This window comes from Raphanus sativus, chromosome 9 (genome assembly GCF_000801105.2).
Source record: "Raphanus sativus cultivar WK10039 chromosome 9, ASM80110v3, whole genome shotgun sequence".
NCBI classification, from domain to species: Eukaryota; Viridiplantae; Streptophyta; class Magnoliopsida; order Brassicales; family Brassicaceae; genus Raphanus; species Raphanus sativus.
The window spans coordinates 210753-273861 of NC_079519.1; the positions used below are offsets into that span (position 1 = coordinate 210753).

Below are 63109 nucleotides of genomic sequence, written 5' to 3' on the forward strand. Positions count from 1 at the left end.
GGGAAAACTCAAAACGTAGCAACAACAACCTCTTGTTGAGCAGGTTCTTCTGCCATATCTTTCCTGAGAGATGTATTCCGAGAAGATGTTGCTGCAGCAGCAGTAGCAGCAGCTAGAACAGCCTGGGCGTCTTTGTGTCTTTTCTCTTTCCTACTTTGCTTTCTTGCTTCCCTGACATCATGGAAATATTTGTTAATCAGAACATCATCCCATCTTCGTCCATGCTCTTCATCAATCTCATGGGGTAGCTTTTTGGTAACTTCGTCGGCTAGATCGTCTGAGAAAAGAAAGCAGCTTTAGTATAACATGACAGATTTTTTTTTTTTTGAACACAACAGAAATTGTTATATAATGCAGAAAACATGAAGACTCACCCGAGAGTTGCTTTCTTGAAACTGCCGTGCCAAGTAACTGAAGTTGATAATATAGAAGCTCTCCTTCCACTTCATCTTTCGGAGACAGATCCAGTATGCCCAATTTCCTAGCTTTAGCTAACTGACAAAATGTGTTTCCTTCTTCAGAGCCTGCCAAAATGTTATAATGTTACCAAATGTCCCAAAAGCTGTGGCATAAATCATAAATTATTTACCATCTGGTTCGGTTGTCATCCTATCCACATAAGAATTCGTGCTGCTTTTCAGGGCCTTTCCCTTGTTCATCTCAGACAATTCTTTGTGAATATAAGGATGAGGATCGAAACCAGGATATGCTTCATGATCACTGAATCATCAAAAATTAAAAAAAGAAGTGATATAGTAGGTAGAATGTTTTTGTAGCCAAGGGAACAAAAGAAACTGTCTCCCAAATGGGTTATGAAGCTTACAGGAGATCCAAGATAATAGGGCTCGGACAGCTCAAAATTCCACGATTTTGAGAACTATCTGGCCTCAAGGAAAAGGCATTCTCCACCATTCGTCCAGACGAACTGGGATTTGATTGTTCTCCTTGATCATCTACGCAACAAATCAAAATTAAGATATGAGCAGCAGCTATCATCAACTATCCATTAAGCGTGATAAACATTGGACCATGAAGAGACTTCCTCAATGGAAAAACTCTACGCTGCTATGTAACACAATGAAGAAAATACTACATAGAGGATAACAAGCATGGAGGATAGATACATGAGACATGCACGAATAAATATTGAAAACTTAGAAGAACATACCAGAAAGATTAACTGAACTTTTCCCAAGATGACCTTCCTGATCAAGTACTGCTGATTTCTGCATATGAGAAACAAGGCACAATGTCCAAAATCTCATCAGTAATTCCTTGTGCACAAAAACAAAAACAGTGCATCACCTACGTTTCAACCTTCGTGAAATATCTAGCAAGTAGTGCGAACCATGGGATATACCTGTTCTTCTGAAGAATGATCAGATGGCAAATTCTCACTGCTTCCATTTTTCACAACTGGAGTATAAGATTTAGCTTCATCTGTCACAACACCATTACTAATACAATTTTCAGAAGGGGTACATGTCGGATTCAAGATGTCAGAATCTAGCATCGTCATGCCTTCAGTACAGATAGCAGCCCGACGCTCAGATTTAGTAGGTTTCGTACTTTTAGAAATATCGCCTTTGTTCCTAGTTCCCATGTGTGCATGCTGGCCAAGCCATTTAACTATCTTGCCTAGTAAATCAGGTAACAAGTCTCCATCCTGTAACGCAGAACTTTGAAATCAATATATTGAATCCCACAAAGAGAAAACAGACATTTTAAGAAGTTTTACACATTACCATAAGTTTGGCATTCAAAGCATCAGGATTGACCCCGATCTCTTCAGCCACATCCTTTACATTCACTTTCCCCAGGTCGATCAACTAAAAAATGTTAATCAATGAGCAAGAGAGTCAACAGGTACAGATGATCCAACTTAATAGTATATGCACACCTTTTTCAGAATCAACCCAAAACTAAGAGACTCGGATTGAGTCTTTTCATCATCGGTGCTTCTCCCAGTAATCCCTGATTCGACAATGTCTGTTGCAGACAAGTTAAATTCTGAACATGGTGATTCCAGTTCTCGCAACTCACTGTTTCTCGAAATATCAGAACGTGTACCTGGTGTTCCTACGTCAACTCCCATCTCATCAGTACTTAGCTGATCTCTTACAGATTCTGATGGAAGATGGCATAGAGGAGGACGACTATCAGCTGCATTAATTTCTCCTCCCTCTATAGGCCTTCCACTTTCTTGAATATCTGAATGCTTCGAGCAGAAAGCTCGCAGTTCAACCTACAAATTTTCTTGCATTGTTAAAGAATAAACATCACTAATATATCTATGATATCTTTCTGTAAGTAATGAAACTTACAGTGTCACACCCGCGTTTTCCCCAGATTTCTAGCCTGTTCCCTGCCTCCCTTGCACATATAGGATGGAAAGACGTTCGGCAAGTTGCTATAATCAAGAGATTGTAAAGAAGTATCAATAACTCTTCTGGATAGAATATAGAATCGAAGAAAAGTGTGACAAGTAGAATGCAGCCATAAAGTTGAAAAGGTAAATCAAGTTAAAACATGGGAAGTATAGACATTTGTCTATTTATTTTAGTTAGGTCCAAGCTGTGTGCAAATGCACTTTCACAGCAACCCAGCGTAGCAAAATATTCATCGAAGAACTAACAATATAAAATTCGTTTCATCCGAGATGTAATCAGCACAATGTAGCCTGATATAAAATACTTAACACTCCACTGCGGTGAACAGTTTCAACAAAGCACTTTCCAGTTAAAAATGATCTAGACAGTTGGGTTATCTAGACTACAACTGCGAGCACAGCAGTATAAGTAGATGAACCCCAATTTCAGTTTTACTAAGGGGATCGAGCAACCAGTAGTCCTATATGTTTGTCCTACGAAAGTAGTAGCTTAAGTAAAAGACCCAGACTATACAACAGAACATGTCATGAAGAGTACCAGTGTTACCCATGGTCAGAGGTAGAACGGATGCACAGAAAGAAACAATACCTACCATTACAACACCGAACGCAAGCACCAGATTTCACCTTGCACAAGTTACACAATAACTTCCTGCGAGTTTCTTTTATTCCAGGCAAATTCAAGATTGGCTCCATTTTATTCAAGTCTTCTATGTACACCTCAGGCATCCACAAAGAACAAAACAAATGAGCAAACTCCGGTGGCCCACCATTCTCAGTTTTTGAGTCAACTGGTTTCAGAACGCCACCCTTTTTCGGACAAAGCAAGCATGGTCTTTCAGAATCATTACGACCATTCTCCACCTCACACCAGGAGCACAACCAAGTCTCATCTGTATCTTCAACCACACCATAGCATTTTCTATGAACTTTAGCTTTGCAGGAAGTGCAAACAATCAACTGATTATGATATTCCCTGGCATCACCAGTGCAGCAAAAATCACATAACAACGCATCCCCTCTGCAAGGAGCAGCAACCACTAATTTCTCCAAACCCGCATCACTACCAATACGCCTCCGCTTCTTAGAGGGCCTTTCTGATGCCAACAAAATCCTATTTCTGCAACCTAAAACCCATTCTAAACTACCAGAATAGTCTGACCCAGACGAGACCTCATCCCCCACGTTGTCAACACTCATCTCCTGCGCAGCATCATCCTTTACTTCAGATAACCCTTTACAACCAACATCCTCACTCTCTGCACTCGCATCAGTTTCCCTCTGCTGTACATCAACCGACTCATACTCCACAGACGGAACTGAAAAGCAGCTTCGAGAAGACAAAGACCGAAGAGACGCTAAATCCGACAAAGTTTCTAAATCAGGCAACTCTAAACGCCTAAAGTAATCCTGACGTTCAACCCATATACTCCCGGCTCTCAGCTTCTCCCCTTGCCTAGAAGAAGACTTCTTCTTCTTCGTCTCGTTCCCATGGTGAGACTTCTTATGCCGTCTCTTGTCATCCTTCTGGTTCAGCAAATTAGCTAAAACAATCGGCAGAGTCCCCACACTCACCCCAACAGCCGAACCATCTTCGTTAACGTCATAGGGAGACTTCTCGGAGAGATGCTTGCTCGCCTGAGCTAACAAATCGATTCTCTGCGAACTCCTATCGTCCTCGAAGCTTTTGTTATTATCCCTGCGAGACGGTCTGCACGGCCTCTCCTCAGCGCCACAGCCTCCCTCCACTCCCCTACCCATCATCTTCTCCCGCCGCCGCTGGCATTGGTCAACGCTCATAACCACCACGCGCCTCCGCACATGAAACCGTAACCCTAACACTCCCGCCCTTCAATTTCCTCCTCCTCCAAGATAACAGGCGATAATCAAAAAAAAAACCCTAACCCTAATTTCCCGAAGCCTAAACCTACTTTCTCCCAATCAATTACAGATTCGAACGATTGAAATAAGAAGATACGATGACGATGATGATGATTGATTGGATAAAAGCGTGGCTGAGATTATTAGGGTTTCTTCGAGTTTCTCTGGTTCATGTTCTTTCGGATCCCTTCACCGCGTTATTTGCAGGTAACAGAGGAACGGTTCATCTTTTCAGAAATTTTTTTTTATTTTTTTTTTTCTAATTTCCGAGTGTATGATAGCGAGGTGTGAGGCGTAGGGTAGCACTCGTGCACCGCGTTCGTTGCGACACGTGGTGGATTATTACTCGTTTGATGACTCACGAGATACCAACACGTTAATTCATTCCACTCTTTCATAAAAGCGTACCGATATTGCTTTTTTTTTCTTTTTTTTACCTCCCTTTTCTTATTTATTGTATAATCCCTCGTTTTGTAGTAAATTCAGATATTGGTCAATTTCTTTTCAGAAGGCGATTTAGATCCTCTTCAATTTTTTGGTGCCTTCGTAGTGTGTTTGACTAGTGATTACGACGATACAGACTGTTTGCTTCTTGTTGGATTTGCTCTCTCACAGGACAAAACCAAAATAAAAAACTTTGATTTTGATTGGTTAAGAAGGAGAAGGAGGGTTGTCAAAAAAAAAAAAGGAGGAGGAGGATGTAATAATTGCATGTGATGTTTTACAGATGCTATGCATTAATATGAAAGTGACTCTTTGAGCCCACTAATCAAAACTATAACCGGTTATATTTAGAATGCTCTGGCTTTAATTTAATTGGGGACAAAAATTAGATGACCAAACTAAGTGACTGAAATAGAATCTAGGTGGCTTGATTAATGCATACATTAAGATAATCCATCAAAGATTATCGGACATAATGCAAGTTAATAAAAAATTAGCTATGAATCAAGAGAAAATAAATAACTAAATTAAGCTTAAAAGGTTTGAAAATACTGAGTCTTAGATTAGTGGCCGTATATAAAACACTGAGAATTTTTATTTTTATTTAAAACAAGAGAATTATTCTGATAAAAATCCAACCCAATTAAATATCTAATTATTTTATATCTAAAATCTATGGAACAATATCATGTCAAAAATTTCTTTCAAAAGAACATAATTATAGGTCTCATGTAACAAGAAACAAAAAGGGCTTGCGGCCCACTATATCAAAACATCACGTCCATATATTTGACATATTGGGCCGTAATTTTTGTACAGCGAGTAGCGCGAGTTTACAATAATTTGGATAAGAAAAACGGTTGCGTCAAAATGACGACATTTGAGAATCTAACCGCAACTTTAAAAACAAAAGGAAAATAGTCTCTCTGCCTTTCTTTGCGTACGTCAATTTGTAGAAGCAAATCGTTTTTCTCCAAACTTTTCGAAAAACATCATCCTTCGAAGCTCGCAAGCTCTCTCTCCTCCTTCCTCCGGCAATCTCCGTCATCTCCTCCTGCTTATCTCCGGTACTTTTACACCTCGCGCCTATTAACCTGTTGAAATTTCGCCATCTCGTTCTCGAAAGTTTGTAGATAAGATTCTGTAGAAGTCTCCGATCTTCCATTTCTGGAGAGAGATCTATCGATTAGGATTCTAAATTAGGAGCAAAATCATTTTTTTCTGTATGATCATATCGAACATTGAACTGTATGATCCGTCCCGATCGGTTACATATGGATCGATCGAGAATCGGCGTTAGTAGCATTGATGCGTTTGCTTGTTTTTTTTTTCTGCGTGTGTTATTGATGAATTTCTACTTCAGATCTGGATCTAATCTCGTTTATGCTTGTGATTATCGCCATAGATTAACGCTCACTCTATTATATTGCTTTTAAGTAAAGTGTAGTCATGACTTGCCTTACCAGATTTTCGGATCCGGATCCGATAGTTACCAATCACAGGATGTTACTATTGTGTGTGTTTTGATGGTTTTCATTAGCTTTCACAACTTGTAACCTTGAAGAAAGCTTTACACTAAGTAGCATTGTGTACAATGAAGCTTGTTATGAAACTCTGTTCAGTTTTTTTAATCTTGACTCTCTTGTGTTGGATAGGTTTTGAATTTGAGTGATCGAATGGGTAAAATCAAGAAAGTGAATCGTAGGGCTCGCGTTGCTGCTCCTTACACATCAGCACCGTCGTGTTGCAAGAAAGAATGGGCAGGCTCGACCTGTCCAGTATGTTTGGAGTCTCCACACAACGCTGTTCTTCTCCTGTGCTCATCCTATCACAAAGGATGCCGTCCTTACATGTGCGCGACCAGCAGCCGTTTCGCCAACTGCCTCGACCAGTACAAGAAGTCGTACGGTAACGAAGAAGACTCGGAGCAGCCTCAGAGGCTTCTGTGTCCGCTATGCAGAGGTCAGGTGAAAGGCTGGACTGTCGTGGAAGACGCGCGAGTGCATTTCAACTCCAAGAGGAGGACCTGTATGCAGGAGAAGTGTTCCTTTGTGGGGAACTTCAAGAAGCTCAAGAAACACATGAAGGAGAAGCACCCGGATGCTTGTCCTCGGGCTATTGATCCGGCTCTTGAAACCAAATGGAAGAGGCTGGAGAGGGAGAGAGACAGAAGAGACGTGATAAGCACGATCATGTCGTCGATACCAGGTGCTGTTGTGTTGGGGGATTATGTCATAGAGCCTCGTAACGGAGGTGTTTATGATGATGATGAAGATGATTACAGCTCGGATGATGATGATGATATGAGCAACAACGGTGTGTTGGATCTTGATTCATGGCAAGGACAAAGCCATCACATTCGTTTTATAGATATGGATGCAAGCGACTTTGCATCGTCGTCTCGATCTCATACTTCTCCAAGCAGTTTGCTCTTCCCAAGGAACCAGAGAGGCGGCAATAGAGATCGGTAACTATGATTTAACCGAAGCAAATTCATGTTCAGTCTCCTCTGCATATAATCTCAAACTCTCTCCTGCAGTACAAATCGGCTTCAGACTTGCAGGAGCAGTATAAAAGGCTAACATGACTAAGACAACTAGCCATACAGGAAATTGATTATTAAAAACACTCGCAGTCTCTTTTTATTTATATTCATGTAAATTATGTATTCTCTGTAATTGTATTATTGTTTCAGCATTGTTGTACCTTTTCTCAGTTCTTGTTTCTTTGTATTGATTTACTTTCATCTTCCTTAAGTTCTGGAAGAAAAAAAAAAGTTGTGGAAAAGAAAAGATGTCGTCACTCAGACTCGGTGTCTGCCTAACTTCGGACAAAAGTGTGTGTTCCTGTTACTTGTGTGTGTTGCCTTTGTGAGTCTCTTCTATTTCGTATGCAGCCGCGTGATAACCCTCCAGCCACATGTTTAACTTAAAGCTTTTTCTGCATTCAGAAAACGGAGAACAGTATTAACTAGTTATAGTTTCGAATAAAACAAGTTCTATTAAGAAATAGATAACCCGTATCCTCTCAACCCTAAGAAGAAAAAAGAAGCGCCGTCGTGAATCTCGCCTCCTGCTCCGGTGGTCGGTGTCTCTCACCGCCGCCGGGAGCGGGCCCGTTTCGTCTATTATTTAGCTTCTACGGCTTTTAATCACGGCATTTTGAACGATTTTGAGGAGTACAGCTTCGGATCCGGGTTGAGAAATGGAGAGGATGCGACGACTCTTGCGTCTGATCCTTGAGCGTCTCTACTTGGATGGAGAATCGATCTGTACTGGTAGCTTCGGACTCTGAGCAGTGCTCGTGAGCTTGGCTGTCGGGTTACGAAACCTGTGAAGGTTGGTAGCCTCGTACGGTCGTAAGTTTCTCCTGTTTATGGCGGTACCCTCAACGTTTAGTGCCTGGTTATGTTTTAGTTCTTTGTCCTTTGTAGTTGTTGGTAGTTGCTTTTGTGAATCCGAGGTGTTTGATGGTTGGGGATCTTGTGGAGAAGAGGCCAGGTTCTATCCTAATTGTCTGGCCTTGCTTGGGTCGTTTCACTAGGTTCAATCTCTTTCTGGTGCGCGGTGCAAGTCTAAACCGGCTCTGATGTGGATTGCTACTTCTTCCAACGAATTTGGTGAAGCTAATCTCAGATGGGTCAACAATGGTTCTTCGTATCTGGCCTTCTTCTCAATGCCTTGTCGTCTATGTTAAGGGTTTCTTAAGCTATGTCTTGTCTTGAGTGATTTCTTTGAGATACTGGAGTACCTAGGTCAGGAGGCATTGATGGTGATGGCTTCGTTGGTTCTCCGGAATTACCTTGCCTTGCTCTCGGTAATGCCTCGACCTGTGCTTTTAATGTTGAATGGTTCAGTGTGAAGTTGCGATGTTGCGAAGTGGTGCTGTCTCTTGGTTTTAAACCGACGGGTTTCTCCGGATTTCTTGGTAAGAGACTGTGGAGCTTTAGCTCAATCGCGTTCGGTCTTTGAGTAGTTGTCTGCCAACCGTCTTCTTCGTCGGCTACTCAGGTTGGAGATCCGTTATCTCATGCTTCCATAAGTTGAAGCTTGATATTGAGTGCCGGTTGCTCGTGGTTCCCGGATGGAACTTGTTTTGGAGCTTTACTCTAACCTCAAATAATTTGACATTTAACGCCTTCCCGCTTATTCTAGCTTCGATCATCGTCTTGCTTCACATGCTTATTGGTTGTTTGTGTGCTCCAAATATCTCAGGGATCATTTGTTTCCTTTGTTTTTATTTATGTTTTGTAATCTTTCTTGTTGTTTTAAACCTGGCTCCGAGTGGTATTGTTTACCTCGTCGGCTTATGCTTTCGAAAGGGTGTTTCACCTTTGTCGGCTCTGTGTACTTCAAAGTTTAAGTGAATGAAAATCCAACAGATGACAAAAAAAATAAAGAAATAGATAAAACTGGAATACAGAGTAGTACCCAAAGATCTGAACTGTAAGCTCTGCTCTCTTCTTCTCTTTCTCCCTCTTCTTCATGTAGAGCAAAATGTTGGTATTTCCACCCCCTGTCTTTCTTATCTATCGTCGTTTCTGCTTCTGCGTTAAATAAAATGTTACAATTCTTAACTAAACATCCGAATTTAGCTGGTTCAAAATAATAATTTAATTTATCTATCGTGAATAAACAAAAAACTGAAACTGATCCAAGTTTTAAACTTTGTGCATGCTGCTCTAACTCTAAGCATAGTCCACATCAAAAATCAGATTATCCAGACGCAACTGCTTGCTGTTTAATCTTTGCGCAAGTGAAGAGGCAAATCCATAAATAGATACCTTCACAAATGATGGAAAATCAGAGAAACGTTACCTTCCGCTCGGGTTTGTTTTTACTCTCTACGACGTCACTTTCAGCTCTAAGCTGACGAATATACGCTAAAAGATTCGCTCTCCTTCCGATCTCACGGTTCCACGTACATTCATTTCCCCGTCCCGCTCGAAACGATCGGACGGTCATTGTTTGACGATCGACATAGTAGACGGTGATGATCACACCGTACATGATTCTTGGATTCTCACATCTCCCATTTTGCATTATTTGAAAAATGATTTTTCAAAGACTCGGATCGTTGCTGTTAATCAGGATTAGGAGTAATCAACAGTTACCAAAGCAATAGACAAATCTCTTTCTTAATCGGAATGACACATGTTAACATCTCGTACGGCTTCAGTTACAAAAAAAACATCTCGTACGGCTTGTCCAATTGTTTCAGTCTAAACTACTCCACGGTCAACGATCATAAACAGCGGAGTCACTTGCATTCAGATAATGGTACGTTAATGGTTACCACTAACATGAATCTAATGGGCTTATGGGCTTATATTGGGTCACTTTATAGTTATTGCAATCATTAGTCATTGCCTAATGACGTTATTGTAATTTGTTTGATATGCTAATAGTAATACAAACAAAGGAAGAGGCTAAAATGTTATTAAAATGCTAACAAGAATCTCACAATATATAAAATTTATAATAATTTGACTAACAACAACAATTTTCCAAAACTGTGTATGATTATTTTAAAAACTGGATCTCTGTGGTTGAATAAATAAGCAAAAGAAAATTTGATATCCCTCGGACCACTGCTTTATGATATGCTTTTAAACCATTAGAGGTTAATTTTCAATTATATTATTACATAAAACTAAAACACTTTAACTTGATAGTGCTTTAGTTAATTATTTAATTAGTGATAATAATGAGTGTGGCATCTTCCACCACTTCTGTCTTCAGTCTTCAGTCTTCACAATAACAAGAAATTTATTATAAAAGATGTGAAATATTGCAATAAAAGGGGAAAGAAACAACAAAACAGAGGGGACATCCTGGGGAGGCGATATGCGTTAATACGACCCTTGCCATTGCGAAATGCGAATGCCATATAGCTAAAGCCTAAAGCTCTATCGTATGAATCTGCTCTGATTTTCATGCAGAAATTTTATTATTATTTTACAAAATGAATGTTAAAAGTTATTCAACCTAAAAAACGTTTTTACATAGTGTGTTGCTTTAGTAGATTGATCTTGTTTTACAATATTTAATACAAGTATTATTCATTTTTCTCTTCATGCATCTACATACAGCATTTAGGTGTTTTGCTATTACCCATGAGTTCAGGGCGCAGAGCCGGCTCAATACGGTGATGGACTCTAGTGTGAAAAAAAAAATTAATCATATTTATTAAATTTTTAGAGTAAATTTTTTTTGGATCCTATAACTATTATTTAAAAAAAAAAACTAAAAAAAAAAATTACATTTATTTTTTATTTAAAATTTGTAAGAAGTTTATTTATTGTACATAGTTATATTTTTATTACATTATATTTATTTTAATGTACTACTTTTTTTTCCATCGAATTTTTTTAATTAAATAAATGGACCGAGCCCAACAAGATACAAAAAGGACATAACCCAAAGACAATTCGACTCTAACCCTAACAAACACATACACGGTCCATAGGTCCAACTACGAAAACTCTAGAAGCAGAAAGAGGAAGAGCGAGCTGCCGCCGCATACACTGCTCCTCCGTGTCTCTGATCGCACCTCCAGAACTCACCGGAGCCCAACCGCTCCACACCTTCTTCACCACAAACGTCTTTGACTCAGGTGTTTTCCTAAACGGAGATATTCAATCGCGACTGCGAGATCTCATACACAATGGTTCATCGCAACCACCGAGAAGAAGAATCGCGTGAAAACATCACCACTCACCGTCGGAAAGCTTCGCTACTCTTCCGACTACAAATCCATCTCGCACACCATAAACCAAATTAAACTGCTCCTATAAACCCGATGAAGAACAAAACTAGAAAGCCGAAAAAAGAAAGAAAAAAAAAAGAAAAACCTAGAACCGTCGTCGACCGAAGGATATGGCGACGCGGAAACTTTAATCGACCGTGCTCCTTTATCGAAACAGGAGCCACGACGGGAGATAGAGCCGACCGGTCACCAAGAAGACAATGCACCGCCGGAACCAAAAGAAAAATGCTGATGATATGACAAAAGAAAACCAAACTTCAATAAATCCCGACCGACGTGACTGGAAGAACCACCGTCGTCGGCCAGAAAACCCGATCTATTTTCTCTCTCCTCTCTCGCTTCTCTCTATGACATGCACAATGATTATTTTAATGTACTATACTATATATGTAAATTGAACATAAATTTTCAAAAAGAAAAAAATTGATATGGACCGTGAGACAGTTGCACTTACCGTCTGTATACTCAGCCGGCCCTGTCAGGGCAGTAGATTAATCCAAAAACATTGGGCGTTTTAACCAAACTGCACCAACTACACACTTGCCTTCAATGTATGTGGCACATTGTTTTAACCGCCCAAAACCATTTTTATTATTTAAATTAACGATTTGGAAAGGTAAGATTAGGAAAACCTGTGGTTACTTCTTTTAAAAAGTGTTTGTCTAGATTGAACTTTATGAATCATGGATCTTCCATTATGTGATGATTTCTTTCTGAAGTGGCTATAAAAATATATTCTGCACCGAAAAAATCCCATAATATTTTACTTTTTGTTTCTTATATGTTGTTCTCACTGTTTTCAATTAATAGTCAGTGTAGCATACAACATCTAATTATTATTCTTGCAGACCTATAACATCTAATTTGATTCTTAGTTTCAAATTCTCAATTAAAAAAGAATAGCTCCGAGTTAAACTCAATATTCTTTTTACGGTAATATTCAATATTAGACGTCCGATTGAATCAGACTATAAACAGTAAAAGAATTCAACTATACAAAAATGGAAAATAACATAATGAGTCAATATTTATAGCCGCATGTGTTTGGTGTCAAGTGGGGTTCATTAGGTTACGAGCAACAACTAAGATATAATAAAATACTGTGGAAATATCAAATGTTAATAACTTTTTTTTGGTAACTGCCTTTTTTGTTAAGAACCGGTTAATTTTTATTTTAAACACACAGATTAATTAAAATTAAGTAATCTTAGTCAAACGATAAATGATTTACAGCTGTGAGTACCGTTCTGGATTTAATTTTTTATTACAATCCAGAATGTCTTAAGTGTACGGAAATGAGGATCTTACTGATCTCGTGGTGATTAATTATTTTGTTTAGAAAACTTCGGAAATCACACCACAATTATGAAATAAATCCTCCTATATATTAAAAGAGAAGTACAAACGCCACGTGGCACTCACAGATTTCTTCTCACGAAAATTCTCGCGTTTCTATTGGTCGAATTTTTCTAATTATTCTTTTTGATTTATTTTTTTCATCGACCTTTTAATTGGAAAGTGACATTAATTAGCAAACGCACTAATTATTTCTTGCGCAAGAATCGTAATCAATGGCGACCATTAATCATAACTTGCAGAAAAATTTTAATAAATGTCGACTAATCATTAAATGTCTTAATGGGAAATACATTTTATATTTTATTAGGAAACTAATTATTATCAACATACCTTATTTATATTGAAAACTTGCAAGTTTCGCATCGTATAAAATGCATATTCGTGATTAATTTTACAAATTTATTATGTTTCCTTTAATCATTAGTCATTTAATTTACATACCTTATTATACCCAATTACTTGCGCAAGTCTCGCAAGTCTCGCATCATATAATATGCATAATCGTTTTTAACACTACAAATTTAATATGTTTCTTTTAATCAAACGTAATTTAATTTACATACCTTAGTATAACCAATTACTTTCACAAATCTAGCAAGTAATATTCTTGGCGTCATTAATATTTTTCACCATCACATTATATATATAGAGTTCAATGTCGAGTTCAAGCAACACAACCATTCTTTAGTCTCACACATCTACTGTTTAAGCTTTTTTATGTTTTTGATCGTTCTAATTTAAATTATATTTTGTGATCCTGAGCAGGTTTATGATCCAAGGGATGATAATCAATACTTAGCTCACAGACGAACATCATTACTGGTAATTTATTCGAGATTTTTTTATCCAATTATTTTGTTCTCTTGCTCTCCACATTGTCTCTCTATCAATCTTTGAGACGAGAAAGTTTTTTTTGTCACCAAAAAGACCACAAAACTTCCTCCATCCATTCATGATGCATCTCATCGGGTTTGTTCTATCAACTATACAATTTTGTTTTTGTTTCGGGATTGTATACATTTTCAATCTTTCTGTTATAATCAATGTCACTAAATTTGGTGAAACTGATCTTGCAGAGCTGGAGCCTTGGATTTAAGTCTAAGTTTTGGGGTTGAATCTATATGTATTTTATAATATATTTCTTCTTTATTTTCTTATATGCAGAATTACAATAAACACAATTCTTGACGTTTCGTCACAATTCATTGTTGGAACCTCATGAATGTAATTTTTTTTTGTTGATTTTTTGTAGTTTCTTTTTTCTGATTTATTGGTTCTATTGGTTGATTTTTTGGTTGATTTTTTGTAATAACCTCATCAACCAATTTTATGAATGTAATAACCTCATCAACCAAGCGATTCTATTGGCTGATTTTTTGTAATTTTTTTTTTATTTATTTTTCTAATCAAGCTACTAATCAGAAAGTTACATTAATTGTTAATCGCAATAATCATAACTTGCGTAAGAATCTTAATAAATGTCGACCATTTAAATTAATTCCTAATCTCATTAATCATAACTTGCGCAAGAATATTAATAAATGTCGACCATTTATTAAATGTATTAATGGCATAATACGTGTAATATTATAACTTGCGCAAGAATCTTAATAAATATTGACCATTTAAATTAATTCTTAATCTCATTAATCATAACTTGCGCAAGAATATTAATAAATGTCGACCATTTATTAAATGTATTAATGGCATAATACGTGTAATATTATAACTTTCTCCCAAAACGTTTTTATTATGTTTATATTATTAATATAAACTTGATAATATTAATTAAATTCACTCATTCACTATACATATATATAGTATAAAAATGAGTCAAATGAAGGCAAAACAATCAAATATATAATTTTAAAAATACCAATCATTTTCCAATGAAAATGTGATATCATATATGTGTTATTACTTTTAGAAATTATTATATTTTATTTTTAAGCATAATTCTCTTAATCATATTAGTTGATTTTTTTAATCATCGACTTAGTATAAAAAGGAAAGTAACAAATGTATTAATTAGTTTCCTTATTACAAATACGGTATCAAAGTTTTTATGAGAATACAAATATAATAATTATCTTATTATGTATTACTTACGCATGAATATTAATTAATTGCCTGAATCAAAGAAATGTGATAAGTTTCCTTATTACAAATACGGTAAACCATACACTCTTAAAATCATATTGATTACATTGCTTATTGCACAAGTTAATATGAGAACATATTAGGTAGTTTGTTTTTATTAACTTACCTTCCTAATATTAATTACTTGCACAAATTAAAATCATCTCATATGTATATCAATTTATGACAATAAAAATATAAAATCTTTCCTTAAAAGATATCAATATTTATTATATGAATATTATCTTGGTGTCATTAATATGAGAACATTCACTTTGTATCTATGACCCTTCAAACGTTTAGTACAAATAGATGATGCTGAGTGTGGAAATTAATTTAATTTAACTTCAAAATTTCTAGAGAAAATAAATGTTTATAGCTCTTTGAATTATTTTAGAATTTAAACTGGATCAACAGAGAAAATTGATCTTTATATATTAAAATTTAAAGTTTTAAATTTGATCATAAAAATAGTGATATCATTGTTAAGAGACATTGATGATGATCGTAGGCTCGATGAACTCTTAGTAGAAATAGATGAGGCTGAGTGTGAAAATTAATTTTAATTTAATATCATATTTTTTTTTACAAAATTAATTTTTACAGCTCCTTGAATGATCTCAGATTTTGATATGGGTGGCGGAGAAAATGATCTTTATATAAGAAAATTCAAAGCTTAAAATTTGATAGGAGAAAATAGTGATATAATTATGAAAAGATGTTTATGATCCGAGGCTCAATGGACTCTTATAAAAAAACTGCAAACATGGTGCGACCATCCTCATGCGAGAGAGACATTGAAAAACAAATTTAGTTTTCAGATCTCTTAAACTAATTGAGCATAGTTTTGAGTATATACACGATAAAGGAAACAATATTTCTCTCATGATTTGTGGCATTTTTTTAAAGCATCATATTTATATATTTTTCTCTAAATTTTTTTTTTTTAAATATGTCAACATTTTTGACTTGGGGGGGAGGGGGGGGAGGGAGAGTGGGAGAGAAATTAGATATTGAAGAACAAATTTGGTTTTATATCTTTGGTTTGAGTGATTTTAAAAATTAATGAATGTAGTTTATGTATATGTTCACAAATGTATTATTTAACGATTTTGTGTTATTTTATTGAGAGAGAGAGAGAGAGAGAGAGAGATATTAGATTTTTTATTACTTAAAGAGTTGGGTCAAGTGTGCTTCTAATAATGGGCTGATATCAACTTGGTCTGAGCTGATTCGGGGATTTTGGGTATACCCAAGGGTTTACAGTTTAATGTTTAGGATTTATCCAATGGTTTATATTATATCCAAGAAATTAGAGTTTAGTGTTTAGATTTTTTACCCAAGGGTTTAAGTTTTGTCCAAGGGTTTAGGGTATAGTGTTTAGTGTTTATGATTTACTCTTTTGTGACGGTTTTAAAATTGTTAAAAAAATTCATCTTTTGGCACCTACTAATAAATAATAATTATTAGATATTATTATTTATTTATTAGATATGAGGGAGAGTGGGAGAGAAATTAAATATTGAAGAACAAATTTGGTTTTATATCTTTGGTTTGAGTGATTTTAAAAATTAATGAATGTAGTTTATGTATATGTTCACAATAAAAAAATATTATTTAACGATTTTGTGTTATTTTATTGAGAGAGAGAGAGAGAGAGAGAGAGAGAGAGAGAGATATTAGATTTTTTATTACTTAAAGTTGGGTCAAGTGTGCTTCTAATAATGGGCTGACATCGACTTGGTCTGAGCTGATTCGGGGATTTTGGGTATACCCAAGGTTTACAGTTTAGTGTTTAGGATTTATCCAATGGTTTATGGTATATCCAAGAATTTAGAGTTTAGTGTTTAGAATTTTACCCAAGGGTTTAAGCTTTGTCCAAGGGTTTAGGGTATAGTGTTTAGTGTTTATGATTTACTCTTTTGTGATGGTTTTAAAATTGTTAAAAAATTCATCTTTTGGCACCTACTAATATTTTTCATTTATTTTTAAAAACTCAACACAAATTATTATTATTTTATTTATTATCTTTAAAAAAGTTGTACATTATTTGGCAGACTATGATTAGTTGGTAATTCACCCAATAAATATTCATGATAAAATATTAAACTAGGAAACATTCATATATAAATCAAAATTGTGGTAGTTAAAAGATAATCGGTGAATTAAAGAATGTTTATATTTTTATATTTTTCAAAAAAAGGTTTACGATGAGGGGGAGAGAGAGAGAGAGAGAGAGATTTAGTGTTTTTAGTATACCCAAGGATTTACAGTTTAGTGTTTCGGATTTACCCAAGGGTTTAGGGTATATCCAAGAATTTAGGGTTTAGTGTTTGGATTTTTACCCAAGGGTTTAAGCTTTGTCCAAGGGTTTAGGGTATAGTGTTTAATGTTTATGATTTACTTTTTGTGACGTTTTAAAATTGTTAAAAAAAAATTTATCTTTTGGCAGATACTAATATTTTTCATTTATTTTAAAAACTTAACACAAATTATTATTATTTTATTTATTATCTTTAAAAAAACTGTACATTAATTGGCAAACTATGATTAGTTGGTAATTCACCCAAGAAAAATTCATGATAAAATATTAAACTAGGAAACATTCCCATATAAATCAAATTTGTGGTAGTTAAAAGATAATCGGTGAATTAAAAGAATGTTTACATTTTTATTTTTTCAAAAAAAAAAGGTTTACGATGAGGGGGGGGGGAGAGAGAGAGAGAGAGAGAGAGAGAGAGAGAGAGAGAGAGAGAGAGATTTAGTGTTTTGAGTATACCTAAGGATTTACAGTTTAGTGTTTAAGATTTATCAAAGGGTTTAGGGTATATCCAAGAATTTAGAGTTTAGTGTTTGGATTTTTACCCAAGGGTTTAAGCTTTGTCCAAGGGTTTAGGGTATAGTGTTTAGTGTTTATGATTTACTCTTTTGTGACGGTTTTTAAATTTTTTTTAAAAATTCATCTTTTGGCAGCTACTAATTATTTTCATTTATTTTAAAAACTTAACACAAATTATTATTATTATTTTATTTATTATCTTTAAAAAAAGCTGTACATTAATTGGCAAACTATGATTAGTTGGTAATTCACCAAGAAAAATTCATGATAAAATATTAAACTAGGAAACATTCTCATATAGATCAAAATTGTGGTAGTTAAAAGATAATCAGTAAATTAAAAGAATTACATTTTTATATTTTTTCAAAAAAAAGGTTTACGATGAGGGGAAGAGAGAGAAGGAGAGAGAGAGAGAAGGAGAGAGAGAGAGAGAGAGAGAAAGAGAAGAGAGAGAGAGAGAGAGAGAGAGAGAGAGAGAGAGAGAGAGAGAGAGAGATTTTGTGTACTGGATATACCCAAGGGTTTATAGTTTAGTGTTTAGGATTTATCCAAGGGTTTAGGGTATATCCAAGAATTTAGAGTTTAGTGTTTGGATTTTTACCCAAGGGTTTAAGCTTTGTCCAAGGGTTTAGGGTATAGTGTTTAGTGTTTATGATTTACTCTTTTGTGACGGTTTTAAAATTGTTAAAAGAATTTCATCTTTTGGGAGGTACTAATATTTTTCATTTATTTTAAAAAACTTAACACAAATTATTATTATTTTATTTATTATCTTTAAAAAAAGTTATACATTAATTGGCAAACTATGATTAATTGGTAATTCACCCAAGAAAAATTCATGATAAAATATTAAACTAGGAAACACTCCTATATAAATCAAAATTGTGATAGTTAAAAGATAATCGGTGAATTAAAAAAATGTTTACATTTTTATATTTTTCAAAAAAAAAGGTTTACGATGAGGGTGAGAGAGAGAGAGAGAGATTTAGTGTTTTGGGTATACTCAAGGATTTACAGTTTAGTGTTTAGGATTTACCCAACAATTTAGGGTATATCCAAGAATTTAGGGTTTAGTGTTTGGATTTTTACCCAAGGGTTTAAGCTTTGTCCAAGGGTTTATTGTATAGTGTTTAGTGTTTATGATTTACTTTTGAGATTCAAATTATGCAACCAGTGTAATTTATTATTAAAAACTAATTAATTGAAAATATTTAAAAGATGGGCTATATGGGCTAATAATAGTGATCTTACAACATTAAGATACCTATTATATTTAAATAAATTGGTCTGTAGTAAATATAATATCAACTTGCCCAAGTAATCTGTGTTCAATATAAGGTAAGTTATTAAAACCAAATTAACTAAAGACAAATTATTTAAACAAATTAATAAATATGATACCAAGTTGCGTAAGTAATCCGCAATGAAAATAAGGTAAGTTATAAATTAAAAAATTAACAAATTACAAACATGGTAAATTACATTTAAAATCGTGAAGTAAATACTCTTGGGATTCAAATTATGCAACCAATGTAATTTATTATAAAAAATTAACTAATTGAAAATATTTAAAAGATTGGCTATATGGGCTAATAATAGTGATCTTACAACATTAATATACCTATTATATTGTCATAAATTGTTCTGAAGTAAATATGATATCAACTTGCCCAAGTAATCCGTATTCAATATAAGGTAAGTTATTAAAAATGAATTAACTAAATGTAAATTATTTAAACACAACAATAAATATGATACCAAGTTGCGCAAGTAATCCGCATTGAAAATAAGGTAAGTTATTAATAAAAAAAATAAACAATTTACAAACATGGTAAATTACATTTAAAATCGTGAAGTAAATACTCTTGGGATTCAAATTACTGTTAAAAGAATGTTTACATTTTTATATTTTTCAAAAAAAAAAGGTTTACGATGAGGGGGAGAGAGAGAGAGAGAGAGAGAGAGAGAGAGAGAGAGAGAGAGAGAGAGAGAGAGAGAGAGAGAGAAAGAAAGATATTTAGTGTTTTGGGTATACCCAAAGATTTACAGTTTAGTGTTTAGAATTTACCCAAGGATTTAGGGTATATCCAAGAATTTAGGGTTTAGTGTTTGGATTTTTACCCAATGGTTTAAGCTTTGTCCAAGGGTTTAGTGTTTAGTGTTTATGATTTACTCTTTTGAGACGGTTTTAAAATTGTTAAAAAAATTCATCTTTTGACAGCTACTAATATTTTTCATTTATTTTAAAAACTTAACACAAATTATTATTATTTTATTTATTATCTTTAAAAAAAATTGTACATTAATTGGCAAACTATGATTAGTTGGTAATTCACCCAAGAAAAATTCATGATAAAATATTAAACTAGGAAACATTCTCATATAAATCAAAATTGTCGTAGTCAAAAGATAATCGGTGAATTAAAAGAATGTTTACATTTTTATATTTTTTCAAAAAAAGGTTTACGATGAGGGGGAGAGAGAGAGAGAGAGAGAGAGAGAGAGAGAGAGAGAGAGAGAGAGAGAGAGAGAGAGAGAGAGAGAGAGAGAGAGAGAGAGAGAGAGAGAGAGAGAGAGAGAGAGAGAGAGAGAGAGAGAGAGAGAGAGAGAGAGAGAGAGAGAGAGATTTAGTGTTTTGAGTATACCCAAGGATTTAAAGTTTAGTGTTTAGGATTTATCCAAGTGTTTAGGATTTATCCAAGGGTTTAGGGTATATCCAAGAATTTAGGGTTTAGTGTTTGGATTATTACCCACGGGTTTAAGCTTTGTCCAAGGGTTTAGGATATAGTGCTTAGTGTTTATGATTTACTCTTTTGTGACGGTTTTAAAATTGTTATAAAAAATCATCTTTTGGCAGCTACTAATATTTTTCATTTATTTTAAAAACTTAACACAAATTATTATTATTTTATTTATTATCTTTAAAATAAGCTGTTCATTAATTGGCAAACTATGATTAGTTGGTAATTCACTCAAGAAAAATTCATGATAAAATATTAAACTAGGAAACATTCCTATATAAATCAAAATTGTGGTAGTTAAAAGATAATCAGTGAATTAAAAGAATGTACATTTTTATATTTTTCAAAAAAAAATATTTACGATGAGGGAGAGAGAGAGAGAGAGAGAGAGAGAGAGAGAGAGATTTAGTGTTTTGGATATACCCAAAAATTTATAGTTTAGTGTTTAGGATTTACCCAAGGGTTTAGGGTATATCCAAGAATTTAGGGTTTAGTGTTTGGATTTTTATCCAAGGGTTTAGATTTGTCCAAGGGTTTAGGGTATAGTGTTTAGTGTTTATGATTTACTCTTTTGTGATGGTTTTAAAATTGTTAAAAAAATCATTTTTTGGTAGCTGCTAATATTTTTCATTTATTTTAAAACTTAACACAAATTATTATTATTTTATGTATTATCTTTAAAAAAGGTTGTACATTAATTGGCAAAATATGATTAGTTATTAATTCACTCAAGAAAAATTCATGATAAAATATTAAACTAGGAAACATTCCCATATAAATCAAAATTGTGGTAGTTAAAATATAATCGGTGAATTAAAAGAATGTTTACATTTTATACTTTTTAAAAAAATGGTTTACGATGAGGGGGAGAGAGAGAGAGAGAGAGAGAGAGAGAGAGAGAGAGAGAGAGAGAGAGAGAGTGAAAGATAACTACGATCCACTTATGCACTTATAATAATAACGTAACATGTAGTATATGAATTAGACATAATGATACATAGAGATTGAGAAAGAATTATAATCTACTTATATATTTATCCTAATAGCTAGACGGGTAATATATGAATCATATGAATGCCCGCACACCCGATATGATCGTAATACCTTTTTATCTTTTTGAAAAAAATACAAGATTTATGATGAGAGAGAGAGAGGGAGAGAGACTTATATGTGGAGAAACCTAAATGAGTAAAATACAAAGATACAACGAGAGTGAAATATAATTACGATCTACTTATGCACTAATAATAATAGCTATACATGCAATATATAAATCATATTGATGCCCGCACATGCGTGATTTATTTATTTCATATTTCAAAGTATATGATAATAATTTAAATATCAAAGTAGATTGAATTAAGTAATGTCTAAAAGACTTATAGTTTTGAAGCACAAAGACTGAATGAAGAACAAATTTAGTTTTAATAATACATTAAACATATGAATTGTATTTGAATAATACATATTTTATGAATAATACATAAAACATATGAAGAACAAATTTAGTTTTAATAATATATAAAATATTTGATTAGATATTAATAATATTTCTGCCTAGGCCAGTGTTCTCTCATGGTCAGTTCTATGTTGCACTTTCAAGAGTTAAATCGAGATCTGAATTAAAAATCCTAATAACTGGTATAGAAAGAAAACCGGAGACAAAAACATTGAATGTTGTCTACAAACAAGTTTTTCAAAATATTCCGTAGGCAGGATACTTAATTGTTATCTATTTTTTTCTGTGTCTGATGCTTTATCCCAAAGACGGTTATCTTATGATATAAAATCCGTTACTTCTAAAACTTTGTACTATTCAGTCCATAATTTGAATATGTACAATGTCCGCACAGGGTGCGGGCCGGCCAGCTAGTAAAAAATAAAATCAAAGTTCTGTTTTTAGCCACATGAAAATAGCAACAAGAAGGGGGATAAAATTATGATATTCACTAGTTATTCTCCTAATGGTCAAGATGATTACGTCTGACAGTAAGTCAATATTTAACGTTTGTGATATACATTTTGTCTATTGCATCGTAGTGAGAAATGAAAACTATTGAGTGTTCAAAAGAAAAACGACGGTCATGAAAAATGGACTAGATTTATTTCGACTTAATATATGTGCTGTGGTTGTTTTGATAATCCATGAAAATTTTAAATCCCCGGTTCTTAATTTCTTGAATATTCGAGGCCAATTATTAAAATAGTATGTTTACAATGTACCTTTGATAAAAATATATTATTGGTTCCTTATTTATTTTCAAGAGAATAGTAATATAATTACACTCATCTTTGTCTTTTACGTACAATTACATTCTTATATATATTATCATGTTAATATGATTTTTTTCTTATAATGTGAAGGAAAAGAATGAATGGATGTAAATGCAGTAAAAGTGGCTCAAAAGGCCACGAAAGGGTCGATGGCTGCCTAACCGCATAAAGATCCCCCAGTTGCCTCCTTTTCTCAAGTTTTTTTTCCACTCAGTTATACTCTTTCTGTTTTATAATAAGTGTAATTCTAACATTTTTTTCTTGTTAAACAAAAATATTATTTTACAATTTTAATATAAATTATATTTATTTTCACCTGAAATTAATTATAAACTGCATTTATTTTATAAATAATTTTATATATTTCAAATAATATTGGTCAGAAAAATATAATTAATAATAACTTACATATATTTTCGTCACTTTCTTAATCGGTGTAAAAAATATCAAAATAACATTTATTCAAAAACAGAGAAAATATATATATAACTATATATACCGCACATTTTCCGTATTTTTCTGTAATCTATAGTAACATTTCTTTACAAAATAATCCAAACATAACACAAACACACACATATGTCGCAAATGGAATGTAAAAGCATTTCAATAACCAAGTGCTCGTAACTTGGTGGTAAAGGAGGTACAGCTGTACTGCCCGCCATCCGGGTTCGAGCCTTGGCCACAACAGATTTAACATCCTTTCCGTTGGAGCGCTGGACCTCTTTCGGAGGGATAGTTGGGAATGTGACTGCCCATATACCATAGTTATAAAAAAAAAAAAAAGCATTTCAATCGTAAAATATCGATTTGAGATACGTGTGCCAAATCTCCATAGGACCATATAAATCATACATATTTTAGTGGCTGTTATCCCTCTAAATAAGGACAAGCTTGTATGTTAAAAAAAAAAAAGAAACTAACAAACTCGTATGTTGCCCACGTCAATAAAATAAAAAGCTATGTTCTGTTGTGTTGCAGAAAATCAAATGTATACAGTCATACTGTGAAATTTTGCATTATATGGTTATTGACTTATTGAAGCTATGTGTCGATTCGTGGTTCATCATAAGCTTCAGTTTACGACGTACGTGAATGTGATAGTTTAGAATATTGGTTTCTAGCAATAAACTATTGATGATAGACTGCGTATTCTCATATAAACCATTAACGAATCGAAATGTTAACAGAACTTATGATTGATATAGTACATGTGTATATTCTAATTCAAACAATACAAATATTCTAGTAAATATCATCAGAATAGTACTTTTGTATATTAACTTTCTTAATGCTCTATATTCTAATGGTTTCTAATTTGTTTTCTTATAATTTAAGAGAATATAAAAAGCTGCGTACTACAAATGAAAAAGTGTACAATTTCGTTAGATGTACACTTATACCACACATCAATGTTTTAGTTTGGCTATTGCTCTTGTTAGGAAACTCTCAAAGCCGTATATAATAGTCTTGCAATACTAGACTACCACAGTTAATCCTTATGTTTCAAATAATTTGTGATATAAGAAAACCTTGTAGATTTAGTTATATATTTTGCATTTACGCTAATTTAAAAACAAAATAATACAAACAGATTAATAATAAAAATAAAGTGATATATGTTCGAAATTTGGAGCATCGGAAAATCTCTTGGATTGGCTAAGAGGCTCTTAATATAAAGTATCTTATTTTTTCAAAATAAACATATTATAAAAGAATCTGAAATAGATATAATACACATTTTTTGACCAAAAAAATTATATATATATATAGTACACATTTTATATTTTTGTTGAATATTTTAAAGTATTTGGTCAGTTTTATACCTGTCTAACTAAAGAGAAAACAAAAACAAAAAATGATTCGAAGGTGAAATGAGCAGTCTGAAAACAATCTTGAAAGTTCTATCTATGTTGTAACAGCCTACCAGTGACAACGACATTGATAATAGTTACAAAATTGCCACTAATTACTCGATCGAAGCTTAAAACTTAAAAGTAATTCAAGGCCACCTGCAAGATTTTCTCTTCAAATAAATATAAGAATAATTAGCAAATTTTCGATGTTTTTTATATAAAATCGTCTCCATGTACTTTTTACGCTGTGCAACGTTGATTATTGGCTTTAAAGCTTTAACCAGGATTGACTCTTGAATGAATGTCATAACATCCAATGTAAAAAGATAATAAATGGGTCCATGCGTTCTTAGGGCATCTCCAACCCAACTCCATTTTTTACTCCAAAATAGAATAAAAATGAGTATGGAATAACATATGCTCCAATCCAACTCCATATCTCACTCCATTTTAAAGTTTACTATGGAGTAATCTATTTTTTGTTTGTTCATGACTCTATTATGAAGTGAAAAATGGAGTAGGATTAGAGTAATTTTACTACATATTTACTTTTACTCCATTGGAGGAAAAAATAGAGTTTTACATTAGAGATGCTCTTATACAATATATCATTTTATAAATATTCTTTTAAAATGACAGAAATAATATTACGACCCGCCCCTTACTTGCTTGGCCGTTGGTGATCCCATGCGCCACTTAACCTCCAAAGACTTCTCCCTATTCTCCTTTTTAAGCCTCTGTTTAGTTTATACTTAATTGCGCTTTATCATCTTAATCGTCATGTAATCCATAAAAATCTGCGAGATATTTTCTTTCTCGTTTTAATTAATATATTTTATTCTACAACAGACAAGTCAACAATATGCTCAATTGCTCATAGATATATGTTTAGAGCTACCCACCGGATTCTCATTTCCATTTTCTAAAATAGTTTTTGTAAGCTTCCATAAATTTTATACAAGGATTTTCTACAATAGTTACACTAAAGTTTGATGTTGATTTCAAGAAATCGAAGTCAAGACGAACAATACTGTTTGCGAATAAACCGATTAATACCTCTCTGTAATATATAGCCACACGTGAGCAATTTAATCTTGAGTGACCGACGTCTACATTTTGCATCCATCAACGTATTCAATTCTAACACAAGATATTACGAGTTTTTTTTTTTAAACCTAAGATATTACGAGTTTACGTATTGCTTTTTGTATTTAATGTAGTCGCATCATATACTTACATATGGATTATTGGTGTAATATTGTATTGCTAGCTATAAAACATTACAACTTCTGCATATTGCAAATAAGCTATTTTGTTGTGGTGACACGTTAATATATAAAAAGAACATTAGTAGTTAGATTGTTAATTCAGATATCTTCAGATTATGATTTTGGTTGTATCCACGATTGACCTTGTATTAAAGACTTAACATCCAGATAAATTAATATAAGTTTGTTGCTTTTTCTTATTATATCTAAATATGTTATTGGTTAGATGGTTTGTAAGTTAAACAGAACATTGTTTTGCAAGTCAATAATGACTGACAAAGAAATATAAAGCTTAGCATTGTAATGCAATACTGAGACATTTTTGTAGCGCTTCAAGGGAAGGTTTATCTTGCCCGTTAGTACTCGAGTATTGTTTGCATTCAAATTATAAATATTGAAATAATACTTATATGTTCATTCCCTTTAGGTGCTGTGTTTTATGTTTACCACATGTCCTACTACTTTCCCAAATTAGGGTTTCTTTGACTTTTCCAAGTGCAAAACTGAATAAATAATGTAAACATATTATTCATGCAATCCGTAAGTGTTTTGCCTTAGTTGCCAAAAACGATTTTCTTTTATTAATTAAATTACATTCATCGGTCCTTTATCAAAATTCAAAATGTTTAAGAAAAGTTCCAACACATATAAAGGATTTTCAGCCATTTAGATTAGTTTAGTTTTGTCATTCAATCGAAGAAAACTATTGATCAACACTAACATTTTTAACCTATCACAATTTGTTTTTTTTTTTTTTTTGTCATCTGATGTTTAATATTGAACATAACTTAACAACCCTAGCAAGGGAGATTACAAACCTGACCATAAAATCTAAGCTGACGATTAGAAACTATATACTAATCTCAGAAACACAAGCTGGCGGCTAAAAGAAATTTACCCCAGAGCCAAAACGATCACAAACATAAGTTTAACTACCTTCGATAGGAATCAAAACCGATCAAGAAGAAATAAAATCAGATGTTAGTGTAGAGTTAACCGTTGCTGTGTGTTGAGCCCTAAACGCACTTCTGGTCCATCACCTTTCAAAATCTAACAACCTATTGAACTTTGAAAGGGAGCATCACTCGCTTTCAAAACGCCACCCCTCCCCTGCCAACTCTCGAACCAGCTATGACTTGCCACTGGACTCTGAAATCGGCTCACCACGCGGCTTCAACGTTTCACCGCTTCACCACTCCACTGCCTCTCTAGATCCAGCTAAAACTCGCCACTGGACTCTGTAACAGGCTCACTGTACCTTCTCCACGCTTCCACTTTATTGATTCCCTCCAGATCTAACTGAGACTAACCATTAGACTCTGGACAGGTTTGCCACGCGCTTCTACGCGCCTCGACATGACTGCAAAAGCAAAACAATCGGACCCTAGTACGAAAGAACTCAACACAGCCGGTCACTATAAACCAACCACCATATATCACAGATCTGATTAGATTTGTTTCTATGGTGTCCGATTTGAAACCCCCCGCTTCAATCCGACAAACTGAAGCTTATGACCAAATTTGAATCCATTATTAGGCTAACACAGAAGAGATAAACAAGAAATAAAAGAGGTTCACCTTCTCACGGTAGCAGCGGCAAGCCGCCGCCGGCCGGAGAAGATGGATAGAAGACGACGACTTTTTTTTTTTCCTTTCTCTCTCAACTTTTTTTTTCCTTCCACTGAGGCAATTCATCACAATTTGTTTATAGCTCCGAAACATAAATCTCTAGAAAAATAAGTAAAAGTCGGTGTTTTTTTTATCAACAACCCAAGTAAGTGTGGATCAATTTATAGCCGGAGTCGAGTTGTTCCAAAAACCTCTCGCTCCGATCAGTCTGATCTTCATGGATAAAGATAATTCTTCTATTCTTTGCCCCCTTTGGCAAGAAAATCTACATGAATTTTTTTTGATCTAGGGATATGATTGATGGTAAAGCCTGTGAAACCGTCCTGTACAAGTTAGAAAGAGACTAAATCGGACTAAAAGCCGGTCAGTCAGTGTTAAACGATGCATTTTGTTGATTTTAATTAAGATATTAGATAATAATAATATCTAGCTAGCCAAGTACTTATTATCATCAAGACCAGTAAACATTTCGGACACTTCTCCAAAGAAATGAAATGGCTAGTCCTACTATATGCAGTGTCCTAGTGTAACATAACTTTACATTTCGGATTACTTAACTTTAATAGCTTCTAATTTGCAATTTAACCTACTCATTTGTCTGTTATCTACAATCAATTCTTTAAGAAAAAATTGGCTTGTATTATTTCTATGTCATGCTTATTGCTTTTGCGATAACTGATAAATGCAACATTGCTGTATAATTTGGTACTTCCACAAAAACCAACAAAACATATGTAATGAAAAATAACAATTTCAATAAGTAATGACGAGTTATACAGTTATACATATTTTTAAAACAAAACCGAAAGCGCATCTGGTGTAGTGGTATCATAGTACCCTCCCACGGTACTAAGCAAGGTTTGATTCCCTGGATGAGCAGTTACCTTTAAATTTTCCGTCACAAAATGAAACTAATAAAAGAATTATAACCTTCCCATCTTAAAGGCCGAAGCATAGGATCTTGGTAGACGGCCCACATACTCAGACACCACACAAACTCACATTTGTCAATTTCCCAACACTCTTTTATTTTCCATTTAATATTTTATTTATTAATCTCTGCAAAGCCCCCTATATATACGACCCCCATCACTCCATACACAGAAACCAAAAATAAATCAAAAACCAAAAGAGATAAAAAATAGCTCCTCCATGGCAACCTCGGTCGATAACCGCCACTATCCCCGCCTCAGCTCCGCCCTAAACGGTGGCGTTGTCCACTCCTTCAAACCTCCTCTCGTTCCTCCTCCTCCCTCACTCGACCGTGACCAAGAAGATGACCAGACCGTTGTCAACGTCCCGACCGAAAAATCAGCCGACAAAACCGCCGACAGTTATGACTCCAGCGACGACGAGGACGAGAGCCACAACCGCTACGTCTCCTACTACAAGGAGATGGTCCTCAAATCCAACTCCGATCTTGAGCCGTCCGTTCTCGACCTCCGCGACGAGTCAACGGCCGACAACTGGGTCCACCGTAACTCCTCTATGGTGCGTCTCACTGGAAAACACCCCTTCAACGCCGAGGCTCCCCTCCCTCGCCTCATGCACCACGGCTTCATCACCCCCGTCCCTCTCCACTACGTCCGCAACCACGGCGGCGTCCCCAAAGCCGAGTGGTCTGACTGGTCCGTGGAGGTCACGGGCCTCGTCAAGAAGCCCACAAGGCTCACCATGGAGCAGCTCCTCAACGAGTTCCCCAGCCGCGAGTTCCCGGTGACACTCGTCTGCGCCGGGAACCGCCGGAAAGAGCAGAACATGGTGAAGCAGTCCATCGGGTTCAACTGGGGATCCGCTGGGGTGTCCACCTCCCTGTGGAGAGGTGTCGCTCTGAGCGACGTCCTCCGCCGGTGCGGCGTCTACAGCAAGAGAGGCGGCGCTCTCAACGTCTGCTTTGAAGGCGCGGAGGATCTTCCCGGAGGCGGTGGGTCTAAGTACGGGACGAGCATCAAGAAGGAGATGGCCATGGACCCCGCGAGAGACATTATACTGGCGTACATGCAGAACGGCGAGCTTCTCACGCCGGATCACGGGTACCCGGTTCGGATCATCATACCCGGTTTCATCGGCGGGCGGATGGTTAAGTGGCTGAAGAGAATCATCGTCACCCCTCAAGAATCTGATAATTACTACCACTACAAAGACAACAGAGTCCTCCCTTCCTACGTGGATGCTGAGCTGGCAAATGAAGAATGTAAAATTTATATTTACCTTTTTACCGTTTTTTTCTTACAAGAAGTGAAAATGGTAATAATAATACTAATGTTCATGTCTTGTGCTGTGTTGTGTTGTGTTGCAGCTTGGTGGTACAGGCCGGAGTATATAATCAACGAGCTTAATATAAACTCGGTGATAACGACACCTGGTCACGAGGAGATTTTGCCCATTAATGCATTCACGACTCAGAAGCCTTACACGTTAAAAGGCTATGCTTACTCTGGTAATTAAAAGTTTTATTTACCTCTAATTATAAGTACTGGTTAATTTAAGATTCAGAATAAAAAAAAAAATTAAAACAAAACAGGAGGAGGGAAGAAGGTAACGAGAGTAGAGGTGACTCTAGACGGTGGAGAGACGTGGAGTGTGTGTGAGCTTGACCACCAAGAGAAGCCAAACAAGTATGGCAAGTTCTGGTGCTGGTGTTTCTGGTCACTAGACGTTGAGGTTCTTGATCTGCTTAGTGCTAAAGAGATAGCTGTTCGAGCCTGGGACGAGTCTTTGAACACCCAGCCTGAAAAACTCATCTGGAACCTCATGGTAAACCACTCTTTTCTCTCTTGATATTTTTATTAGTTTATTCTTTTGTGTGATTTGATTAATTAAAAATTATAATTAAAATAATTTCCTACAACGCTGGAACTACTGTGCTATGGTTGAAAGCTATGGTTCATGACTTTCTTAACGTGTTACCTACCATCTTTAGTTGTCTATTTTAGACAGTTCATTTAGTGATTAATTATTACTATTGATTTATTTCCCTACATGAAGGAAATTACATAAGAATAGACAATTTAAATATATAAACTTAGACAAGTCTTGATGATGTGATGTTTGACTAAATCAATAGTGACATTGACTTTGTGTTGAAACAGGGGATGATGAACAACTGCTGGTTCAGGATCAAAACCAACGTGTGCAAGCCTCACAGAGGAGAGATAGGGATTGTCTTCGAACACCCAACCCGACCCGGAAACCAGTCGGGTGGGTGGATGGCAAAGGAACGTCAGATCGAGAAATCCTCCGAGTCAAACCCTACTTTGAAAAAATCAGTTTCAACACCTTTCATGAACACTGCCTCAAAGATGTTCTCAATGTCCGAAGTCAGAAAACACAACTCAGCCGAATCTGCATGGATCATAGTCCACGGTCACATCTACGACTGCACGCGTTTCTTGAAAGACCACCCTGGTGGCTCGGACTCTATCCTCATCAACGCTGGCACTGATTGCACCGAAGAGTTTGAAGCTATTCATTCAGACAAAGCCAAGAAGCTTCTTGAAGATTATCGTATCGGTGAGCTTATCACAACGGGGTACGACTCTTCACCGAACGTCTCGGTCCATGGTGGCTCGAGTGTAATGTCTCTGTTAGCTCCAATCAGAGAGCTAGCTCCTGCTAAGAACATAGCCTTGGTCAACCCACGGGAGAAAGTCCCGGTCAAACTCATCGAGAAGACTTCGATCTCTCACGACGTGCGTAGATTCAGATTCGCGTTACCATCTGAAGATCAGCAGCTTGGTCTACCCGTCGGGAAGCACATCTTCCTCTGCGCCACCATAAACGACAAGCTCTGTCTTAGAGCCTATACTCCGACCAGCGCGGTCGACGCGGTTGGATATATCGACCTAGTCATCAAGGTTTACTTCAAGAACGTCCATCCGAGATTCCCCAACGGAGGGCTCATGTCGCAGCACCTAGACTCGTTACCGATAGGTGCGGTCCTAGACATCAAAGGTCCGTTAGGACATATTGAGTACAAAGGCAAAGGCAACTTCATGGTCAACGGTAAACCAAAGTTTGCCAAGAAACTAGCCATGCTTGCTGGAGGAACCGGTATAACTCCAATCTACCAAATCATTCAATCGATACTAAGTGACCCGGAGGACGAAACCGAGATGTTTGTGGTTTATGCAAACCGAACCGAGGATGATATTCTTGTGAGAGAAGAGCTAGAAGGATGGGCTAGTAAGTTTGAGGACAGGCTAAAGATTTGGTACGTTGTTGAAATTGCAAAAGAAGGTTGGGAGTACAGCACAGGGTTTATCACCGAAGCTGTGCTTAGAGAACATGTCCCTGACGGTTTAGAAGGTGACTCTCTGGCCTTGGCGTGTGGACCACCGCCTATGATTCAGTTTGCGTTGCAGCCTAATCTCGAGAAGATGGGTTACAATGTGAAGGAAGATCTCTTGATCTTCTAAGAATTTGTTCAAGATTTATATATATTTGTATTGAAACTTGAAAGTTAATAACAAATTAAAGCTTATGTAAATACATGGTTCATTATCATGTGTGCTTTTGTTAGAGTTTTTATTCCAGATTTATAGTGTATAAACTATTTTTATGGTTTTTTGTTGTTGATGATGATGAAAGCATGTAGCTAGATACTTTTTGTGACTTAATTTTGTCTTCGAATTGAGTTATCATATGCTTAATGTGTCATCTAATTAGTTCACTTCACATCAAGTGCTAGTCATTATAACACGCTTAATAAAATGTTTTGTCTTGCAATGCTCTGGTTCCAAATTAGTAACCACTTGCTGTTGTGTTGCTTCCAGTTGTCAGTGACAAGAAAAAGACACAAGACATGTTTGAACGAATATGCAACAGTCTTGTATCCGATACAAAATAGCTAGATAAAAAGAGTTCCGGTTCGGCCCCACGAGATTCGTGGTTCATATGCATTTTACACTGATACCACGAGAATAAAGTGATAATGGATGGAAGTAATAAAAGATTTTCTATTTTCCAAAAAAGTAATAAAAGATTTTCATATTAATACGTCATGAATGACGACTTCTTCAGTGATTATCATAAAACAATCGTTCTGAAATTGAACATTTTCTTGGTATCAAAATTTAATTTGAACTACACAGAAGGATTATGGTTTAGTTAAAGCTAATTAGTTATTATTTTTAAATTCAGCATATACAGATTGATGGTCTAAAGCTTTCCTCATTAATAGTTAGCATGCATGCTTTTCTTTAACTATGTATTGGCCTAATTTATTCATATCGTTTAATAGTTTGTTATTTTAAACTCAGAGAATATAAACGAATCGATCTTTTTTTTCAAGGCGTTAAACGCATCGATCTCGTACACTACATTCTAAATGCATGCATCTCTCGCTTAAATTGTGAACGTACATCTCTAAATTCAAAAAATTCTATAGAAAATTCAGCATAGGGACATGCATGGGGGCACCGGGCACGTAGTTACTTTTAGACCATAAAATATTCAAATTAATATAGAAGGAAACTTCCTAATTTTCTCTCAAAAAACTTCCTAAATAAAGATAAATAAAATAAAAAGGAAATAAAATCAAATTAAAGAAAAAACAAAAAAAACAAAGAAGGTATAGGCAAAAGAAAACGTATAGCCGCGACCCGTAACAAAGGACGTCCTGACCACTGCGGAGACGGCGAGACGCTGACTAAATTTTTTTAATCTTTTGTTTTCCTAAAGAACGTTGTTTCGTGCTCACAAGGGTCAAGTGTCAACCATATCAGGATATAAAACACCCTCTTGTAGTTTGTCTTTATTCTTGATTTAATCTAAGTTTGTAATTAGTTCTAAATTATATATGCATGTGACTCTACTTACCTTGGGTCCCTTGTGAACATGACGTCTGAAATCTGAAGAGCTAGTTGTTATCCCTGTAACTAATTCTTTCTTAAACATTGTTCAGTGCTAAGTATTGGAATTTGACAGTCTTGTATACAATATGGCCTCTGCACCTACCTAAAACAATTGATAAATACTTTAAAGATGTACCGTATACGTAACCATTAAACGTATATAGTATATTATTCCAGATCCATATATTTAGATATATAGAGTCCTTTTCTTTGGGTTGTGTAGTCTTTTCGATCCAATTGAGAAAAAAGCAAACTGAATTTAGAAACCCTTGTTATAACTCATGACCACTTTACAAAATTACACTAAAGTCATCATTTGTCTGGTTGATATTGTTTTGTCATCCACAAAGATGTCCTTTTTTTCTTTCACAAAGATGTCCTTTGATTTCAAGTGAGGCCACAATCTTATTTTCGATGGGTTCCGAAGATTGCTAGTTAAGCACAAGTGGCCACAATCTTATCTTGTCTTGTTGAGACCACCTCCTTTTATGAGCTATTCACCCGACCCATTACCCATAACGTCAATAATCCACATTTTTCATGCAATAAGTGTTCTTGTTTTCTTCTAACATACTGTTTTTGATTAACACACACTGTTTACGAATATCATACCAGACCCCCTATAGCAATGGTTTGTTGCTCATCCTACACAGCTTATGTAATATGTTCATCAGTTCATGGACTGAACTAAAACGGTCAGACTAATAGTGGCCAAAACAATTTCTTCCATGATTAAAAACTAATATTTTCTTAATAATATTATTAATTATAAACCAATCTGAACCAAAAATCCATTATCGATTACAAATTTCATTTAGACAAAAGTTTCCGGTTCTATTCATCCTTGAAAAATTTATTTTACACAAATTTAACACGCATTGTCCACTTGTAAGATATGAAATCCCTAGAATTGATCTTGATTCGTAGTCGGAGTAGCTATTTTCAGTAACAAAAAACATTATTTCTAATTTACTTTTATTTGTTTATTTAATGGAATTATTATGATATTCATTTTAATATAAATATAATGTTTAACTCATTAGAGATAATTACCGGAAAAAAAAACTAAAATGCTAGCTATTGTTAGTTACATTTGTGATAAAATAGCATGTGGAGTCATTGCAATTGGTCCGCAAGCTCGATGATTTTGAATCTTAATTTTGTCGTTTTATGAAAAATTTAGGAGTATATATTTTTCACTACTTTATTACTACCAATTAACCGGATGATTAATTCTCAAAGCCGCCCCTTATTAAGAGTCATACGTAAGGATGACCAGGGTCATCAAGGTGTCCTATATTCAAACCATTACTCCACTAATTGCTAGTTAGTCAGATTAATTTGTTTATGCGATAAAGTATTAATGGTGCTACTGACTACTGTATGGATTAAGTAGCTCTCAGCCAAGAGGCAAAAGATGATCTATTTGTATTATTCAAAGATCTATGGGCTTCCAAAAGCATTGGGAATGGCTTCAACCACGTTGGGAAATATATTAACTAAGATCATCATTATCGGCGCCCTTAGAGCTGGCCCTTAACAATTATTGGGTCGAAAATAAATGAAAAATCAGTAAGGACTTTGCAAACGGGCCTAAACTAAGGTTTTTTTTGTTCGAACCTTAAGGCAACGTGGCAGGACGGGATAGGGAGAAGAAACCAAAGTTGGGAGAAGAAATCGAAGTCGTTTGTCGGTCTGTTCTTCTCTCTTCTCCAAAACCCAATACACTCTACTGGATTTGATGATGTCTTTGATACACCTGTTCCTCTTGTTCGTGGGTTTTGTGAGCGTTGAAGCTGCTGCGGCGTCGTTTTCACCTGGATCGCGCTCGATTCTACGTGACATCGGCAATGTCATCGACGATGAGAAAGATAACGCCATCGAATTGAACGCTACCAACTTTGATTCAGTCTTCCAAGACACCCCCGCCAAATACGCCGTTTTGGAGTTCTTCGCTCACTGGTCAGTTCTCCTGATCTTTTTCTTTGTCTGAACAATCAAAGTTTCAATTTTACTGGAGAGATGTTCGTCAATTTTAAATTTTTTTACGTTTGCCAATCCCCCTGAGATTTATCCAGAAAGAACTTAAAACTTTTTTTTACCAATTGAAATTCTGAAAAGCTTTGTTTTGTGCCGTACTAACATTTGTTCTGTCTGTGGCTAAATTGATGATGGATTCAAGGTGGCAAGGCTCTTCAATGGACCAGACGCTGCACATCCTGGCCTCGTTTTAATGGCTCGAGTTGATTGTGCAGTAAAGATTTTTACTTGCGCCATCTTCCTTGCTTTCTTTTTTTATTGGGACAACATGTAATGTATGAAGAACTTATTTTTTGGCAGCGCAGATGAATGCGAAGCTCTGTGACAAGTTCTGCATTAGTCATTATCCAATGCTCTTTTGGACCCCTCCCAGAAAGTTCGTTGGTGGCAGCTGGGGACCTAAACAAGACAAAAGTGAGATCATCGTGATGGATAATTGGCACACTTCTGATCTTTTGTTGAGCTGGATTAACAAGCAGTTAAGCAGGTAAGCATCCATTGAAAGCTTTTTTACTTTTATACCAAAGTCATATCTACTGTCCTTGAATTTCTCTTCTATGTTGGATAATATGAAAATCCCTCTGAACATTCGTTTACATTGCACTCAAAGTCTTTCTTTTTTGTTCTGTTCAATGTTGTGCAGTTCTTATGGATTGGATGATCAGAAATTTGGAAACGAGCATCTCCTGCCAAGTATATCTGACCACGAACATGTCTCTTAGAATTTGTAAGTCCTACCAATAATCAACATTTTTACAATTGCCCTTAACAAAGTCCCTTAACACAAAAATTATAATAAAATATGTTTAAGGGCCCAAAATAAAGGGACACCTATTATGATGCTCTAAGAGCATCCATATCCCTAGGACTAATTTGGAGGCCCTTAGAGTATTTTAGTATTATAGTTAGGTTAAGGGACATAGGTTAAGGGTGATATTAAAAATTAAGATTATTGGAGGGACTTGCAAATGTCCCTTAAGTTTTATTTTTAAAGTAATAAAAAAAGAGTAGAGATTGAAAAAACATGAAACATTAATTTTTAATGGAGATACAAATTACAAAAAGGAAAAACAAATCACAAAGTTGAAATACAAATTACAAAAATAAAAACAAATTACAAAAATGAAAAACAAATTACAAAATGGTAAAACAAATTACAAACATTTTTTTTGAAATCATGGAAGATGTCCAAATTTTTGCCAAATATGTTCGATCAAATCTTCTTTTAAATTTAGATGAATATTTGGATTCCGAACTTCTTTGCGAAGAGCAATTCTGCTGCCGTGTTTTGTGGTTTTTTTAATCACAAAAGTTTGATCGCCATCTTCAAATTCCTCGAGAGTGTTTGAATCCCGTTCATCTTCGACAATCATATTATGGAGAATGATACAAGCTCTCATAATATTTCCTATTTTGCTTTTATCCCATAATTTAGATGGATTTTTAACAATGGCGAACCTAGATTGGAGGACTCCAAAGGCACGCTCAACATCTTTTCGAACGGATTCTTGGGTTGTAGCAAATTTTGAATGTTTTGGAGTCTGTGGTAGTCGGATTGATTGAATAAAAGTCGCCCACTTTGGATAAATACCATCCGTCAGATAGTAAGCCAAATTGTACTCTCTTCCGTTGACATAGAAATTAACTTCGGGAGCTTCTCCGTTAATTATATCATCAAAAACAGGTGATCTATCAAGAATATTGAGATCGTTCATAGTACCTGGAGCTCCAAAAAATGAGTGCCATATCCAAAGGTCATACGAAGCAACCGCCTCCAACACAATTGTTGGTTTTCCGGATCCTCGAGAATACATCCCTTTCCAAGCGGTGGGGCAGTTCTTCCACTCCCAATGCATACAGTCAATGCTTCCAATCATCCCGGGAAATCCACGTTCTTCACCCTTTAGCAGTAGTCTTTGTAGATCCTCCGGTGTGGGACGTCTTAGGTATTGATCGCCAAATAAGTCGATTATCCCGGCTGTGAAATTGTGCAAACAGTGTTGAGCCGTTGTTTCAGCAAGTCGTACATACTCGTCAACTGCATCAGAGGCACTACCATAGGCCAATTGACGAATTGCTGCAGTACATTTTTGGAGCGGAGTTAGACTCGACCGTCCGAGGGCATCTTCAGTTAGACGAAAATATTCAACTTCTGTAGAGAGACGATGCACAATTCTCAAGAACAAGCGCTTGTTCATTCGGAACCGTCGGCGGAATAAATTGTGCGGATATGTTGGAGTGTCCTTGAAATAATCATTCCAGAGTTTTTTGTGTCCTTCTTCCCGGTTTCTCTCAATATAGATACGTTTTTTCCTCTCTTTTGGTTCTGGAAGCTCTTCATAAAGATCATCAAAAACAGAATCAAAATCATCCTCCTCATGATTGATGTGATAATGATAGTGAGAAGATGATGCCATGAAGCAATTCTGGATATTTAAAAAAAGAAGGCTGAATAATGTTAAGTTAAGAGAAGAGGAATACGTTGGATGTTTGAAATGAGAGAACAAGGATGTTACTTATTATATAGATAAGGAACATGTGAATTTGGTGAGATCATGTGACTTATTGGTAGAACTAAAAAAACATGTGTCTTTGGTGGGATGTCACTTATTGGTAGGAAGAAACTAAACTTGTGATTTGTTGGTAGAAAGGAAAAAAACATGTGAATTTGGTGAGATCATGTGACTTATTGGTACAAACTGAATATAGAAATAAATGCAAGAGTACAAATTACAAATTCAAGAGTACAAATACAAGAGTACAGATTACAAAGTCAAGAATACAAATTACAAATTACATGGCACAAAAGTCACATGATCCGAGACATGTTAGGAAAACAAATTACATGTCACAAAAGTCCAGTACATCCGTTACATCCTATTACAACCTATTACAAAGCATCAAGACTACAATTAGACCACCATGGCTACCACAACCACAACAAGAAGCATGGCTATTACAAAGCACTGAAACCCATACTTCTCTAGGCTACTCAACCTCTGCTCTGATTTATCAGAAAGAAAAGAGATGAGAGATGTGAGAAAGTGGGTGTGTGTGTGTGTGTCTATTTAACCGAAGTGAGTTGGTGTTTACTACGCGGAAGTGAAGAGATATCAACCCACATAAATGACTAACCATTACCAAGAACTGTCTAATCTGAAGTAATTACACAACTTAAAGCTATCAACCACCACCTAAAGCTATCCACCACGACTTTAAGCTAACAATAACATTGATATACTAAAGCTAACAATAACATTAATAACATTCAATCTGACTACAATGTAACTACAAGGAGTAACCATGACTTAAACCTATCAACCAACAATACACCAAGACTTAAAGCTATCAACCAACAATACAATGATTCAATATATACTAAACAATGATTCAATATGATTCAATATGAAACGCAAGATATATACCACCATATCAAACTATACGAGCATATCAAACAAAGAATCATATAATCTATAGTCTCTAGTCGGCTATATCAAACAAAGAATCATATAATCTATAGTCGGTAATATCAATACGAGCATATCAAACAAAGAATCATATAATCAAATCAAAATATGAACAAACTATAACACTATAACACAACCCTATCAAGCCACAAATCAAATCGAATTACTAGAGGACCAATATCAAAATATGATCAAACTATAACACAACCCTATCAAGCAAAGAATCATTACTGTTTTAGCACAAATCCTATCAGATTTTAATACCATATAAAGCAAATCAAAGGACGTGAAACACATACCTTGAGCTTTGGATTTGGAACTGGAGATGGAGCACTCGATCGAGACGAGAACGAGGTCGAGAACGCCGAGACGAGAACGAAATGGAAGAGCCTCGCCGAGATGGAGTTGAGCTCGAGATCAGGAGGACGAGAGCGAGATGGAAAGGACGAGATCGATATCGAGATGGAGTCACCTTCTATCGCCACCGAACGAGATCGAGAGAGAAGAGAGAAGAAGACGCCGATTGAGTTTTCGAGAACCGAAGACTTCGTCGCTTCTTTGGTTTCATCTCCCTCTCCCGTGCTGCCACGTCGCGTAGAGGACGATGAAGAAAAGCCCTTAGATAAGGCACTTTCGCGTCGTCCCCTCCTATTTTTCATTTAACTTCGACCCATTTAATTAGAAGGGCCGGGCCTAAGGGCCGACGTTACTGATGCTCTAAGTCCTCATTGCCACAGCCATTGGAGTTATTTATGTTTCCAAGTGGGATAATCAATTAAAATTATCAGCGGGATTTATAAATCCTATTAAATGGAAAAATACTAGTAAAACATAATTCAGGCATATCAATATAGCTTTGACTTTATCTCTTTAGTATTAATATATGTGTCATATTTTCACACTATTTTTATACAGTGGAACAAACGACCCTCTTCTCTAGTATACTGTCAAACTAATTATATAACTTTCCAGTTGCCACATACATAAAATACAGTTGACATTGACACATTGCTGTAAACGAAAATGGGCACGATTTTGTTTATTTTGCTTACAATGACCAGTACTGAAAATTTTGAGATTATAAACAATATATATATTACATATTTGAAGACATATATACACATATATAACCTTTTCTGTAATTTGGGGATCATGCATACACCAATACTTCACTATGATGGCCCTGTTTATGTCACAAGCTCGTAATAATTGATAAAGCTAGACCCTAAACGTGTTATTAGTATTTGTCCAAGTTGTAATTTTGTCTTAATGCGAGACGTAACATATATTATGTACGCCTGGGCCAAGAGTTGATTCCGATCACAAACACAAAGTCTCTGCCAAACTTTTTTTTTGACTTTTATTCACCGTTTTAATAAAAAGTTATCTTTACAAATTTAAACTATTCTTACACTATTATTACCCGATTGCTTCTATCTGACAGGAACTTGAAAATATCTCTTAAAACGATAGAATGAGAACAGAAATGTACTAAATACCACATATACAATTTATATGTCGCGTGTCTAACGCGTACGAGTCATTATCGTATCCTTTTGGCAACCTTTTCAATTGTATTTCGTGAAAATGACAACACATTTTAAGCTTACATGTGATTGTTTAATGCATACAAAATTCCCAAAACAGGCTTAATCAAATATGTATATATGGGCTGAATTTTGGTGTCAAGTGAAGATATTTGAAAGATTGAATTTTCAAGGGAGCTAAATTATATCTTTAATTTTTATTTTCAAGATCTTGATAGTTTATTGGTAGAAAAAAATATCTTTTAAAAGTCATAATATTCTTATCTGATTTATTAGAGACCCAACGATGAAGTGAAAGGCCAAGAAAAAAAAACTATAAAACTCTGGTAGCTAGCTCAATTTTCGTTGGACCATGCTTTCTCGATCTATAATCCTAAACAGCTAGCAATTAAGTTAAATAGCTTGAGTTACTTTTTGCCTCCATAACTCTTATATTTTTCTACACAAATGAAATAAGCTTAAATTATTCAAAGATGTTAAATATTCCAGGGCAACATCTTTGACTTAGTAATCTTGTTGTTACCACGTGTGTCTTTGAATCATTTAGACTACAAATAAAACCTTTTTTTTTTTTTGCTAAACTGTAAATATTAGAATGAAAAGTTTAGGGTTACATAGTCCTATTTTTGTGAAACCTTGGCAAAAAAAAAAATAACAAACAAGGTTGACACAAGCGATTGAACAAATTAAATCTTGAACATGTTTTTCCTTTTAAAAACATAACTAGATCGGGCGGATATTTATTTTATGTTTTTAATAGTAAATGATGTATTTGTAATATTTAAATATAATTTAGATTGGAAATTAATCTTTCCAGTTATAATAAAAACTAAAATTAAAATTTTAATAAAATTTCTATATAAATTTTAAATTTTCTAATTAAAATAATATAGAAGTAGGTCATAATATTTTCCAATTCAAAAATCTTAGCATCCCTCAAAAATAAAGAAAATAAAATTATAAATACATAAAATATATAACGATATTTGGAACTATAATTTATATTAAAATAAATTTGTTAAAAAAAATAATGTTGCGATGTTTTTGTTTATTTTTAGAGATTGACCCGTGACCGTATAAATATTTTCTTTTACTTTAAATTTGTTCTCTGTACTAATGATATACTATATATATTTGTAAATTAGAATGTATTACATAATTTTTAATATAATATTTTAAAACATAACGATTTTATTTATTACTTTAAAATAATTATATTTTGTGATTTAATCGTCTATTATATCATAGTGTATCATATAAACAAATCTTATATTTATAACTAATTGAACTTATATATGAAGCATTGTGCTAATAATATATGAAAAAGAATATTTTATTTATATGTTATATAAATTGATTATGATGTGTGATTTTTTATTTTATTGTTTATTACTAATAAATATTAAAATATTTAATATGTTAATACGAAGTATATTAGGAGATATATTCTGGTTAATATTTTATTAAAGAAATCTATTATTTAAATTAGGAAAAAACATTAAATGCTTAAATTTATTATTTAAATTAAAAAAAAGACAATCATACTTAAATATAGCTTCATTTAATACCTCAATGGCATGAAATGTAAATATAGTAAAAAACTTAGGGTTAATCTAATTTTGTACTTCTGTTTTAATAGAATAGATATCTCAAATGCATTTTGAAGATATTATACTAATAAAGTAATAATCTTCAAAGCTGGCGTTGTTTACGATCAAGCACGTTACATGTAATTTACATACATAAGAGGACGAATATTTTGCAGGTAGCATACAATTTATTACTATACAAACCGTACGCTTCTTTTGTTATTTAATAAAACTTGTCTTTCATATACCAGTGCTTTTGTTGATCTGATGAGGTAAGAAAATTTTAAACTAAGATTAGTAAACATTATTGGTTTCTTATATTATATAATCACAAAAATAAATTTCAATTGATTGGATTTGACTATGAAGTTCAGGGCTGGGAAATTGGAGTACCAATCGGGTTTCTTTGCGGTTCATACGGATTTTGAATTTTTGGGTTTATATGAATTTCAGCCCTATTCATATATTATAAAAATTCAGATCATATTTGATTTGTGTTTGATTATAGATCTAAGATCCGAATGAATCCAAAATAGTTTTTGTTTCGGATATTAAAGATTATCAATTCTAAAAATATTGATTTATACTTGATGAAACTAAATATATATCCAATAGTTTCAATAACTTTGTTTATCATGATTTCTATGATTGTTTTCTTTCGGATAACTTTAAGATACTCTTCTAATATCAATCATATGAGATTCTTCTTTGAATTATACTTAACATGAGATATAGTAACGCAAAAACTTTATATGAATGAAAATTATATACAATAAAACATAAATAAATTAAAATTACCAATTAACAACTCTATTTTTTTTCGTAACACAGCTAAAAGTTCCTTAAACATAGGAAACACTAATTAAGCTTTTAAAACAAATATTGTTTAAACTTGAGAAAGAAAACTTATTCATAAATTGAACTTCAAATAACAATTTTCAAAATATAAAATATCAGTATTAACCAAAAACCAAAAGTTTATATTAAAATACTATGAACATCTAAAATAATTAATTTTCACACAAATACAATTGATAATAGTTACAAAATTACAATTGAAAATGACAACACATTTTAAGCTTACATGTGATTGTTTAATGCATACAAAATACAATTTTCACACAAATTAATTATTTTAGATGTTCATAGTATTTTAATGTAATTTGTATACATATTAGAAATTGAGGTTATGTTTGATACAAATTATTTTTTTGAATCTTTCAGATATCTATTTATGTTTAGGTTCGGTTCAGATAAAATTCATAATCCGAAATATCATAAAACAAGATCTATTTGATATTTACATCGAATTCAGATTAGTTCAGATTCATTTTATCAATATGGGTTCGGGGTTTAGGTTCGATTTATTTGCGCAGCTCTGAGTTCCTGACAATGCAACGAGTTCCTTTCTGAACATATTTGAGCACATTTACTGGGCCTTCTTGGGCTCTTATTCCACTCTTCTGTGCTATGCTAGATTCAGATTGGGTTATAATCAATGTGTATGAGCTACTTAGTCCACTGAGCCTTCGACTTGGAACATGCATCGCATTAAATATAAAAGACATATCTCCCATGGACACTCTTCAACACGCGTCCCTTGAGGCAGAATGTTGGAAGAAGGCAAATGAAAAAAAGGAGGAAATCGAGGAGACCGACGATCTTCCTACTACAGAGGTTGAGACAATGTCCCCTTGGATCCCTCGAATCCCTACTTGTCAAATTGATGCATCATGGATCAATAATGGCAACGTTAGTGGCCTAGGGTGGAGACTCAAGGATCAAATGGGCATTGAATACTTCGGATTACGGGCATGTTATAGGAGCCTCTCAGCTCTGCATGCTGAGATGGAAGGCTTACTTTGGGCGGCTTCATGTATGAGAGATAGGGGATAACCTCGATTCGGTTCGAGACGGACTGTTCGGACCTAGTGGACATAACCACAAACCCGATGGATTGGCCATCATTCAAGATAGAGGTCGAGATGCTTCAGAAGTTACAGGAAGGTTTTGAGGATGTGAGTCTTTCTCATATTCCTCGGAATCGGAATGGCCGTGCGGATGCATTAGCAAAAGAGGCGAGGACCAGAGGCTATATATTTTCCCATATAGATCAGACCCGGACAGATGGAGAGGCTCCTCGGAGAATCGGCTCGTCTGTTCTCCACTTGATCTAGTTTAAATGGGTAGTCGACAAAAAAAAATCACATTCACATTCAGAAAAACAAAATATTAGTTTCTTTTGAACATTTCTAAAATTTGGGCCTAGTAAAACCAACTTAAATAAATTCCCATAGCATTAACGTTACACAGCATGTTTGACTCGAGGCCTCTCTCAATAAACTAAACACCCAATTAGTTTTATTCGAAAGCCCGATAAGCGAAATCAAAGCCTCACGAGACTAGCAAGAGAGGTAGAGACGCGGGCGGCGTTAACGGCGGTTGAATACTGTTAATCTTAAAACCCTTCTTCACCGTGAAATCTCTGAAACTCACTCTTACGCCTGCCTAGAAAATGTTGGGTCTACGCAGATCCGCGACGACCTTATTCGACCATAGCCAATCTCTGCTTCGGAATCTATCGGTAAGTTCATCGTCTAACTGAAAGATGTAGTCTTTCCGACATGTCATCATTATCTTGTCTTCTCTTCTTCGAGATATTGAATTAGGGTTTTAATAGATTCGAATCGATTGTTCTAGGTCGTGTTAAAGTATAAAGCTTTGCAATTGCATGCTCTGTTTCTGCGCAGATGTCCAAGTTAGAAATCATAAAGTTGTTAACTTTTTGTCTTACATTGATCGTGTCTGAACCAAAGATTGTTAAAAATCCATTTCCTTGTCTGAAGGCATATATATATCAAGTTCACTGGTCTCCTTTGTTTCTGCAGTTTCATGGATTGCGGTTCCATGCTCTGTTTCTGCGCTGATGTTAAATTTAGAATCTTAAAGTTGCGAACTTTACATCCTGCTTCTTACATATATCTGTTAAACTGAATCCACTATATTTCTTACACGACCGTGTCTGAACCGAAGCTTTATAACCCGTTAGTTTGGTCTGTTTCTATGCAGTTTCATGGATTGCGTGTGCAAGGAATCCGTGTGGGAAACGCAGAGGTTCCAAACCACAAGCCCCTCAAGACCGGTCTTCAAGAAGTGTACGCTATCGGACGCTGTAAGTCTCACCAGGTTCTCTGTGGTCTCGGCATCACCAACAAACTCACCAGAGACTTAACTGGGAAAGAACTCATTAACCTCCGTGAAGAAGTTGGCATGCACCAACATGGTGATGAATTGGTAAGTATCGGTTTTCTCAGAATCATACTTTGTAACTTTCTTAAAGCTTATAATCCGGTTTTGTTGTTGATATGAAGAGGAGGCGTGTTGGATCGGAGATACAGAGACTGGTGGAAGTAGACTGCTACAGAGGAAGTAGACATAGACATGGGATGCCTTGCAGAGGACAAAGAACCAAGACCAACGCTCGCACTAAAAAGGGAAAGAGAGTTGCCATTGCAGGAAAGAAGAAAGCTCCTCGCAAGTAGAAGAACCCTTGAAACCTGTGTGTGCACCAATCTTAAGACTCTGTTGATCATCAAATAAGCAAAAGTGATTTGCTCAGGTTTTTTTTAATGTAGTTCCCATTGCAGAGGAAGAAGTTCTTCCAAGTAAACATGACCTTAGAACTTGTTCTTGTTCTGTAATACTCTTTTGGTTTTGATTTGTTATCCTCAAACGAGAAAAGCAACCGAAACGATACATTCAATTACAAGAAACCAAACAAGACATTAATAATAATCAACCATCTTCTTACCAAAGCTAACAAATTAAGATACAGATTTACAAATCCAAAAGAACCGTAAGAATCAGATTTAACTACCGCTTACTTCTTAATCTCCTTCAAGAACACGTAACCGTTCCTGGAGTTGAGCACAAAGCTCTGAAACCCTGTCATCACTACCAAAAGATGTAGCTATGTGACTGAGCAGTTGAATGCTGATGCTGACTCGAGGCTCCAGTGGGATAGGAGGGGCAAGGAATGGATGCTGGAGGAGCTCAGGGATTCTCCATCTTTGGTTACGGTCCCAAGCTAGACATTTCGTCATCAGGTCGACGAGCCATGGGTTAGAGAGTTGGTTGTAAGTGATCTCATGGTTTTGATCAGTTATGACTTTGAACTTTGCCCAGAAGGTCTTGTATTCTGCAAAAGGTGTTCTTCCATAGACCATTTGGTATAGTATGCAACCAAGTGACCATATATCTGATGGCCTTCCACATTTTATTGTGTTTCCATTTACATCGCTCTCGTTGCACATGAATGCTTCTGGTGACATGTAGCTCAACGTCCCCACCTGTCACATTACATACATCTCATGCTGCTGATGACGACAAAAGCAAAAAGAATGGGAATGGCTATACCTGTGAATCTCGTTGAATATTTGTGGTGTCGCTATTAATCGCCTTTGCAATACCAAAATCGATAAGCTTTAAGAAGCCTCTGACAAGAAGGAAGTTCGCGGGTTTCAAATCAGAGTGCACAATGCGTTCATCATGTATGATGTTCACAGCTTGAAGTATTTGCTGCATTTGTTTTCAAAAGTAATATGATGATCAGTGCTTCTTGTAACCGTTAAAACAAAAACAAGTTGATGAGTTGGGTAATATCCTGCCAGTAGAACCGAAGCCAATTTTCATCAATTGTCCGGTCAGATCCTTCGATTTCCTTCCACTTTTGAGACAACATTTGAGCCAGATCGATTTCTCCATATTCTAGTACCATATATATAGATCCATCGTCCTTCACTCTTGCACCTTTGTTACTCATTGTGCCATTCAAAACCTCCTGGAGCAAACACTTGTCTGTAACCTAATTGCAAAAGAGGAATTGTGATGGGAATTAACACTTACGAAACTTAGAAACTAAAAGAGAATATACCAGCTAGTACCTCGCAGTCTATTAGCTGAATGATGTTGGTTTTGCCTTTCAGCTTCTTTAGATACCCAATCTCCTGGCAAAATCCATATGCCGTAGCATAGTCACGACCCTTGAGCTTAATTTTCTTGAGCGCATATATGGTACAATCTGATGAAATAACCTTGTGGACTTCACTACTTCCTCCGCTTCCTATCTTGCCAAGCCTCTGGTAGAGTTTCCCATTGACTTTAAAGAACAAGTCTGGATCATAGTTTCTTTTACGAGGAGCTGATGTCCCTTTGCTACTTGCAACCTTATCTGGTTTTTGCGGCTGTGAGCTAACACTGGTAAGCAACTCATCGGGCAGAGGAGGCTTAGCTGTTCCGTCAGTACCATGACTGGAAGATACTACAGGAGCTTCAAGTTCTATAGTGCACTGTTGCTGCTTAGACATGCCTGTCTCTTTGACTCTTACTTCTGGATCAATAGCTGAGGATGGCATCTCAGATAAAAGGGCATCTTTATTAGCATGCAGAATGTTGCTATCCTTGGAAGAAGGACACAAAGAAGGCAAGTTCCCTTGACTTGAGACAGCATGGGAATTTGCATTTGGAACAGACTCAGCATAACAACGAGAGACTTGGGTAGTCGCATTTAACATAGGAGCTGAAGACGAACGAATTGACGTAGTGGTGGCACATGATGACCCCATGGCAGAACATTGAGATGCAGGTTGGTTCAAGAAGTTGCGAAATTCTCCCATCTGGCCCTGCACCTTTGCCAACGAAGATGAAGCCTTGTATTCAGATTTCAAACTGGCCTCGGAATCAACAGATTGGAGATTCTGATGTTTTGATCTAGTACAAGCACCAAGATTCGATGCCTCAGCCTGACTTGTGGTATCCCATTCCATATCTGTAAAGATAAGTGAGGTTTAGCTAAGTAAAGATTCTTAGCTCAACAACCAGTACAGTAAACATTGCAGCCGAAGAGATAGTGATTAACAAATGAAAGGGCAATGGGCCTTACCATGAGAAGTGAGGGTTATGCTGCCAACGAGAGACTGAACCTTTCTGTTGACATTTTCGTTCAAAATGGTTTCTGAACTACTAGTAACAAGAGCAGGTTTCCGCAAATCAATCTGCCTGTCTGATGGGTTGAAATTCTCGCCAAACATATCATCAATAGATCCTGAAGATTATCTAGTAACAAAATGTGTCAACGTATTGGCAGCAAGACTGTGACTCAACGAAACAACATCTTGAGGTCTCTGCCCTTCTTCAGATGTAGAAGAACTCTTTGAAGGCTGTCGTTGCGGAACAACACATCTCCGAGGCCCAATAGTGGTCTTCATTTTATCTTCTTTTAAAAAAAAAAAAGCGATCAGTTGGCGAACTCACTCAAGGAATAGTCTTTAGAGTTCCCAACGGACAAATAAAAAAAAAACAGCTAAAATAAGAACAAGTGGCGTCTTCAAAATTCGTGAGTTTGTCTCTGTAATCAAAGGCATATTATATAACACACATCACATTTCAGAAACTCAGTAACGTAGCGGAGCTATACATTCACGAAAGGTCCTATATTCTAAGTTGAAAAAAACCCTAAATTAGTCGGAATTAAAGTTCTACACAAAGAGATTTCTCCTCACGGCCCAAAGAGAGAGATAGAGAAAGAGAGAGAGAGAGAGTAGTGACTACTGAGAGGACGATGACGCTTGAAAGCGGCTTGAAGATGCCGTAGAAGTTCGGGAGAGGATGACGATGATGAATCCTGGTTTAAGGTGGAGCGGAAGAGACTCTTCGGAGGTTTAACCGGAAGATTAGCCTCTCTGTCCATCGGAGGGTCTCAACTGCATCTCCAATTTTGCTACAGATTTCGCTTTTGGAACGGAGAAAACCAACACAGAGAAGTAGATTTAAGCTTCAATTTTACGCCATGGCCGCCGAAGAAGAACCTCCTCTCTCTATAGACTGTTGAGTAGGATTCGAACTCTGTATTGCCGCCAATGTGAAAGCCCATTGTGCCTGGATTGATATATATGAATCCACGTGACTTTCATTTGGGCCTTTTGTTGGGCAAGTAGTAACATCTATTAATATGTTTTGACTAATACAATCTCGTCACCATCCGTAATCAATCTATAGTTAACAATAACGGGTTAATGTTTTGATGAATGATTTTGTTGGGCCAGTAGAAATCTAAACCCAGAAAAAATGGTTTCCAGTTTCGAGTCAAGTGTGTTGTGACAAGACGAAACACTCAACATTTTTTTTCTGGGTCAAAACAAAACACTTCACATTTTGTTGGATTTTACCTTGGGCCCATTTGTAGGCCTTTTTCTTAAATTATTAATGATAACCTCGCGATTTATCTTTTTCTTGCATTTGTGACCTGGAGTTTTTGGGAAATTCTTTTTTTTTTTAATGTTAAGACGATTTGGGAAATTCTACTTGGAGGACAGAGAAAAGACATAGGATGGCAATATGTTTTCATATTTGCTTTCATACAAACAAACCTTTATTCTTACTTTGAAATTAGCATCATCAACAGCATATGGCATATGCCATATGTGAAGCTTATTTAACAAAATACAAACATGAATTATTCCCGTAGGAAAAAAACTTGTTTATCTAAAAAACAGAATCCCGAAATTAGGTAAAAAAGCAACGAGAGGCAACATCGCTTGAATCCACCAGAATTCAGAACCACACCAACTTGTTCTATCATGTTACGTTCACACCGGCTTCTTCCTCCTATACACATTAAACAGAGCATCATTCATATAAAACATAAAACAATATATAGAATCGAAAAAAAAAACATATAGAATCGAAAAAAAAAACATAAAGAATCGGATAAAAATCAAGCCTAAGATTATTTGGTTACGTTTGGAGTTAAAAAAAAAAATAGAATGTGCGACTTGTAGTACGAAAATGGAAAAACAAACGTAACACCAATAGATGAAAAGGGGTTAAGACACAAACTTGTAGGAACAGAAAGAGATGACGTAATCAGATCCGGTACAAGTGAAGATACTGGTCGGATCATCATAAGCATAGCTGTAAGCAGTTGGACAAGCCTTCTTGAATATTTTCGAGTAATGACTTGGTCGACACGTAGAAGGATTCCCATAATCTCCTCTGCAACAATACTGATCACTATCGAACACATCACAAGCACTCCTACACGATATCACTTTCCCCTTAGATTTCACGGCAAGCTCCACAGGACACCTTCGCCTCAAATCGGCGACGCAGCCGGCGACGTTGCAGTTTCCTGTTCCATTCACCGGAGTCACTGTCATCGGGAGATTGTATCCATCGACGAGGCTCACGTCGTAGAAATCCAATGAAGCTAACGTGAACTCGGCTAGTGAAACTGGTTGTTTTCCAGAGGCAGAGCATTTTAACTTTGAGCCGCATGAACCGGTTTCGCAGCTTTCGGTTCCGGTTCTGTTGAAATTACAGCCGGTTCGTCCCCAGATTCGACCTGACCACCCTACTGGCGCGTTGAAGACGATGGAGTGGCCCGGTTTGAGCTTGAATCCTCCGCCGCTGAAGTTTTCTCCGGGTGTTATAGCCGGCCATATTGTTTGGTCACATAAGTTCACGATCGTGAATACTCTTGCCGATTCGGACCATTTTGTCACTGTATATTACAATTTGATCACATGAGTTGTAATCATTATTCAAACTTTATTATTTACGTAACGGAGGTGAATGCATGAAAATCGTATAAATCATAATACATGTATACGGATATATCATGGGTATTGAATAATTAATTACCTGATAATAGTGTGAGATGTAGTAACAAGATCCTTGGTGCCAAATTGAGACGATATCCCATCCTCTTTTTTTTTTTGGAAAATATTAACGATCAACATATCATATTTTACCCGGACGAGCTAGTCCAGTGGTATCCCGAGGCTTCGGCTGAGGGAACGCGGGTTCGAAACTCGGGCGGGGAGGCGTGTCCAGGGCCTTAACCGGTACAGACACAGGCTGGCGCCAGGCCTAGGTGGTGGGTCCCGAAGGGGCCAACACCTGGTTAATCAAAAAAAAAAAAAAAAAAAAAAAAAAAAATATCATATTTTGGGTTAGATTTGTAAGAGTTACTGAAGTGAGATTGACTTTTAAGGGATTAAGAGAGAATAACTTTTTTTTTGTTTGAAAGATAAGAAATAATAGTTTTTTAAAAAGAAATATTCTCTCTTACTCCATTAAAAATAAGAGAGAATAACTTTTCTTTTAAAAAAAGAGAGAGAATAACTTGCATGGAGAGTTAAAATCTCAAATTATAATATAATCGTTTCAATTGAGAACGTAATAAAAGTCATTCTGCGTGTATTTGAAACAAGGTTCATTGTTTCGGAATTATGTATGCTTCAATGCAAATATTTATTCTTTGGGATGGTTTTTGGTTCAGGTCCAAAAGCATGGGACATACTTATAAATGTACTAGTATTTTACCCGTAATAAGATGGATAATTTGTTATTCTATTTTATTTATAACTAGACATATAATATTGTAGATATCTAGTTATCGTTGAAAAATATGCATAGAGCTTGATCAATTGTGGCCATGCATATGAAAGCTAGCTACATGAGATTAGTACATCTACGTGGGTTTTGTACCACTTAAAAGGCCACCTTTAACGCGGTAGTTATCTAGGTTTCTTAGTTAAATTTGCGCGTGGGCCCCACCAAAAAATACAAAAACCAGTTAGCAAACATATCAAATAGCGATCTATCTTGGTGGGTTTCTGCGCTGTTCGCGGACTTCACCGATAGATGGCGATCCACAATTGATAGACTTTTTTTTTCTTTTAATCCGCGGTTCTTGGGACTCTATTTATGCCAAGTCAATGCAGTGTGCACATGGTGTGAGTGTGATGCTCAGAGACAATTAAGCTTCAGATCTTCTCTTCTCCCATTTTCTTTTCATACCACGAGGAAGCTCCGCTAAATCATCAGACTCTCATGAGTGTATGATAAGCTTTCCTTTGAAATGGATCACATTTAAATAAATTCCAAACCCCTTCTAAAATAATGAGTTTTCGGTAAATGCTCTGTATACTGAAGTTTATACTCTTCGCTTTAGTTTAAAAATTTCAAACCATATTCTACATTTGAATAAATGTATTCTAAACTATATTTCATGGTATATGAGAATCATTCTTATTTTTTAATATTTAGTTTACTAAAATTTAATATATTGCATAAATTAGTGGAATTAACATTATAAAATCTTCATTATCTAGAGAAACGGAGACAACAGAAGTTCTAAACTCTTTGACTATCATCGTATGTTAGTGATCGATGAAACTATACACTAAAACAAGATTCTCATATTTTTGAAATTTTTCCAAAATCCGTGGGTTAACCCCTTCTAAAATAATGAGTTTTCGGTAAATGCTCTATATACAGAAGTTTATACTCTTCGGTTTAGTTTAAAAATTTCAAACCACATTCTACATTTGAATTAATTTATTGGAAACTATCTTTCATTGGTATATAGGAATAATTCTAATTTTTTTAAATATTTAGGTTGGTAAAATTTCATATACTAACAAGATTAGTGGAATTAGCATTATAAAATCTTCATTATCTAGAAAACGGAGACAACAGAGTTCTAAACTCTTTGACTATCATCGTATGTTAGTGATCGATGAAACTATACACTAAAACAAGATTTTCATATTTTTGAAATTTTCCAAAATCCGTGGGTTAACCCCTTCTAAAATAATGAGTTTTCGGTAAATGCTCTATATACTGAAGTTTATACTCTTCGCTTTAGTTTAAAAACTTCAAACCACACTCTACATTTGAATTAATGTATTCTAAACTATCTTTCATGGTATATAGGAATCATTCTTATTTTTAATATTTAGTTTACTAAAATTTAATAAACTGCATAGCTTAGTGGAATGAGCATTATAAAATCTTCACTATCTAGAGAAACGGAGACAACAGTGGTTCTAAACTCTTTGACCATCATCGTATCTGTGCTCGATGAAACTATACACTAAACAAGATTTTCATATTTTTAAAAATTTTCCAAAATCCGTGGGTTAACCCCTTCTAAAATAATGAATTTTCGGTAAATGCTCTTTATACTAAAGTTTATACTCTTCACTTTAATTTAAAATTTCAAACCACATTCTACATTTGAATTAATGTATTCTAAACTATCTTTCATGGTATATAGGAATCATTCTTATTTTTAATATTTAGTTTACTAAATTTAATATACTGTATAGATTAGTGGAATTAGCATTATAAAATCTTCATTATCTAGAGAAACGGAGACAACAGAGGTTCTAAACTCTTTCACAATCATCGTATGTTAGTGCTCGATGGAACTATACACTAAAACAAGATTTTCATATTTTTGAAATTTTTCCAAAATCCCAGGGTTAACCCCTTCTAAAATAATGAGTTTTCGGTAAATGCTCTATATACTGAAGTTTATACTCTTCGCTTTAGTTTAAAAATTTCAAACCACATTCTACATTTGAATTAATGTATTCTAACTATCTTTCATGGTATATAGGAATCATTCTTATTTTTTTAATATTTAGTTTACTAAATTTAATATACTGCATAGATTAGAAAAATTAGCATTATAAAATCTTCTTTATCTAGAGAAACGGAGACAACAGAGGTTCGAAACTCTTTGAAAATCATCGTATGTTAGTGCTCGACGAAAATATAAATTAAAACCAGATTTTTATATTTTTGAAAATTTTCCAAAATCCGTGGTTAACCCCTTCTAAAATAATGAGTTTTCGGTAAATGCTCTATATACTGAAGTTTATACTCTTCGCTTTAGTTTAAAAACTTCATACCACATTTCTACATTTGAATTAATGTATTCTAAACTATCTTTCATGGTATATAGGAATCATTCTTATTTTTAATACTTAGTTTCTAAAATTTAATAAACTGCATAGAGATAGTGGAATTACATTACAAAATCTTCATTATCTAGAGAAATGAGACAACAGAGTTCTAAACTCTTTGAAAATCATCGTATGTTAGTGCTCGATGAAACTATACACTAAAACCAGATTTTTCATATTTTTGAAAATTTTCCAAAATCCGTGGGGTAACTAACCCCTTCTAAAATAATGAGTTTTCGGTAAATGCTCTATATACAAAGTTTATACTCTTCGCTTTAGTTTAAAAATTTCAAACCACATTCTACATTTGAATTAATGTATTCTAAACTATCTTTCATGGTATATAGGAATCATCCTAATCTTTTTAATATTAAGGTTGGTAAAATTTCATATACTGCCTAGATTATTGGAATTAGCATTATAAAAATCTTCATTATTTAGAAAAACGGAGACAACAGAGGTTCTAAACTCTTTGACAATCATCGTATGTTAGTGCTCGATGAAACTATACATTAAAACAAGATTTTCATATTTTTGAAAATATTCCAAAATCCGTGGGTTAACCCCTTCTAAAATAATGAGTTTTCGGTAAATGCTCTATATACTGAAGTTTTATACTCTTCGCTTTAGTTTAAAAAATTTCAAACCACATTCTACATTTGAATTAATTTATTGGAAACTATCTTTCATTATATAGGAATAATTCTAATTTTTTAATATTTAGTTTGGTAAAATTTCATATACTAACGAGATTAGTGGAATTAGCATTATAAAATCTTCATTATCTAGAAAACGGAGACAACAGAGTTCTAAACTCTTTGACAATCATCTTATGTTAGTGCTCGATGAAACTATACACTAAAACAAGCATTTCATATTTTTTAAAAATTTTCCAAAATCCGTGGGTTTACCCCTTCTCAAATAATGAGTTTTCTGTAAATGCTCTATATACTGAAGTTTATACTCTTCGCTTTAGTTTAAAAAATTCAAACCCACATTCTACATTTGAATTAATCTATTGTAAATATTTCATGTTATATAGGAATCATTCTTATTTTTTAATATTTAGTTTACTAAAATTTAATATACTGCATAGATTAGTGGAATTAGCATTATAAAATCTTCATTATCTAGAGAAACGGAGACAACAGAGTTTCTAAACTCTTTGACCATCATCGTGTTAGTGCTCGATAAAACTATACACTAAAACAAATTTTCAATTTTTTGATTTTTTCCAAAATCCGTGGGTTTACCCCTTCTCAAATAATGAGTTTTCTGTAAATGCTCTAATATACTGAAGTTTATACTCTTCGCTTTAGTTTAAAAATTTCAAACCACATTCTACATTTGAACCCCTTCTAAAATAATGAGTTTCGGTAAATGCTCTATATACTGAAGTTTATAATCTTGGATAGTTTTAAAAAATTTCAAACCACATTATACATTTAAATTATTTTATTGGAAACTATCTTTCATTGTATATAGGAATCATCCTAAATCTTTTTAATATTTAGGTCGGCAAATTTCATATACTGCCTCGATTAGTGGAATTAGCATTGTAAAATCTTCATTATTAAGAAAAACGGAGACAACAGAGGTTCTAAACTCTTCGGACTTGTTTTTGAAAATTTTCCAAAATCCGTGGGTTAACCCCTTCTAAAATAACGAGTTTTCGGTAAATGCTCTATTTACTGAAGTTTATACTCTTCACTTTAGTTTAAAAATTTCAAACCACATTTTACATTTGAATTAATGTATTATAAACTATCTTTCATGGTATATAGGAATCATTCTTATTTTTTTAATATTTAGTTTACTAAAATTTTATATACTGTATAGATTAGTGGAATTAGCATTATAAAATCTTCATTATCTAGAGAAACGGAGACAACAGAGGTTCTAAACTCTTTGACAATCATCGTATGTTAGTGCTCGATGAAACTATACACTAAAACAAGATTTTCATATTTTTGAAATTTTTCCAAAATCCCTGGGTTAACCCCTTCTAAAATAATGAGTTTTCGGTAAATGCTCTATATACTGAAGTTTATACTCTTCGCTTTAGTTTAAAAATTTCAAACCATATTCTACATTTGAATTAATTTATTGGAAACTATCTTTCATTGATATAGGAATAATTCTAATTTTTGAAATATTTAGGTTGGTAAAATTTCATATATACTGCCGAGATTAGTGGAATTAACATTATAAAATCTTCATTATCTAGAAAAACGGAGACAACAGAGGTTCTAAACTCTTTGACAAATCATCGTATGTTAGTGTTCGATGAAACTATACACTAAAACAAGCATTTTCATATTTTAAAAATTTTCCAAAATCCGTGGGTTACCCCTTCTAAAATAATGAGTTTTCGGTAAATGCTCTATATACTGAAGTTTATACTCTTCGCTTAGTTTAAAAAATTCAAACCACATTCTACATTTGAATTAATCTATTGTAAACTATCTTTCTTTTATATAGGAATCATTCTTATTTTTTAATATATAGTTTACTAAAATTTAATATACTGCATAGATTAGTGGAATTAGCATTATAAAATCTTCACTATCTAGAGAAACGGAGACAACAGAGTTTCTAAACTCTTTGACCATCATCGTATGTTAGTGCTCGACAAAACTATACACTAAAAACAGATTTTCATATTTTTGAATTTTTTCCAAAATCCGTGGATTAACCCCTTCTAAAATAATGAGTTTTCGGTAAATGCTCTATATACTGAAGTTTATACTCTTCGCTTTAGTTTAAAAATTTCAAACCACATTCTACATTTGAATTAATGTATTATAAAATATCTTTCATGGTATATAGGAATCATTCTTATTTTTTAATATTTAGTTTACTAAAATTTAATATACTGCTAGATTAGTGGAATTAGCATTATAAAATCTTCATTATCTAGAGAAACGGAGACAACAGAGGTTCTAAACTCTTTGACAATCATCGTATGTTAGTGCTCGATGAAACTATACACTAAAACAAGATTTTCATATTTTTGAAAATTTTCCAAAATCCGTGGGTTAACCCCTTCTAAAATAATGAGTTTTCGGTAAATGCTCTATATACCAAGTTTATACTCTTCTCTTTAGTTTAAAAATTTCAAAAACACTTTCTACATTTGAATTAATGTATTCTAAACTATCTTTCATGGTATATAGGAATCATTCCTAATCTTTTTAATATTAAGGTTGTAAAAATTTCATATACTGCCTAGATTATTGGAATTAGCATAATAAAATCTTCATTATTTAGAGAAACGGAGACAACAGAGGTCTAAACTCTTTGACCATCATCTATGTTAGTGCTCGATGAAACTATACATTAAACAAGATTTTCATATTTTTGAAATTTTCCAAAATCCGTGGGTTAACCCCTTCTAAAATAATGAGTTTTCGGTAAATGCTCTATATACTGAAGTTTTTACTCTTCGCTTTAGTTTAAAAATTTCAAACCACATTCTACATTTGAATTAATTTATTGGAAACTATCTTTCATTGTATATAGGAATAATTCTAATTTTTTTTAATATTTAGGTTGGTAAAATTTCATATACTAACGAGATTAGTGGAATTATCATTATAAAATCTTCATTATCTAGAAAAACGGAGACAACAGAGGTTCTAAACTCTTTGACAATCATCGTATGTTAGTGTTCGATGAAACTATACACTAAAACAAGCATTTCATATTTTTGAAAATTTTCCAAAATCCGTGGGTTTACCCCTTCTAAAATAATGAGTTTTCGGTAAATGCTCTATATACTGAAGTTTATACTCTTCGCTTTAGTTTAAAAAATTCAAACCACATTCTACATTTGAATTAATCTATTGTAAACTATCTTTCATGTTATATAGGAATCATTCTTATTTTTTAATATTTAGTTTACTAAAATTTAATATACTGCATAGATTAGTGGAATTAGCATTATAAAATCTTCACTATCTAGAGAAACGGAGACAAGAGAGTTTCTAAACTCTTTGACCATCATCGTATGTTAGTGCTCGATAAAACTATACACTAAAACAATATTTTCATATTTTTGATTTTTTTCCAAAATCCGTGGATTAACCCCTTCTAAAATAATGAGTTCCGGTAAATGCTCTATATACTGAAGTTTATAATCTTGGCTTTTATTTAAAAAGTTCAAACCACATTATGCATTTAAATATATTGGAAACTATCTTTCATTGTATATAGGAATCATCCTAAATCTTTTTAATATTTAGGTCGGCAAAATTTCATATACTGCCTCGATTAGTGGAATTAGCATTGTAAAATCTTCATTATTTAGAAAAACGGAGATAAACAGAGGTTCTAAAACTTTCGGACTTGTTTTTGAAAATTTTCCAAAATCTGTGGTAACCCCTTCTAAAATAACGAGTTTTCGGTAAATGCTCTATTTACTGAAGTTTATACTCTTCGCTTTAGTTTAAAAAATTTCAAACCACATTCTACATTTGAATTAATGTATTATAAAACTATCTTTCATGGTATATAGGAATCATTCTTATTTTAATATTTAGTTTACTAAAATTTAATATACTGTATAGATTAGTGGAATTAGCATTATAAAATCTTCATTATCTAGAGAAACGGAGACAACAGAGGTTCTAAACTCTTTGACAATCATCGTATGTTAGTGCTCGATGGAACTATACACTAAAACAAGATTTTCATATTTTTGAAATTTTTTCCAAAATCCCTGGGTTAACCCTTCTAAAATAATGAGTTTTCGGTAAATGCTCTATATACTGAAGTTTATACTCTTCGCTTTAGTTTAAAAATTTCAAACCATATTCTACATTTGAATTAATTTATTGGAAACTATCTTTCAATGTATATAGGAATAATTCTATTTTTGTAAATATTTAGGTTGGTAAAATTTCATATACTGCCGAGATTAGTGGAATTAGCATTATAAAATCTTCATTATCTAGAAAAACGGAGACAACAGAGGTTCTAAACTCTTTGACAATCATCGTATGTTAGTGTTCGATGAAACTATACACTAAAAACAGCATTTCATATTTTAAAAATTTTCCAAAATCCGTGGGTTTACCTTCTAAAATAATGAGTTTTCGGTAAATGCTCTATATACTGAAGTTTATACTCTTCGCTTTAGTTTAAAAAATTCAAACCACATTCTACATTTGAATTAATCTATTGTAAATTATCTTTCTTGTTATATAGGAATCATTCTTATTTTTAATATATAGTTTACTAAAATTAATATACTGCATAGATTAATGGAATTAGCATTATAAAAATCTTCACTATCTAGAGAAACGGAGACAACAGAGTTTCTAAACTCTTTGACCATCATCGTATGTTAGTGCTCGATAAAACTATACACTAAAAAACAGATTTTCATATTTTTGAATTTTTTCCAAAATCCGTGGGTTAACCCCTTCTAAAATAATGAGTTTTCGGTAAATGCTCTATATACTGAAGTTTATACTCTTCGCTTTAGTTTAAAAATTCAAACCACATTACATTTGAATTAATGTATTATAAACTATCTTTCATGGTATAATAGGAATCATTCTTATTTTTAATATTAAGTTTACTAAAATTTAATATACTGCATAGATTAGTGGAATTAGCATTATAAAATCTTCACTATCTAGAGAAACGGAGACAACAGAGGTTCTAAACTCTTTGACAATCATCGTATGTTAGTGCTCGATGAAACTATACACTAAAACAAGATTTTCATAATTTTGAAAATTTTCCAAAATCCGTGGGTTAACCCCTTCTAAAATAATGAGTTTTCGGTCTCTATATACCAAAGTTTATACTCTTCTCTTTAGTTTAAAAATTTCAAACCACATTCTACATTTTGAATTAATGTATTCTAACCTATCTTTCATGGTATATATGAATCATCCTAATCTTTTTAATATTAGGTTGGTAAAATTTCATATACTGTCTAGATTATTGGAATTAGCATAATAAAATCTTCATTATTTAGAAAAACGGAGACAACAGAGGTTCTAAACTCTTTGACAATCATCGTATGTTAGTGCTCGATGAAACTATACATTAAAACAGATTTTCATATTTTTTGAAATTTTTCCAAAATCCGTGGATTAACCACTTCTAAAATAATGAGTTTCCGGTAAATGCTCTATATACTGAAGTTTATAATCTTGGCTTCAAGTTAAAAAATTTCAAACCACATTAACATTTAAATTATTATTTGGAAACTATCTTTCATTGTATATAGGAATCATCCTAAATCTTTTTAATATTTAGGTCGGCAAAATTTCATATACTGCCTCGATTAGTGGAATTAGCATTGTAAAATCTTCATTATTAGAAAAAACGGAGACAAACAGAGTTCTAAACTCTTCGGAATTGTTTTTGAAAATTTTCCAAAATCCGTGGGTTAACCCCTTCTAAAATAATGAGTTTTCGGTAAAATGCTCTATTTACTGAAGTTTATACTCTTCGCTTTAGTTTAAAAATTTCAAACCACATTCTACATTTGAATTAATGTATTATATACTATCTTTCATGGTATATAGGAATCATTCTTATTTTTTAATATTTAGTTTACTAAAATTTAATATACTGTATAGATTAGTGGAATTAGCATTATAAAAATCTTCATTATCTAGAGAAACGGAGACAACAGAGGTTCTAAACTCTTTGACAATCATCGTATGTTAGTGCTCGATGGAACTATACACTAAAACAAGATTTTCATATTTTTGAAAATTTTCCAAAATCCGTGGGTTAACCCCTTCTAAAATAATGAGTTTTCGGTAAATGCTCTATATACTGAAGTTTATTACTCTTCGCTTTAGTTTAAAAATTTCAAAACCACATTCTACATTTGAATTAATTTATTGGAAACTATCTTTCATTGTATATAGGAATAATTCTAATTTTTTAATATTTAGGTTGGTAAAATTTCATATACTAACGAGATTAGTGGAATTAGCATTATAAAATCTTCATTATCTAGAAAAACGGAGACAACAGAGGTTCTAAACTCTTTGACAATCATCGTATGTTAGTGTTCGATGAAACTATACACAAACAAGCATTTCATATTTTTATAAATTTTCTAAATCCGTGGGTTTACCCCTTCTAAAATAATGAGTTTCGGTAAATGCTCTATATACTGAAGTTTATACTCTTCGCTTTAGTTTAAAAAATTCAAACCACATTCTACATTTGAATTAATCTATTGTAAACTATCTTTCATGTTATATAGGAATCATTTCTTATTTTTAATATTTAGTTTACTAAAATTAATATACTGCATAGATTAGTGGAATTAGCATTATAAAATCTTCACTATCTAGAGAAACGGAGACAACAGAGTTTCTAAACTCTTTGACCATCATCGTATGTTAGTGCTCGATAAAACTATACACTAAAACAAGATTTTTCATATTTTTGAATTTTTTCCAAAATCCGTGGATTAACCCCTTCTAAAATAATGAGTTTCCGGTAAATGCTCTATATACTGAAGTTTATAATCTTGGCTTTAGTTTAAAAAATTTAAAACCACATTATACATTTAAATTATTTTATTGGAAACTATCTTTCATTGTATATAGAATCATCCTAAATCTTTTTTAATATTTAGGTCGGCAAAATTTCATATACTGCCTCGATTAGTGGAATTAGCATTGTAAATCTTCATTATTTAGAAAAACGGAGACAACAGAGGTTCTAAACTCTTTCGAATGTTTTTGAAAATTTTCCAAAATCCGTGGGTAAACCCCTTCTAAAATAATGAGTTTTCGGTAAAATGCTCTATTTACTGAAGTTTATACTCTTCGCTTTAGTTTAAAAATTTCAAACCACATTCTACATTTGAATAATGTATTATAAACTATCTTTCATGGTATATAGGAATCATTCTTATTTTTTAATATTTAGTTTACTAAAATTTAATATACTGTATAGATTAGTGGAATTAGCATTATAAATCTTCATTATCTAGAGAAACGGAGACAACAGAGGTTCTAAAACTCTTTGACAATCATCGTATGTTAGTGCTCGATGGAACTATACACTAAAACAAGATTTTCATATTTTTGAAAATTTTCCAAAATCACTGGGTTAACCCCTTCTAAAATAATGAATTTTCGGTAAATGCTCTATATACTGAAGTTTATACTCTTCGCTTTAGTTTAAAATTTCAAACCATATTCTACATTTGAATTAATTTATTGGAAACTATCTTTCATTGTATATAGGAATAATTCTAATTTTGTTAATATTTAGGTTGGTAAAATTTCATATACTGCCGAGATTAGTAGAATTAGCATTATAAAAATCTTCATTATCTAGAAAAACGGAGACAACAGAGTTTCTAAACTCTTTGACAATCATCGTATGTTAGTGCTCGATGAAACTATACACTAAAACAAGATTTTCATATTTTTAAAAATTTTCCAAAATAAAATCTGTGGATTTACCCCTTCTAAAATAATGAGTTTTCGGTAAATGCTCTATATACTGAAGTTTATACTCTTCGCTTTAGTTTAAAAATTTCAAACCACATTCTACATTTGAATTAATCTATTGTAAACTATCTTTCATGGTTATATAGGAATCATTCTTATTTTTAATATTTAGTTTACTAAATTTAATATACGCATAGATTAGTAGAATTAGCATTATAAAATCTTCATTATCTAGAGAAACGGAGACAACAGAGTTCTAAACTCTTTGACCATCATCGTATGTTAGTGCTCGATAAAACTATACACTAAAACAAAATTTTCATATTTTTGATTTTTTCCAAAATACGTGGGTTATCCTCTAAAATAATGAGTTTTCGGTAAATGCTCTATATACTGAAGTTATAATCTTCGCTTTAGATTAAAAATTTCAAACCACATTCTACATTTAAATTTATTTATTGGAAACTATATTTCATGTATATAGGAATCATCCTATCTTTTAAATATTTAGGTCGGTAAAAATTTCATATACTGCCTAGATTAGTGGAATTAGCATTCTAAAAATCTTCATTATCTAGAAAAACGGAGTCAAATGAGGTTCTAAACTCTTCCGACTTGTTTTGAAAATTTTTTCAAAATCCGTGGGTTAACCCCTTCTAAAATAATGAGTTTTCGGTAAATGCTCTATTTAACTGAAGTTTATACTCTTCGCTTTAGTTTAAAAATTTCAAACCACATTCTTCATTTGAATTAATGTATTCTAA

At 34.0% G+C, this 63109-nt stretch overlaps 7 protein-coding genes across 12 annotated transcripts in view; 4 read left to right on the top strand and 3 right to left on the bottom strand.

Annotated features, from left to right (window-relative positions):
* The window catches only part of LOC108824486 (uncharacterized), a 7031-nt gene extending 2503 nt beyond the window's left edge, over positions 1–4528 (bottom strand). For 4 of the 6 annotated variants that reach the window (XM_056994449.1, XM_056994446.1, XM_056994445.1 and 1 more), the window contains exons 1-10: positions 2983–4528; positions 2325–2410; positions 1901–2245; positions 1746–1829; positions 1361–1666; positions 1169–1226; positions 824–953; positions 590–720; positions 375–524; positions 30–277 (exon numbers count right to left, since the gene is read on the bottom strand). In XM_056994449.1, the coding sequence (XP_056850429.1) occupies positions 30–277; positions 375–524; positions 590–720; positions 824–953; positions 1169–1226; positions 1361–1666; positions 1746–1829; positions 1901–2245; positions 2325–2410; positions 2983–4189 (2745 nt within the window). In that variant the 5' untranslated portion in view covers positions 4190–4528. The remainder of the gene's footprint in view (positions 1–29; positions 278–374; positions 525–589; positions 721–823; positions 954–1168; positions 1227–1360; positions 1667–1745; positions 1830–1900; positions 2246–2324; positions 2411–2982) is intronic. The other 2 variants (XM_056994447.1, XM_056994450.1) reach the window with 1 other exon arrangement.
* A 1073-nt stretch (positions 4529–5601) lies between these two features.
* Positions 5602–9048, top strand: LOC108823368 (uncharacterized). Its single transcript, XM_018596547.2, has 2 exons — positions 5602–5781; positions 6370–9048. Exon 2 carries the CDS (start codon positions 6391–6393, stop codon positions 7183–7185), a length of 795 nt encoding a protein of 264 aa, XP_018452049.1. The 5' UTR covers positions 5602–5781; positions 6370–6390; the 3' UTR covers positions 7186–9048.
* A 19637-nt stretch (positions 9049–28685) lies between these two features.
* On the top strand, positions 28686–32076 carry LOC108827738 (nitrate reductase [NADH], clone PBNBR1405). The gene is made up of 4 exons (XM_018601217.2): positions 28686–29781; positions 29887–30027; positions 30112–30344; positions 30680–32076. Exons 1-4 carry the CDS (start codon positions 28740–28742, stop codon positions 32003–32005), a joined length of 2742 nt encoding a protein of 913 aa, XP_018456719.1. The 5' UTR covers positions 28686–28739; the 3' UTR covers positions 32006–32076.
* A 3110-nt stretch (positions 32077–35186) lies between these two features.
* Positions 35187–36204, top strand: LOC130499752 (sulfhydryl oxidase 1-like). Its single transcript, XM_056994121.1, has 4 exons — positions 35187–35429; positions 35625–35696; positions 35788–35969; positions 36126–36204. Exons 1-4 carry the CDS (start codon positions 35187–35189, stop codon positions 36202–36204), a joined length of 576 nt encoding a protein of 191 aa, XP_056850101.1.
* An 8396-nt stretch (positions 36205–44600) lies between these two features.
* On the top strand, positions 44601–45627 carry LOC108827031 (small ribosomal subunit protein S13, mitochondrial-like). Its single transcript, XM_018600375.1, has 3 exons — positions 44601–44669; positions 45155–45379; positions 45457–45627. Exons 1-3 carry the CDS (start codon positions 44601–44603, stop codon positions 45625–45627), a joined length of 465 nt encoding a protein of 154 aa, XP_018455877.1.
* Positions 45628–45972: 345 nt separating this feature from the next.
* Positions 45973–49025, bottom strand: LOC108826963 (serine/threonine-protein kinase MPS1-like). The gene is given in 6 exon segments (XM_056994067.1): positions 45973–46434; positions 46502–46667; positions 46753–46949; positions 47029–47912; positions 48027–48356; positions 48695–49025. Coding segments are annotated over 6 exon segments (2178 nt in total). The 5' UTR covers positions 48834–49025.
* A 454-nt stretch (positions 49026–49479) lies between these two features.
* Positions 49480–51076, bottom strand: LOC108826357 (pathogenesis-related thaumatin-like protein 3.5). Its single transcript, XM_018599745.2, has 3 exons — positions 50786–51076; positions 49982–50645; positions 49480–49750 (listed from the first exon to the last, which is right to left on the bottom strand). Exons 1-3 carry the CDS (start codon positions 50844–50846, stop codon positions 49732–49734), a joined length of 744 nt encoding a protein of 247 aa, XP_018455247.1. The 5' UTR covers positions 50847–51076; the 3' UTR covers positions 49480–49731.
* Between the last annotated feature and the right edge of the window lie 12033 nt (positions 51077–63109).

Bases quoted from the DNA above. Each gene is read 5' to 3' on its own strand.
- LOC108826357 (XM_018599745.2), bottom strand. From the start codon at position 50,846: ATGGGATATCGTCTCAATTTGGCACCAAGGATCTTGTTACTACATCTC. The intron at 50,646-50,785 runs GTAATTAATTAT...TGTAATATACAG, and splicing joins ACATCTCACACTATTATCAG to TGACAAAATGGTCCGAATCG.
- LOC108827031 (XM_018600375.1), top strand. From the start codon at position 44,601: ATGTTGGGTCTACGCAGATCCGCGACGACCTTATTCGACCATAGCCAA. The intron at 44,670-45,154 runs GTAAGTTCATCG...GTTTCTATGCAG, and splicing joins CTCTGCTTCGGAATCTATCG to TTTCATGGATTGCGTGTGCA. The intron at 45,380-45,456 runs GTAAGTATCGGT...GTTGATATGAAG, and splicing joins ACCAACATGGTGATGAATTG to AGGAGGCGTGTTGGATCGGA.
- LOC108827738 (XM_018601217.2), top strand. From the start codon at position 28,740: ATGGCAACCTCGGTCGATAACCGCCACTATCCCCGCCTCAGCTCCGCC. The intron at 29,782-29,886 runs GTAAAATTTATA...GTTGTGTTGCAG, and splicing joins TGAGCTGGCAAATGAAGAAT to CTTGGTGGTACAGGCCGGAG. The intron at 30,028-30,111 runs GTAATTAAAAGT...AAAACAAAACAG, and splicing joins AAAAGGCTATGCTTACTCTG to GAGGAGGGAAGAAGGTAACG.
- LOC108823368 (XM_018596547.2), top strand. From the start codon at position 6,391: ATGGGTAAAATCAAGAAAGTGAATCGTAGGGCTCGCGTTGCTGCTCCT.
- LOC130499752 (XM_056994121.1), top strand. From the start codon at position 35,187: ATGTCTTTGATACACCTGTTCCTCTTGTTCGTGGGTTTTGTGAGCGTT. The intron at 35,697-35,787 runs GTAAAGATTTTT...TTGGCAGCGCAG, and splicing joins TGGCTCGAGTTGATTGTGCA to ATGAATGCGAAGCTCTGTGA. The intron at 35,970-36,125 runs GTAAGCATCCAT...AATGTTGTGCAG, and splicing joins ATTAACAAGCAGTTAAGCAG to TTCTTATGGATTGGATGATC.